The sequence below is a fragment of the Ictalurus furcatus genome, chromosome 6 (genome assembly GCF_023375685.1).
Source record: "Ictalurus furcatus strain D&B chromosome 6, Billie_1.0, whole genome shotgun sequence".
NCBI lineage: Eukaryota > Metazoa > Chordata > Actinopteri > Siluriformes > Ictaluridae > Ictalurus > Ictalurus furcatus.
In genome coordinates this window covers 31,219,095-31,281,737 of record NC_071260.1, presented here as the reverse complement: position 1 = coordinate 31,281,737, position 62,643 = coordinate 31,219,095, and the positions used below count along the sequence as shown (strand labels likewise).

The 62,643-nt window shown below is 39.6% G+C and overlaps 2 protein-coding genes across 5 annotated transcripts in view; both read left to right on the top strand.

Moving 5' to 3' along the window:
• The window catches only part of LOC128609192 (MORC family CW-type zinc finger protein 3-like), a 17,026-nt gene extending 4,201 nt beyond the window's left edge, over positions 1 to 12,825 (top strand). Inside the window, exons 4-13 of the mRNA XM_053627661.1 lie at positions 10 to 233; positions 629 to 785; positions 1,067 to 1,214; positions 2,120 to 2,248; positions 2,373 to 2,492; positions 11,382 to 11,479; positions 11,674 to 11,769; positions 12,181 to 12,309; positions 12,393 to 12,467; positions 12,667 to 12,825. Coding sequence (XP_053483636.1) covers positions 10 to 233; positions 629 to 785; positions 1,067 to 1,214; positions 2,120 to 2,248; positions 2,373 to 2,492; positions 11,382 to 11,479; positions 11,674 to 11,769; positions 12,181 to 12,309; positions 12,393 to 12,467; positions 12,667 to 12,718 — 1,228 coding nt within the window. The 3' untranslated portion in view covers positions 12,719 to 12,825. The remainder of the gene's footprint in view (positions 1 to 9; positions 234 to 628; positions 786 to 1,066; positions 1,215 to 2,119; positions 2,249 to 2,372; positions 2,493 to 11,381; positions 11,480 to 11,673; positions 11,770 to 12,180; positions 12,310 to 12,392; positions 12,468 to 12,666) is intronic.
• Positions 12,826 to 23,310: 10,485 nt separating this feature from the next.
• LOC128609188 (uncharacterized) lies at positions 23,311 to 62,385 on the top strand. 4 transcript variants are annotated; one of them, XR_008386193.1, is made up of 27 exons: positions 23,311 to 23,484; positions 25,684 to 25,756; positions 26,380 to 26,512; positions 26,682 to 26,905; positions 27,318 to 27,471; positions 27,753 to 27,900; positions 31,147 to 31,275; positions 31,400 to 31,519; positions 42,858 to 42,961; positions 43,159 to 43,263; positions 43,710 to 43,838; positions 43,924 to 43,998; positions 44,183 to 44,222; positions 46,787 to 46,854; positions 46,948 to 47,260; positions 48,589 to 48,818; positions 49,036 to 49,214; positions 49,798 to 49,889; positions 51,462 to 51,526; positions 51,676 to 51,893; positions 53,713 to 53,996; positions 54,148 to 54,258; positions 54,341 to 54,485; positions 54,732 to 54,770; positions 60,841 to 60,888; positions 61,002 to 61,258; positions 61,368 to 61,439. XR_008386193.1 is itself a non-coding variant. In XM_053627654.1 (27 exons), the coding sequence occupies exons 1-27, from the start codon at positions 23,446 to 23,448 to the stop codon at positions 61,471 to 61,473; spliced, it is 3,486 nt and encodes a 1,161-aa protein (XP_053483629.1). In that variant the 5' UTR covers positions 23,311 to 23,445; the 3' UTR covers positions 61,474 to 62,385. The 4 variants fall into 4 exon arrangements, 3 of the variants coding, with proteins under 3 accessions (XP_053483629.1, XP_053483630.1, XP_053483627.1); XM_053627654.1 differs by having other exon boundaries at positions 61,002 to 61,116; positions 61,368 to 62,385; XM_053627655.1 differs by lacking the exons at positions 60,841 to 60,888; positions 61,002 to 61,258; positions 61,368 to 61,439 and adding an exon at positions 55,179 to 55,633.
• The last annotated feature ends 258 nt before the right edge of the window (positions 62,386 to 62,643 follow it).

Here is a 62,643-nt window from a genome sequence, read left to right as displayed (position 1 = left end):
CTCTCTCAGTTTTGGCTTCAGTGATAAGCAGACAGTAAATGACCATGTTCCAGTGGGTCGTTATGGTAACGGTTTTAAGTCGGGCTCCATGCGCTTGGGGAAGGATGCCATCGTGTTCTCAAAGAAAGCCGACACCATGTGTGTGGGTTTTCTGTCCCAGACTTACCTCGAGAAGATAAAAGTACAAACTGTCATAGTGCCTACTGTCACGTTTACCAACACCGGACAGACTGATATCCTTTACCTAGAAACAGAGAGATAGATGGCTATATTTAATAGGAATGGTGGATAGAAGCATTGGATATAAAATTTATAATGCATTTATATCTGCAAGAGATAAGATGATTAAAAAATAAATAAAACAATGTATAGTCAACCACCTAACCACTTTACACTGTTACATTGTTCTTCATTTTATATTATACCATATTATGCAGTAACTACGATGACTTGTTCAGTGTATATAGTAAAACTAATATGAAATAGATGTAGTTATGAGGGTAAGGAATGTGCAGGAAATACTGGGCCTGCAAGTGCAATAGGAATATAAAGGTATAAAGGTAAATAAATGCCTCCTGAGAATTTAAAGGATCCTCTGTGTAGTTTGGTCCTTAACCTCACTGCTCACTCAGTGCTTCACCGGAGCATGCAGAAGAGTGTCTTCATGATATCCTGACACATTCTCTGTTTAACACCAAGGAAGAACTGCTGTCTGAGTTCAGTGTCATTGACGGGTTGTGCACCAACTCAAGTGGAACCCGCATCATCATCTGGAACCTACGCAGGTGAACATGCAGAGAGTTTGATTTCTTCACTTCTTCCTAAGGATGTGATGGAATACAACATTTTAATGTAGTAAGGAAGTCTAATATAGTTATACAGCTAACATTATGCAATAACATTATAGTTTTCATATCATTATTATAGTATGATATAAACGTGTCATGCCACTTGAAATGTGCTGCAAAAATGTTTAGACAGTGTAGCCTACCTTATTTTGCTGAGGACCACGGGCAATATTGTGGGTTATCAGAAATTCTATAAATCACCAATTATTCTGCTACAGAACACCTTCAGGAGAATTAGAATTTGATTTCACGAAGAACCGTTACGACATCCGGATCCCTGTTGATGTGTACGGGAGAACCGGGGAGATAAACAAGCGGCAGGCAGCAGGTGGCGTGTCAGTGCCTGAGAGTGAATATTCACTGCGGGTGAGAATTTTACCAGCAAATTTTACATGAATATTGAGTTATTGGAGATCACTGGCTGAGTTCACTAAGGTAAGAGGGGTCATTTCAGAAAGCAGGATTTCAGACTTGCTGGCATTGAAATAGATAAATAGATTAATTAGGCATGAAATAATTGTGTCCTGGTTGAACACATGGATCTAAGTGCAAGTTGTTATTAGCAATTCAAATCATAAGGCAAACTGTGGTCAAACAGAAAGATTGAACATCAGATAAACAATTCAATTCAGGTCAATAAATGTCAAAGTGAAAGGAGAAATCAGAAACAATACTCGAATCACACAAAAATGGCAAAATGTCATAAGGAGTTATGGAGAGGCCAAGTATACAGTGGGTATAAAAAGTGTACACACCCCTGTTAAAATTGCATGAAGTAAAATTTTATGAAGTAAAAAAAACCAAGATGTATCGTGTCAAACCATTAATTTGGTGAAACAATGTGAAGGCTATTATGACCAAGTGGAGAAAATGGGGCACTACAGTGACATTACCAAGAACAGGATGGTGCTCCAAAATTTATGATAAGTAATCAGAGAAGCTGCCAAGAGTCCTATACTATCATTAAAGAAGCTGAAGGAACATCTGTCAAATACTGGTCACTCGTTGCAGGTGACAACAATCTGTCATATTCTTCACTTGTCTGGGCTAAGGGTTAAAGTGTCTAGATTTAAGCCCTTTACTCAAATAAAAAAAATGCATGATATGCAGGTGAGTGAGAATGTGTTAAAGTCTGAACTGAATTGAATTGAGATTTTGCAGGAGCTCCTCCTCAAATATGCAGGTGCAGTTTAAGTCAGGAGTAAAGATTAAGTTTAAACACTAATCAATGTAGTCAAGTCTGTTTGTTCATTTTTTTTTTCTTGATTCAGGCATACTGCAGTATCCTGTACCTGAAGCCAAGAATGCAAATTATCATTCAAGGGAAGAAGGTGGAAACTGTGTTGGTCACTAAAACTTTAGCAAACGTCTTGACGGACACGTACACGCCTGCTTCTGTTGTATCCTTATGCCAAATATTACTGCACCAGAATGTAAAAATATACCAAATGATGCTCAAATAAGAGCTTCTTATTAAATTATTCAAATATTTTAAATGCCATGATCCTTAAGTCTTTGTCTCAGAATAAGGCAATAACAATTACATTTGGCTACAACACCAAGAGCAGAGAGCACTACGGATTGATGATGTACCACAAAAACCGTCTCATCAAAGCCTATGAGCGTGTCGCCTGTCAGCGCAAGGTGAGGATCATACATTTTGTTTAATGCTTAATGTGTTTTATATGTCTTCAATAATTTGTATGCAGGAACAGAATAGAGAGAGAACAAATCAAGAATACACAGGTAAACACACATTCAGTGGGGGAAATAAGTATTGAATCTGTCAACTTTTTTTTTTTCAGTAAATATATTTCCAATGAAGTTATTCACATAAAATTTTCACCAGACATCAGTATTAACTCAAGAAATCCATGAATATAAAGAATTCACAACATTAAAGTCCATAAATAAAGTTATGTGTAATAAAGTGGAATGACAGGAAAAAATGAAAATGAAAATGCTAAGAAAAGGCAGTTCTCCAAGGGACGAGGCTGGCCGAAATGGCGACCATGTAAACCCTGATTGTAGAACGAGCTCACCCCGCTGATAAATGTCCTTGTAAGAACTCCCGGACTGTAGTTATTGCACAGTTCACTGGGTCTACACTGGATCCCTGTGGGTGGGAATCTCCCAAGGAGTGCCATCTAGCAGGGATATTATCTCTGAGAACCATATTCGAGCTGGCCATTAAGGTGCTACTAGCAGCAGACGTAGAGTGTCTTGGCGAACTCTCGTTAGAACTTGTATTAGCAGAGAGATCGGGGGAAAAGCGTACAAATATGACCTCAGCCACATGTGTACCATGATGTCCAGCCCTAATTGTGCTGGAGGAGTGAGGGGAACCACAGCAAGCGGTGTGTTGCCTCGTCGGAGGCGAACATATGCAGTCCCACTTGGCCAAACCTCCACCATATGGACTCCACCACTTGTGGATGGAGGCACCAATCCCTGGGCCTCAGCCCCTCCCTCAACAGGATGTCTGCCCCCACATTCCAGTTGCCCAGAATGTACATTGCACTCACTGACAAAACTTTCCCTCTGCCCAGAGACACCCCTGCCTGAACAGGGGGTGCAGACATAATCCTCCTTGGTGGTAAATATATGAGACCACCGCTGTGTTGTCTGTAAACAAATGGTGACCTCTCAAATGAGGAAGAAGGAATTTCAGTGCTTGAAATACAGTGAGGGAAATAAGTATTTGATCCCCTGCTGATTTTGTACGTTTGTCCACTGACAAAGAAATGATCAGTCTATAATTTTAATGGTAGGTTTATTTGAACAGTGAGAGACAGAATAACAACAAGAAAATCCAGAAAAACGCATGTCAAAAATGTTATAAATTTGCATTTTAATGAGGGAAATAAGTATTTGACCCCCTCTCAATCAGAAAGATTTCTGGCTCCCAGGTGTCTTTTATACAGGTAACGAGCTGAGATTAGGAGCACACTCTTAAAGGGAGTGCTCCTAATCTCAGCTTGTTACCTGTATAAAAGACACCTGTCCACAGAAGCAATCAATCAATCAGATTCCAAACTCTCCACCATGGCCAAGACCAAAGCGCTCTCCAAGGATGTCAGGGACAAGACTGTAGACCTACACAAGTCTGGAATGGGCTACAAGACCATTGCCAAGCAGCTTGGTGAGAAGGTGACAACAGTTGGTGCGATTATTCGCAAATGGAAGTAACACAAAAGAACTGTCAATCTCCCTCGGCCTGGGGCTCCATGCAAGATCTCACCTCGTGGAATTGCAATGATCATGACAACAGTGAGGAATCATCCCAGAACTACACAGGAGGATCTTGTCAGTGATCTCAAGGCAGCTGGGACCATAGTCACCAAGAAACAATTGGTAACACACTACGCCGTGAAGGACTGAAATCCTGCAGTGCCCGCAAGGTCCCCCTGCTCAAGAAAGCACATATACATGCCCGTCTGAAGTTTGCCAGTGAACATCTGAATGATTCAGAGGACAACTGCGTGAAAGTGTTGTGGTCAGATGAGACCAAAATGGAGCTCTTTGGCATCAACTCAACTCGCCGTGTTTGGAGGAGGAGGAATGCTGCCTATGACCCCAAGAACACCATCCCCACCGTCAAACATGGAGGTGGAAACATTATGCTTTGGGGGTGTTTTTCTGCTAAGGGGACAGGACAACTTCACCGCATCAAAGGGACGATGGACGGGGCCATGTACCGTCAAATCTTGGGTGAGAACCTCCTTCCCTCAGCCAGGGCATTGAAAATGGGTCGTGGATGGGTATTCCAGCATGACAGTGACCCAAAACACACGGCCAAGGCAACAAAGGAGTGGCTCAAGAAGAAGCACATTAAGGTCCTGGAGTGGCCTAGCCAGTCTCCAGACCTTAATCCCATAGAAAATCTGTGGAGGGAGCTGAAGGTTCGAGTTGCCAAACGTCAGCCTCGAAACCTTAATGACTTGGAGAAGATCTGCAAAGAGGAGTGGGACAAAATCCCTCCTGAGATGTGTGCAAACCTGGTGGCCAACTACAAGAAACGTCTGACCTCTGTGATTGCCAACAAGGGTTTTGCCACCAAGTACTAAGTCATGTTTTGCAGAGAGGTCAAATACATATTTCCCTCATTAAAATGCAAATCAATTTATAACATTTTTGACATGCGTTTTTCTGGATTTTTTTGTTGTTATTCTGTCTCTCACTGTTCAAATAAATCTACCATTAAAATTATAGAATGATAATTTCTTTGTCACTGGGCAAACGTACAAAATCAGCAGGGGATCAAATACTTTTTTCCCTCACTGTATGGCCCACATTTCTAGGCAATTTATATGCCACGCCAGATGAGGGCCGTGAGCTGGACAGCTGTCTAAGACCATGCTTCAGCCCGTGAGGGAAGTGTCTATCATTACCGTCTTGCACTAAGGAGACACCCCTAGAGTGTGACCCAAGGCTAGAAACTGGGGACACTCAAATTCTCAGAGCACATAGGCATCGCCGCGTGATACTGATTACTCTCAGAGGTTTCATACTTGGACAAAACCCCCAACTTCTCAGCCACCACTGAAATGGTATCCTGTGCAATAGGCCCAATGGTTTGACGTTGGCTGCTGCTGCCATAAGCTCCAATAGTCTCCTATAGAGACTGGAGGGAATGCCAAGATCCAGCTTTATCTTGTTCAATGTTGATAGGATTGACCCTACACATGTTGGGGATAGAAACAGCCTCATCGTAGTAGAATCCTTATAACCCCTAGAAAAGTTGTCCACTGCACTGGGGAAAGCATATTTTTCTGAGGTTCAACCTGAGCCCCAAGCTCTTCATGTGGGCAAGAAACAACATCTCGATATTGAACCACCAGTTCTCTGGATCATGCTAGAATTAACCAGTGTTCCAGGTGGTTTAGTACACGGATACCGTGGAGTCACAATGGAGCCAGAATGACATCCATGCACTTTGTGAAAGTGCGAGGGGATAAAGCTAGCGATATTTCTATGTGGAAATTTGCACCTTTTAGATCTAACGTCAGTTGATTCAGTTGATGCAGATCTAAAATTGGCCGCATACTCCCCTATTTTTTGTGGACCAGGAAATAACGGCTGTAAAAACCTCTCTCCCTCTGGGAATAGGGTACATGTTCTATGGCCCTTTTGTCCAAGAGGGATCTTACTTCCTGTGCTAACTTCGGGCTCTGGTCTGTGCTGACTACTGTGGTGAGCACACTTCTGAACCAGGGGGGTTGAGCTCTAAACTGTACCCAGTAACCCTTCCCTACTGTAGACAGAACCCATGGAGACACATTTGGCAGTAGTTTCCACACTGCCAGATGGTCTTTTAGTGACGTTAACTATTCCACATTCTATTGGAGGGAAGCATCAGATTTTCGTTGCCCTGTGACAGCTTGCTGACCAGAGAACACTGAAAACCTGGGTCAGCCTTTTCTAGGGGAGGCCCTACAGTAGCACAGAGGGCTAACTGCCCTAACAACCTCATGTCCCCTGATACGTCCCTCCACAGCCCTTCAAGACCACTCCTCTTTGTCTGCTTGGCCTTTATGACCATTCTCAGATCAGGCCTAGTAGCAGGCCACGATTGTGGATGCCTGGTTCCCTTGTGTGCGGGGGGTGACGGGCTGCCATACTCGCCTTCTGTGTCTCCCTCGCACTAGCGCTGGTGAACACGACATAACAGGGAAGGAACTGGATGAATGCCACCATATGTCGAGCTCACTCAGCAGGTCTGCTTGGTAGGCCTGCAACACTGTCATTGTCTGCAGTGACCCACAAGCAAGACTACTACTGCATAGCGCTTGCCCACCAATTCCACGGTGGCCTTACACAGTGACTTGGATGGCAAAGCCGGCCCCTCTAAATTACCTGCCGTCGATGGAGAGAGGTAGCTCACAAGCGCCTCCTCCAACTTCAGCGTAGCTAAATAGCCATGCCGTTCATTCCCCACAATGGCCGAATAATCCGACATCGTGGGGTTATAAATATGTCTTATGCATTGTTTTCCCCCAGAAGCCTGATACTTTGTCATGCACTTCTGGAAGAAAGGGGAGTTTTCTGCAGTGTGAGGGATTTACTTTCACTGGGGAGAAACAAGCTCATCCAGGCTTATTAATCACTTCAAGCAGCTCATTATATGCTGCTCTCAGTTTTTAGCACATTCTTCTGGCTCTTCAGGAGAGGAATTATTGCTATTATTTTTGTGTTTTTTTGGCTTTCCATAGTGGAAGGAGGAGTCACGATGTGAGCTCCAAAATCCAGCGGAGAGCTGGACCCGGAAGACAGAGAAAGAGATGAGGAGCAGCGCTCGTCTCTGGCTCCTCTTCCGGATCCATAAGAAATCCTCCGGACCTGAGACGGCTAGCTGCCTAGGCACCGGCCGGCGCAGATCCGCAAGGCTCTGAAACCCAACTAGCTTCAGCTTCTGAGAAGAGAGTGAATAGCGAGCAGAGCTGCCTAATGTAGGTGTTACAATCCGCAGTCAGACCTCCCGAGGGCTGCCATCACATGCTCCAACCCTAGACACTTCACACAGAAAGTGTGCACTACTCCCTGTGATGAAACGGGAGCAAGGTGTAACACACTTCCTGAATTCTCTCTCTCATATTTTTCTCTCTTGCTCATTCCTTTTTTTTCTTCTCTTTTTTTAAAGGGATAGAAAAGTCCGGAGATTTTGAGAAAAGATAGAGAGGAAATGAAGCATCTTTTTTTCTTTACACAAACAACTGACTGGCAGTCTCGCTGAAGGTAATAAGGCTGACGGCGCAGTTGAAAGGTGCCATATATATATATATATATATATATATATATATATATATATATATATATATATATATATATATATATATATCATGCGACGCCCTTAATTGTCACATCACTTGATCATGGCAGGCCTATAAATAGGCATGATTTTACACAAGCTTCAGATGCCGGCCACGCGCGAGGGTACTCCCCATAGTGTTATGCTAAACGTAATATGGAGTTCCCTTTGAAAGGGAACAATGTCTGATGTATGCAAAACCACATCTATATACAGTATCTCACAAAAGTGAGCACACCCCTCACATTTTTGTAAATATTTGATTATATCTTTTCATGAGACAACACTGAAGAAATGACACTTTGCAACAATGTAAAGTAGTGAGTGTACAGCTTGTGTAACAGTGTAAATTTGCTGTCCCCTCAAAATAACTCAACACACAGCCATTAATGTCTGAACCGCTGGCAACAAAAGTGAGTACACCCCTAAGTGAAAATGTCCAAATTGGGCCCAAAGTGTCAATATTTTGTGTGGCCACCATTATTTTCCAAAACTGCCTTAACCTTCTTGGGCATGAAGAGCTTCACAGGTTGCCACAGGAGTTTTCTTCCACTCCTCCATGACGAAATCACAGAGCTGGTGTATGTTAGAGACCTTGTGATCCTCCACCTTCCGTTTGAGGATGCCCCACAGATGCTCAATAGGGTTTAGGTCTGGAGACATGCTTGGCCAGTCCATCACCTTCACCCTCAGCTTCTTTAGCAAGGCAGTGGTCGTTATCATGCTGGAATACTGCCCTGCGGCCCAGTCTCCGAAGCGAGGGGGTCATGCTCTGCTTCAATATGTCACAGTATATGGTGGCATTCATGGTTCCCTCAATGAACTGTAACTCCCTAGTGTCGGCAGCACTCATGCAGCCCCAGACCATGACAGTCCCACCACCATGCTTGACTGTAGGCAAGACACACTTGTCTTTGTACTCCTCACCTGGTTGCCGCCACACATGCTTGACACCATCTGAACCAAATAAGTTTATCTTGGTCTCATCAGACCACAGGACATGGTTCCAGTAATCCATGTCCTTAGTCTGCTTGTCTTCAGCAAACTGTTTGCGGGCTTTCTTGTGCATCATCTTTAGAAGAGGCTTCCTTCTGGGACGACAGCCACGCAGACCAATTTGATGCACTGTGCGGCATATGGTCTGAGCACTGACCGGCTGACCCCCCACCCCTTCAAACTCTGCAGCAATGTTGCAGGACTCATATGTCTATTTCCCAAAGACAACCTCTGGATATGACGCTGAGCATGTGCACTCAACTTCTTTGGTCAACCATGGCAAGGCCTGTTCTGAGTGGAACCTGTCCTGTTAAACCGCTGTATGGTCTTGGCCACCGTGCTGCAGCTCAGTGTCAGGGTCTTGGCAATCCTCTTATAGCCTAGGCCATCTTTTATGTAGAGCAACAATTCTTTTTTTCAGATCCTCAGAGAGTTCTTTGCCATGAGGTGCCATGTTGAACTTCCAGTGACCAGTATGAGGGAGTGTGAGAGCGATAACACCAAATTTAACACACCTGCTCTCCATTCACACCTGAGACCTTGTAACACTAACAAGTCACATGACACCGGGGAGGGAAAATAGCTAATTGGGCCCTATTTGGACATTTTCACGTAGGGGTGTACTCACATTTGTTGCCAGTGGTTTAGACATTAATGGCTATGTGTTGAGTTATTTTGAGGGGACAGCAAATTTACACTGTTACACAAGCTGTACACTCACTACTTTACATTGTAGCAAAGTGTCATTTCTTCAGTGTTGTCACATGAAAAGATATAATCAAATATTTACAAAAATGTGAGGGGTGTAGTCACTTTTGTGAGATACTGTAGATAAGCCAGAGGCATTCTAGAAACAAGTGCTGTAGTCTGATGAAGTAAAAATGTAGTTCTTTGACCACAATCAGTAAAAGGTATGTTTGGAGAAAAAGGATTAACATTTAATGAAAAGAACACCTTTCCAACTGTGGATCTGTGTATATGTTTTGGAGTTGTGTGGCAGCCAGTTGCACAGAAAAGAGTGAAAAGGTGGGTGAAAGAATTAATTCCAGCAAATATAAGAAAATTTTGGAAACAAATGTGACCCAGACTGAAATCTGAAGCTGAAAAGAGATTGACTTCCAAAACACATAACTGATCCAAACTCCAAAATCCACCATGAACTACTTTAAGAAATGCAAGCTGAAGCTTTGGGAATGGCCTTCACAGTCCACTGAATTAACCATCATTGATGGATGGTTATCATAGATCTGTGGGAAGATCTTAAATGGTGCTGTGTAAACAATATCTGCCAAGGGGGGTATTACTAAATACTAACTTTGTAGTGTGTCCAAAATCTTGTGGAATCAAAAAAGTAGACCCTTTTAGAATAAGGGGTTTAGATCCCTGTTTAGAACTCAACTTTTGTGTGTGGTGGCATCTGCCCTATTCTTGATCTGACAGGACTGAATTGTTTTATGAAAGTCCTCTAAGTTTGCAAGCTAAAGTTGTTGGACATTGCTCCTTCCATGCAGCCATGAGACTGGTTCACAGCTTCAACTCTGGGATGTTGGTGGGTTTCCTGACATGAACTGCTTGCTTCAGGTTCACAACATTTCTTTTGGACTAAGGTCAGGACTTTGACTTGGCCATTCCAAAACATTAACTTTATTCTTCTTTAACCATTCTTTTGTAGAATGACTTGTGTGCTTAGGGAATTGACTTGACTTGCTGCATGACCCACTTTCTCCCAAGAGTTTTCATGTATATTTTGCTGGTATAATTCAGAATTCGTTGTTCCATCAATGATGGCAAGTCGTTCAGGCCCAGAAGAAGCAAAACAGGCCCAAAACATGATACTACCACCACCATGTTTCACAGATGGGATAAGGTTCTTATGCTCTAATGCAGTGTTTTCCTTGCTCCAAACATAGCGCATCTCATTTTAACCAAAATGTTCTATTTTGGTCTCATCTATCCACAAAACATTTTTCCAATAGCCTTCTGTCTTGTGCACATGATCTTTAGTAAACTGAAGAGGGGCAGCAATGTTCTTTTTCAAGGGCAGTGGCTTTCTCCTTGCTACCCTGCCATGCACATCACTGTTGTTCAGTGTTTTCCTGATGGTGGACTCATGAACATTAACATTAGCCAATGTGAGAGAGGCCTTTAGTTACTTAGAAGTCACCATGGGTTCCATTGTGATCTCATAGTCTATTACATGACTTTACTGGTCTATTACTGATCTTTGTTGGTCTCCACTCCTAACAATGGAGGATAACAATGGTCTTGAATTTCCCCCATTTGTACACAGTCTGTCTAACAGTGGATTGGTGGAGTCCAAACTTTTTAGAAATGGTTTTGTAAACTTGTCCAGCCTGATGAGAATCAACAACTCTTTCTCTGAGGGCCTCAGAAATCTCCTTTGTGCCATGATACAAATACAAATCTGCTGATATTTTAGGTCATATTTATGCAGATATATAGAAAAATTTTGCTCAGCTGACTAATCAGAGGTTGGGCCACTGCACATACTTGCACAAGATGAAAACCATTTATGGGTAATTACAGATTATAGCTAATTGTGCTTGAGCACATGTAGACCATTATGCAAGACTACTTACTGTATATCAGGGCCTTTCATCATGCAAGAAAATACATAATCAGATTCAGTTCAGGGGTATTTTATGAAGAAAACAAATCAAAATGATCTTTTATTCATGATATTTAGAGCATTTATGTTCTGTTACCAGGCCGAGGGAAGAGCAGTGGGAGTTATCGGGGTGATAGAGTGTAACCACCTCACACCAACTCACAGCAAGCAGGACTTTGATGATACTGAAGATTACAGGTGTGTTTGAGTAACATGTTCAGATGACCTATGACTTTCAGGAATGCAGGAATTAATTATCTATATACAAATGGTTGAATGTAGTAATTATACAGTATGAGTTATCTTAATTATCTTAAGACCACTGATATTTTAGATTGACAGATTTTTTTAAACATTGATATATTGAAGTATGCTATTTTGTGTCTGTGCAGGAAAATCTTAAAGAATGTAGGTAAGAAGCTCGAGGAATATTGGAAGCAACAGGTATATGCACCTGAGCTTAAACCTAACTGCACTGAGGATACTGTGTAAGTTTAAAAGTGTCTCTCTCTCTCTCTCTCTCTCACTCACTCACATGGCCAGGTATTAGTTTGCTGGCCAAAATTATGAACCTCAGGTATTTTCTTTTTGGTTGAGCTCATAATTTGAGTCACAAAGTTGTTGGAAAATATTCATAGTAATTTGGACAAATTTTGAATATACTGTCAGACAGGCGGGAGCAGTAGTCAGATATAAAATACATTTCTAATAATATTCAATATAACTTTGTTAAAGTCTTAAACTGCTATGGGCACAGATCAGATATTACAGGTTTCCGGGTTGCGACCGTTACAACAGAGGCAACACTGTGCGCTGACACATCCAGTGTAAAAGGCCACATTCATTAACATGGGAGCATATTTACATGAACATTAACACATGATTGTGTGGACTCACAGGAAGCAACCAGATCAAAACTGTATTCAGTGTGATAATTGTCTGAAGTGGCGAAAACTTCCAGATGGCATCGATCCTAAAAAGCTCCCTGAGAAGTGGTTCTGCCGCATGAACGCTGACCCGCAATTCAGGTGTGTTTGTCTATCTCTTTACCTTCCCGTGTGTGTGTGTGTTTGTTTGTTTGTGTGCTCATGTAAGTGCTTGATTCTCTCAGGAGTTGTACAGATGAAGAAGAGCCTGAGGTTTATGATGATGAACAACCCAGAAACCAGAAAACCTACAAACAACAGTGAGAAATGAATCCTCTCATTTGCAATAAATATTTCTATTTTATATTTCACAGTATACTGGAGGTGAATTTAAGTAATGAATATGTTGTCAAATGTAGACTTCCAGCTTTAATTTGAGGATATTTACATCCAAATCAGGTGAATGTGGAAGGAATTACAGCAGTTTATGTGTAACCTTGTGTATATGTTTTGAAACAGTGAGCGAAACCAGAAGTTGCAGCAGGAGAACTGGAAGCAGGTGATGACATGATGTTTTAACAAGGATTGAGAAAAAAACACTAAATGGTAGTGATGAGATGCACTTTGTACATAGGCTAGATAGGTTTTTTTGTTATAAATTACCTGTAGCAAAAAGAGAAACTATTTCCAAAAGATTATTTATGTTGTATGTGATTCCAGAGCTTTGCAAAAGGAGGTGAAACAAAAAATGAAGTTCTCAATCTCCTTTTCTGTATTCTTGTTTAACCATTGTGGTTGTTTAAATATATGAGATTGGTATGATTACCTGAGAAGACAATTAATCCCTAAACTCCACCAAATTATGTCTTTGCTAGTCATCTGAATAATTGTGTGGGTTGTTGCACATTGCTTTTACAAGATGAGCCCCAGGATTTCTTTTCTTTATCAAGTCAGCTCTCATTGTTCACTTGATTGACTTTGTAATGAACTTAATGGTGATGTGTATAGGACTGAAGTTTTAACCAGCAGGATATTGTTTTGATGAGGAAAGAACAGAACCCACATAAATATCAGCATTTTTGAAGTTGATCATTATCCCCATATTAGCTAGACTGTGATATATAGTGCTGTGAAAAAGTATTCTGATTTCTTCTGTTTCTGTGTATATCTCACACTAAATTGTTTCAGAAATTAAAACAAAATCTAAGATAAAAACAAAGGCAACTTGAGTAAATACAAAATACAATTCCCTTTTAAAGGGAACTCCCCATTGCATTAGCTGAACGCTGTGGGAAGCGCCTCGTGCGTGACCGTTTTCTGAAGCTTGTGTAACATCATGCCTATTTATAGGCCTGCCGTGATCAGGTGACATTGTAATTAAGCACGCCACGTGATATATATATATGGCACCTGTGAACCACACCGTCAGCCTTATTATTGTCAACAAGACTGCATGTCAGTCGTTTGTGTAATGCTCACAAAAAAGACATTTCATTTCCTCTCTATCTTTTCAAAAAAAAAGAAAGAAACATACCTTTACTTTAATGTCCCTTTAATAAAAGAGAAGAAAAAAGAATCAGTGAGAGAATTCAGGAAGTGTGTTATGCCTTGCTCCTGTTTCATCGGGGGTGGCCACACTTTCTGTGGGAAGTGTTTAGGGATGGAACATGCCACAGCAGCCCTCGAGGGGTCTGACTGTGTGCATTGTGAACGTCTTACAAATAGGCAACTCCGTTCGCGGCTCGCTCTCTTCTCGTCCGAAGTCAGATGGGTTTCAGAGCCTCGCCGTAGCAGCCGCTACCGAGGCAGCCAGCCGGCTCAGGTCCTGGAGATTGTGTATGGATCTGGAAGAGAAGCCATAGAGGAGCACTGCTCTATCTCTTGCTCTCCACTGGACTTTGGAGCTCGCGTCGCGACTCCTCCTTCTTCTATGGAAAGCCAAAACACCCTCTCTGACTCTGAGGAGCCAGTAGGGGGTACCACTGCACCAAAAACAGAGAGCAGCACTCAAGTATATAAAGAGCTGCTTGAAGTGATTACTAGGGCAGTTGAAAAACTAAATCTAGACTGGGCCGGGGAAGAGGAAGTGGTTTGTAGCAGGCTGGATGAGCACTTCCTCCCCAGTGAAAATAAATCTCCCTCACAACGCAGAAAACTCCCCTTTTTTCCAGAAGTACATGATGAAATATCACGCTTCTGGGGGAAACCGTACACTAGCCGTGTTTACAAACCCATGGCGTCTGATTATTCGGCCATCGTGGGGAGTGATCGGTATGGCTATTTAGCCTTGCTGAAGGTGGAGGTGCTTGTGAGCCATCCCTCTCCATTGACGGCAGGTAATTTAAGAGGGCCGACTTTGTCTTCCAAGCCATGTAAGGCCACCTCGGCATTGGTGCGCAAAGCCTATGTGGCAGCAGGTCTTGCTTCTGGGTCACTGCATACAATAGCAGTGTTGCAGGCCTACCAAGCAGACCTGTGGAGTGAGCTCGACACTGGGGAGGGAATTGGGAGTCTGATATATCAACCACCAGGGAGGGCTATGTTCACACCCCCTGTTCAGGCAGGCACAACTAATTCTTCTCTGGGCAGAGGGAAGGTTCTTGTCAGTGAGTGCAATGTACAATCCGGGAAGCCCGAATGTGGGGGCAGACATCCTGCTGAGGCAGGGGCTGTGGCCTGGGGGTTGGAGGCTCCACCCAGAAGTGGTGGAGTCCATATGGCGGAGGTTCGGCCAAGCGGAAGTGGATGTGTTCTCCTCCGAGGAGACAACACACTGCCCACTGTGGTTCACCCTCACTTCTCCCGCACCATTACGGCTGGACGCTAAGGTGCACATGTAGCCGAGGTCGCAACTATATGCTTTTCCCCGATCACTCTGCTCGCACAAGTTCTAGCGAGAGTTCGCCAAGACACTCTACGTCTGCTGCTAGCAGCACCTTATTGGCCAGCTCAAATATGGTTCTCAGAGATAAAATCCATGCTAGATGTCACTCCTTGGGAGATTCCCATCCGCAGGGATCTACTGTCTCAAGCCGGAGGGCTGATTTATCACCCTCTGCCGGAACTATGGAAACTGTGGGTCTGGCCCCTGAGGGGCACCAGCTCATAGATTCTGGTCTCACAACTGAGGTTGTAGAGACCATGTTGAATGCTAGAACACCATCCACAAGGAAATTGTGTGCACTCAAGTGGGTTACTTGTGGCTTTTTGTCTTGTGGAGTGAGGAACTTCAGCTAGACCCAGTGAACTGCGCAATAGGTACAGTCCTGGAGTTCTTTCAAGGATGTTTCTCAATGGGGTTGGCTCCTTCTACAATCAGGTTTTACATGGCCGCTATTTTTATCCAGCTACGCCCTTGTTGATGGAGCCTCTGTGGGGCAACATCCTCTAACTTCGAGGTTTATGTGTGGTGTCAGGCGGCTGAGGCCCATCTGCAGGCCGCGCATACCTTACTGGGACCTTTCTGTGGTCCTGGAAGGTCTGTCAGGGGCCCCATTTAAGCCCTTAGAGTTAGCCTCTGAGAAGCTTCTGACTCTAAAGGTAGCTCTTCTGCAGGCCCTGATATCTCTCAAGCGAGTAGAAGATCTACAAGCTCTCTCTGTTGCCCCTTCCTGCCTTGACTTTATCCCTGGATTAGCTAAGGCCTACCTGTATCCTAGGCCGGATTATATTCCTAAGGTGCCTACATCTGCTGCCCAGCCTGTAGTGTTGCAGGCTTTCTGCCCGTTCTTCACACCGGAACAAGAGAGAATGCACCTGCTGTGTCCAGTAAGGGCTCTCTGTACTTACGTCCACCGCTCCCGCCAGTGGCGTAAGTCGGAGCAGCTGCTGGACTGCTTTGGCGGCGACAATAGAGGTGATGCTCTGTCAAAGCAGCGCGTCTCTAATTGGATAGTGAAAGCAATCTCTATCGCTTATGAGGCGCGGTTTCTCTACACTTTTATGCATAAGGGCTCATTCCACTAGGGGGGTCGCCTCCTCGAAGGCTTTGTCCAAAGGGGTATCCTTACAGGATGTGTGCTGTGGTGGGGTGGTCTACGCCACACGCATTCATTTGATTTTACAGCCTGGACCCGAGTGTCTTGCAGTGACCCTCGTGCTTGGGTCTTTTTGAACAGGCTGTACCCTTGGTATGACGGAGTGGGTATTCTCGTTCCCATAGTGGTATGCTAAACACAACGTGGAGTTCCCCTTGAAAGGGAACGTGTGGGTTACGCATGTAACCCTGTTCCCTGAGAAGGGAATGAGACATTGCATAGCTTTTTCATACCAGGGCAGGCCTGTGAATTGCGTCTTCGCTTCAGATAATAGAGGCTGATGGCGCAGTTCACAGGTGCCATATATATATCACGCGGCACGCTTAATTGCCACGTCACCTGATCACGGCAGGCCTATAAATATGCATGATTTTACACAAGCTTCAGATGCCAGTCGCGCACGTTCTCAGGGAACAGGGTTACATGCGTAACAGAGACGTTTTATTGAAAAGCTAGCCTAGTATCAAAGACAGACTATTTCCATGGGTGCAAAATGACTAAAGTGTATGTCTTTGCCTAGATGTAGAACTAATTAGGTGAGTTGTTGTGCATTGTTTTAGAGAGATGAACCTCTAGGATTTCTTTTAATTAGTCAGATCTAGTTATTTATTGATTGTAGAGGACTGAAACTCTGAACAAGCAGGATGCTCAGCTGTTGAGGAAAGTTCAGGGCCTTGTGTGTCAGCTCTGATACAGCATCAGTAACTTCACTTGAAAATACTACTACTACTGCAGCACTTCCCTCAGTCCATAGCAGGGCATCATGCACCCACACATTCACACAAACATGGAGAACATGCACAGAAACTCCTCCCTGAACTCAGAATCTAACCTGGAGCTAGAGCTGTGACACTGTGTTGCCAAGCATAAAGATTTTCTGAGGTTGTGCATTATCCCTATATTAGCTAGGCTCTTAAAAATTCTCTTAAACATTATATAGAAGGGTCATGGTGGATCTACAATGTGGCATGATTTTAGTGAACATGGTGATAGAAATATGCACAGTTAAAAGGAAAATATGCATAATAAGCATCACTGTGAATAGAGATATTGTGTTAAGGATCTTTATGGATTCATAATTACAGAATCTATGCATTACAGTGTGAGAATTGCTTGATTAATCAAATATTCACAGTTTTCAATCCTTCCATATCCTTCATCTGCATGTTTTTCCTCTCAGCAGAGGCTGTCTATTCCCAAGTCATCCTACCAAAAGAAACCCAGCTCTGTCCTTATTTCCTCTTCTCACACAGGGGCAGGTAAAGACCTATTTTATCTACATGTGTATCCGTCTGTATTTATTGTTTACAATTTTATTGTAACTTGTGTTTTAACCCTTTAGACACCAGACCTTCTGTTAACACTTTAGTTGACACCCAGCTCCCTTCTAGTCCTGCAAGGTACTCTGTCGCTCCTTCTGTCTCATGCACCTTCACAATAGCGAGGCATTATGAGTATCCTGAATGATTTAATTTCTCCTTCATTTCAGGCAGAAGAGAGCCCTGGACTCAAATCAAGAGAATCTAGATAAAAAGAAAGCCAGAAGAATAAATTCTGGTCACATTCCAGATAATTTGCCAACATCCACAGTCTCATCTGAGACTTCTTGTTCATCTGTTATGTTCCCCCCTGATAGTGGTGCTAATGAAGCAGAAAGGAAGGATGTTGAAAAAGTACTGAAGGATGATGGTAATGGTGTGATTGACATGAGCACAGTGAAAAAGCAGCAGAGCAATGAAATCACACAGCCCACCTTTGAAGTTGAGTACCTGCAGGCCATGCAGACAATAATGCAGCTCCAATCTATGGTGAGAGACCAAGAAAAAGAACAAGACTAGCTAATGGATATACTAATGTTGTAAATGTTAGAAGGGAAAATGCAACCTAAACCTAAATGCATATAACCTAAGTAAGTCGAAATAAAATGCATTACCAGATGAGGTGTGAGTTTGTTTCATGTCCTATTACCGCAATTCTGATCTTGTCCTTCCCTCACACTCAGGTGGAGAGTCTAAAAAATGAGAAGTGCTGCTGTGAGAGCCTGCAGAAAGATTTAGAGAGGATAAAGAGAGAAACTGAAAAGGCGAAGGTACTTGTGGAAGATCGAGGGGTCCAGACAGATTTTCATATTTCCTCCCATGAAGAAAGTGCTGCAACTTCATCGGGAGCCTCCAACTCAGAAAGAAGAACAGACTTTGGTACACAGCAGCATGAGACACAGGACAGACCAAAAATGGGACAAGAAACCAATAACCCACAGTTACTGTTTGCAGGTAAGATATCTAGAAATTCTAGAACTATGCAGGACAGTACAATTACAATACAATTTGTATTATATTTCTGTACGACGAGACAGTTTGCGCAGTTCAAAATGATATAAAACTGTAGATTATCTGGCATTTGAGACAGAAGCCATAGTCCTGATCTATAACACAAGAACTCAAATAGAGTTTCCCTCTTTCACAAGAACTCAAATAGAGTTTCTCTCTTTCACAAGAACTCAAATATAGTTTCCCTCTTTCACAAGAACTCAAATAGAGTTTAAATTTTCAAATTGAAACTCAGAAAGAAAATTAAATTTTCTTTCTTTTAGCCCCAGATCAAGAGAACGTCTCCTGGTCACCTTAGTCCCTGCGCTGGACCTACAGCAGGTGAATTATTACTGCAAAGCCATCGATGAAATTCTCACTCAGTTTGTAGATGAGAAAGAGTCAACGTCTGCATAGCAGAAGAGCAAAACCTTTTAAAGCACATTTATCATTTGGTTGGTTAATGCAAAATTACTTACTAAATTACTTAACAATTTCTTAATATGCCTGACTCTTACATATACATTTTTGAATTATTCTTGACTAGTCATGAAGATTTCAGCAGCTACTACCACTACAGAAATGTTTCTTATTACTCATTTACAACATTTATCTTTGTTTAGTTTTATTTCTTGCATTTAAACGTAAACATTGGTATTTTATAAGAATGTGCAAACTATATTTTTAGATATACAGCTCATGTGTAGGCTTTAAGGCTTCCTTTTTTTTTTGTTTCTTTTGAATCAGCAATTGTTTTCAAATTCTATGCTTAAAATGCTTAGAGCAAATTCTATGCTGTGTGTGTATATATAGTGTCTGTATATAACATTGTATGCAAAGTAGGGACAATAAACAACATGTAAATGAGACTTTAGTGGTTTCTCAATAGCACTAACAAGTTCAGATCTCGTACACAGCACACATGTAATTATGTCTCAAACAGAAACACAAATTAAAGGTGATAAGACTCTTTTAATCAAAAATGCAAAAAGTTACATTTGAAAGCTCTCATTAATAATACAAACTTAATGAAAACTACAAAAGCAACTTTACCATAGTAATAAAATATATTTCTCAAAATTTTGAGGATATTGAGACAAAACTGTGAGAAAAAAAAATTAAAATAATAATATAATAGAATGGACTTACTCAATTTTACTAAAAATTTACCATTTTTAATATCTGGCCTTTGGTTGTATTTTTACAACCAAAGTAATTTTTAGGCTCCATAAATCACACTGACAATGCTGAATTAATCCATTTGTAGTTTGCACCACTCTGTATTTGACCTTTTTAGTTAGCACTCAAATAGCATATTCATTAAGGCAAACAGAGGTGGCATTCTGCTCAGGTTAGACATAATCCTCCACTGACTCCTGTTAAAAAAATCAGTGTGCACATTTTTTTAGCTGTTAGAAAGTTTACACACGTTTTTACACAAGCAAATTTTTCTATATCAGAGTCTCAGTATAATGTGTTAACAGTATGATGTTCTATGTGCTCTTTGTCTGTTGGTTTCTTTTCTGTTTTCTGGTTTGTTTGTTTTTTTGTAACTCAGGGCAACTTTGGTACTTTGAGGGTTTGCTGTCAATGTGTTTTCCACAAATTAAATCATTGAAGTATGGCAAAATAAATGAGTGCCTTAGAAATAATAATAATAATAATAATAATAATAATAATAATAATAATAATAATAATAATACCATCTTACAAATCAAATGCTCTTACTCACTCTTACAGTAAAGTAAAAACTTTCAATTAGGATTAAAGCACAGCAATGGCTCTAATGGATTTATTGCCCCCTAGTGGTTGCCCTGATACAAGAATATCAGCAAAGAATGTGTGCTTATTATGTGATTGTTTCTAATATATATTTTATGTAATGGATATTTAGAAGTGCAAGGGGATGAATTGGCAATAATATTTGACTCAACATATATTATAATAGCATAAACGTTTATGCAAGATGAAATAATATTGTCTAGTGATATTAAATAGTGTAGAGGTCGTTTTCTTCTTCTTCTTCTTCTTCTTCTTCTTCTTATTATTATTATTATTATTATTATTTGATGATGAAACATCCTTGCAGTTTTTCTGATCTTTTATTTTTTCTAAATACACTATAAATGATTATCTTACACCTGTGTTTTGTCATTTTTAATGGAAAAATCATTACCTTATCACAATAACATTTTGATTCTACTCAGAGAAAAGGTACCATATTGGTTCAAAAACTGTATTTTAATAACTCTATCTGAATTTCATTGTGCTTTTCTTTATTTCTGAATTTGCACTGTTTGCAGATTTTTTTTCAGATGGATTGATTACAGCATTAAAAAAACAAAAACAAACAAACAAACAAACAAAAAACAGTGACATAGGACAGAAGAAAATACATGTTGCCCTTAATCAGAAAACAGTCAGAGAGTATACTAAGTGAGTATATAGAACTTCTTACATAATCAGGTGGCTTCCCAAGGGTCAGCACTATGTTTGTTTGTTGTAAGAGTATAGTATCTACATTAAATACACTATTAGTTAACCCCTGCATGTCTTGCAATGTTTAAAATGTGTTATAAACGGTGTGTGTGCAGTGTGTGATGAGTTGAGATCTTGGAATTACACATTTGATAATTCTGTGAATGTTTAGAAAATTTATAAGGAAGGCAATCCAAAATGAAACATTTTGGGCAGTATTAGTCGATTAGTGTTGGTGTAGAATTATATAAATGTTTATTTATTGTGCATATATTTACATTTCAAAACTAGATATTTTCTGTTTGGTCATGTTGATGTTAATAATTTGTGCATTCACCTGAGGGGTGAAACAGTTTTAATCCCAACAGTAGGGGGTGTGAATGTCTCCTTTTGCAACTCCTAGAAGTTCAATACGAAAAGTATTTACTTTCATGCTATTATAGCTTTAGGACTGCAATTACCGTAAACAGTTCTGCACTCAAGTCTCCATCAGTGAACAGTGGAGAAGTTCAACAAAACAGACATCATGTAAAAACTGTAATGAATTTTCCTGCTTACACAATTGCATTATTTGACCATGTAATATTAGGACATTTATAGAAGGGATTTATTTATTTTTAATCACACTATCCGGTGTCACCCAGATCAGGACGGGTTCCCTTTTGAGTCTGGTTCCTCTCAAGGTTTCTTCCTCATGCCTCACTATTTCATTTGTATTTGCCAATTTTGCTTCATTTTCTCAATGATGGTCAATTATTAGTACTTAAAGATGCATGATTTAAAAAAGCTAAAATGATGGGGTTCAAGTCAGAAAAAAAGGAATTTCCACAGTGAAAACACTTTATGCACATTTGTATATGTACATTAAATTACATTACATTAGGGACGTCTCAGCATTTATTAACCAAGAAAAATAAGCCAAATCTATGCTTGACAAGCGTGAGTTTTCACAATATTTGATAAGAATGAATAATTTTTCAAGTCTAACTATAGAGATTCTAAGTAACTGGAGACAGAAGTATTTTGTATTCCACGTAGATCATAAATCATTGAATTTGGTTGAGAATTGTAAACGTTATTGTGCTTTTTATCCAGAAAAACCGTTCACTTGTATTTGTTTATAGGGAAGTCTTGCCCGGATCAATATGGCGGACGCGTTGACGTACTGAACCAACGGGCCGAAGCAGCCAATCAGGCGTCTGTGTATTTATATGTCTCTTTGGCACGTTCATCACTTGGGACAAACCATTTCATGGGGGCGCTAAAATGATATGTAATTTGTCTTACCTTTTATTTTTTTCTTTAAAAAATAACGTTAGTTTATTAAAAGTAAACGAACATGTACTACTCTCTAGAAAAGTATCGTCTTGGTTTTGCAAGCTGTGTATTTTTTTTTTTGTAGTTTTGCGGCACCCGTGAATTATGAGAAATGTGTTTTCCCCCTTCCCTTCTTCGCGTCGCCTGCGTAGGTTGCCAGATCCGCTTAAAGACATCTTACATTAAATACATTCATGAGGAATAACTGTTACTTATGAGAAATACCAGAATCAAGGAGTTTTCAACTGGCTTGTCCTAAGCTCTTAAGATTAAAAAAAAAAAAAAAAAAAAAAGAAGTCAGCATTAAACTTTATGAAAGAAAATAAAACTAAGATGAACCATTAAAATCCCAAATACCTAATTAGCATAAATTGCACCTGCAGTTTGTGAATGTGTTGATTTATGTATAATAATTTTCCATCCATCCATTTTCTATACCGCTTGTCCTACAGGGCCGTGGGGAACCTGGAGCCTATCCCAGGGAGCATGGGGCACAGGCGGGGTAAACCCTGCACGGGGTGCCAGTCCATCGCAGGGCGCAATCACATACACATTCATACACTACGGACACTTTGGAAATACCAATCAGCCTACCATGCATGTCTTTGGACTGGGTGAGGAAACCGGAGTACTCGGAGGAAATGTTCACAAATGTTCACAAAAATCACAAATGTTTTGTTGTCTGCTCATGTTCCTAGAGAATTGCTATTTTAATTTATATTTTATTTCTGCTTATAATCTAACATACCCGATCAAGATGTTCAACATTTTCACCAATAATATAGCCAGAGGTGCTTAATTAGGGTTGGATATGAACTCTGCAATACCTGTATACAGGGACAGGTGGGATCTACTCACAGAAATGAAATATACAGTAGTCATAGATCTGATTGAAGGCTGCCATCCACTGTGCAGAAACCTACAGACTGTATGCGTTTAAAACAAAACAAATGCAGGCAAAAAACAACAAAAACCTACAAAACTAACCAATCACTGACTGTAGAATTAGTATTCACGCTCTGTGGTGAGTCATAGGGGTGGAGTTTCATTAAATTACAAGTTGATGCCTATTTCCTGTATTTCAAAACTGCTGAAGAGTCTGCTGCTCCTTCATCAGAAGCTCACTTTGGAACTGTCGACAGCAGATTCATATAAAGATGGCAGCAGTAACAAGTAGAGGAATACCTTTAAGCTCGGTAAGTCCTTATTTAATTAGGTTAAACTATAACCAGCTATCTTTTTGCATACTGTAGCAATAAATGTTGAAATTAATTCATATAAAACAGGTGTATTTTTAATTTCATATTAAACAGGTGATTTTTTTATTCATTCCCCTGCACATTTAATTTGAGATGTGAAAACTTCAGCACTATGACATCAAGATAAGTAATTGAGTTAATTAATGATAAATAAGTGAATTTTATGAAGTAAAATTGTTTGAATTGAACAACTGAAGCATGCCTGTCAGGTTACAGTTTCCTTTCTCTAAACCTTGTTTTGCCTAGGATAACTTTCAGTTTCATTTCATCATTACCGTACACAGGAAGTGTGATTGTTGTTCAGACAGGAACAATCAGCAGTAGCTATGTGGTGGGCTTTTAAAGTCTAGAAGCAGTATGTATGCAAAGCATATCTGCAATGTAAGAGTGCTGGTCCATTTAAAGCTTTTAAAACCAACAAACAAAACTATCTTCTCAATCCTACAATTAACTGGAGATAACAAATGGAAACTGAAACTGGAGTAATATGATTCCTCTTCTTTGTACCTGACAATAAATGAGCTACAGAATTTTGAACTAGTTGTAGATGGGTTAGGGTTAGGGTTAGATGACAAATGGCAGATCTCAGAATCTTTTTTTTTTTTTAATTCATGTAACGAAAGAAATTGTTGTTTGGCAGCTGTCATGTGATGGAGGGAAGCTGGGTGATGGGTGGGATTTGACAAGTGACCAAATTGTGAAGAAAATGGAGAAAAATAAAAGCAAAATATTACCCCAAGGTATTTTGCATGATATGGGACAAAGTGCATGAGAACCCAAGTTTCCTAAAAAGTACATTTGGGCAGGCTGAACAATACGACCGGTTGTGTTTTCATTTAGAAGAAAATTACTTGCCATCAAATTTTTAACATTGACTACTCAAAGAGCATCTTCAAAAAGTAGAGGCCACCAGCGATGTCAGAGAAAGATACAGCTGTATGTTTATGTACAGTATAATGATATCAGGTTTATGTATAATTTGTCCCTGTGAGAGCACGTGCAAGAAAAAACATGTGGAAACCCCAGAAGTGACCATGGTGGTTGAGGAAAAGTGTTTGCCTATGTTGAGAGAGAAAAATTAAACTGAGTAGAGTATGACCTACATTGTCAAAAGTGGCACTTGAATAGAGTAAAACCAGAATGGTGCAACGAGTAACAGGTCATTCGTCACATTTTAAGATTCTGTACTTTAAAAAACTGGAAAACTTCATTATTTTTCATTATTTAAACATTATATAAATTGAGAAAGAGCAGCCTTTTTCAAAATGTAAATAAAAATAAAAGACGTTTTGAGATGGCTCAGGTGTTACTCAATACTCTAGAATCCAGATTATGCTTTAAAAAAAGAGGGGAGAAAAAAGATATTGGACCACTGCATGCTTAAAATGTGCTGGCAATGTGCCAGTGATTAAGCTTGAATTATTTGCCAAAACATCAATAAATCGAGTTTCTTTCAAACAGAAGGATGGACCATCATTATGTGGTGTTGTACTAGACTTCATATGAGAAACTATATATTATCTGAGAAAGATATATATATATATATATATATATATATATATATATATATATATATATATATATATATATATATATTAAATCAAAAACTACAGTGCATGATTAACTAAAGGAAAGGTCAATGGTTAAAGGTTTAATGTAGAATCTACAGTATTTCAATCTTCTTCATCATTCAGTCTTCTTCATCGTTTTATTCTGATTTAATGGTCTTCACAGGTTTGACAGAGAGGTGGAATGAGTGCAGCCTTAATTCCACAAAAAAAAATAATAATTTTGCTCTGAGACAATGTTTTCAAAATAATGTTCAATAAATATTCAGGATCCTAGAACTTGAAGAGCCAAGTTTTTGCCTTTCTTCCACCTTTGAATAGTTCTCCAGTAAAACAAAGAAAAAAAGATCAACATTTTTGCAACTTTTCCTATCATTTTGTCATTTTTAAGCAGGTTAGCTTATCTATTTTTCTGTGAGACTTTGTAAAAGAAATGAAAAATGCTACTAATTGCCCTTTATAAATCTGTAAATCTAGAGCACTAAACAAATATTGGAACATTTATTCATCATTTATAGCAGCCTTATGTGTCATGGTACTTGATTATCATATTTGTTTCCTCCTAAAGATCTGTCCATGGCACCTGCACGCAAACTCCACTAGCCACACCTGGCCATTCAGTGCTATAGCAGAACTGATCGGTGAGTCAAAACTGCTTCTTTATTCTTCTTTCCTTCATCCAACTGATTACTGGACCCTTTTTCATAAAAAGTTGAAATCTTCCACATTCTGAGCTACTGGCAATGTTCCAGCTGCTTGACAAGGACAGTTCTAGAGATTAACCCTTAGGGAGGATGTACAATATGCAGACAACAAGGAAATAAAAATACTTTTGCATATGAATACAAGAAGTAATTTGTGCATATGCTTGTGCATGTGCATACATGTGTATGTGTACACGTAGGGGTGTGTGTGTGTGTGTGTGTGTGTGTGTGTGTAAAGTTAACTAGTATTGTGGGTAAACATCAGTTACTTACCCCCAACAATGAAACACTGAAAATGGGGTCATGCAATAGACTGGCATTTGTTGCAGCGTGTATCCCGGCCTCGTTACCAGTGTTCCCAGGATAGGCTGTGGATCTACCACTACCCTGAACAGAATAAAGAGGTTACTGAAGATGAAATGAATATTAATTCTTTTGTTTTTTTTCAAGGTTAACTTAGGTTTATGCTTTTTAGAGCTAAAACATGTAAACAGTAACGCAAACTGTGCCTTAGTAACATTGGCTAGTATCAGATGTTTCCTGTTTTGTTTTGTTGACAGACAATGCTTATGACCCAGATGTCGGTGCAAAACAACTCTGGATTGATAAATCAGTGATCAAAGACCAGGACTGCCTCATCTTCATGGATAATGGAAATGGCATGGACTATGACAAGATGCACAAAATGCTCAGGTATCAGTGTGTTCATGAAGCCTGTGTTAGCCTTGAGAGGGGAATTAGATCATCCAGCAATTCACTTTAACTACAAATTTGTTGATGTGTAAACAGTGTATAGTTTCTACTTTTACTAACAAAGCCCTCTCTCTCTCTCTCTCTCTCTCTCTCTCTCTCTCTCTCTCAGTTTTGGCTTCAGTGATAAGCAGACAGTAAATGAACATGTTCCAGTGGGTCGTTATGGTAACGGTTTTAAGTCGGGCTCCATGCGCTTGGGGAAGGATGCCATTGTGTTCTCAAAGAAAGCCGACACCATGTGTGTGGGTCTCCTGTCACAGACTTACCTCGAGGATACAGGAGCACAAAATGTCATGGTGCCTACTGTCACATTTACCAACACCGGACAGACTGATATCCTTTACCTAGAAACAGAGAGATAGATGGCTATATTTAATAGGAATGCTGGATAGAAGCATTGAATGTAAAATTTATACTGCATTTATATCTGCAAGAGATAAGATGATTAAAAAATAAATAAAACAATGTATAGTCAACCACCTAACCACTTTACACTGTTACATTGTTCTTCATTTTATTCATTTTATATTATACCATATTATGCAGTAACTGCGATGACTTGTTCAGTGTATATAGTAAAACTAATATGAAATAGATGTAGTTATGAGGGTGAGGAATGTGCAGGAAATACTGGGCCTGCAAGTGCAATAGGAATATAGAGGTATAAAGGTATAGAGGTAAATAAATGCCTCCTGAGAATTTAAAGGATCCTCTGTGTAGTTTGGTCCTTAACCTCGCTGCTCACTCAGTGCTTCACCGGAGCATGCAGAGTGTCTTCATGATATCCTGACACATTCTCTGTTTAACACCAAGGAAGAACTGCTGTCTGAGTTCAGTGTCATTGACAGGTTGTGCACCAAGTCAAGTGGAACCCGCATAATTATCTGGAACCTACGCAGGTGAACATGCAGAGAGTTTGATTTTTTCACTTCTTCCTAAGGATGTGATGGAATACAACATTTTATCGTAGTAAGGAAGTCTAATATAGTTATACAGCTAACATTATGCAATAACATTATAGTTTTCATATCATTATTATAGTATGATATAAACGTGTCATGTCACTTGAAATGTGCTGCAAAAATGTTTAGACAGCGTAGCCTACCTTATTTTGCTGAGGACCACGGGCAATATTGTGGGTTGTCAGAAATTATATACATCACCAATTATTCTGCTACAGAACACCTTCAGAAGAATTAGAATTTGATTTCACGAAGAACCCTTATGACATCCGGATCCCTGTTGATGTGTACGGGAGAACCGGGGAGATAAACAAGCGGCAGGCAGCAGGTGGCGTGTCAGTGCCTGAGAGTGAATATTCACTGCGGGTGAGAATTTTACCAGCAAATTTTACATGAATATTGAGTTATTGGAGATCACTGGCTGAGTTCACTAAGGTAAGAGGGGTCATTTCAGAAAGCAGAATTTCATACTTGCTAGCATTGAAATAGATAAATAGATTAATTAGGCATGAAATAATTGTGTCCTGGTGAAACACATGGATCTAAGTGCAAGTTGTTATTAGCAATTCAAATCATAAGGCAAACCTGTGGTCAAACAGAAAGATTGAACATCAGACAAACATTTCAATTCAGGTCAATAAATGTCAAAGTGAAAGGAGAAATTAAAAACAATACTCAAATCACACAAAAATGGCAAAATGTCATAAGGAGTTATGGAGAGGCCAAGTATATGTTACAGGCCTCAAGCATGAGTAACCTGTGAACAGATATTGTGTCCTGTTTTGTACAGGAAAATCATACACAGGAGATTTTACTTGTGATCGCTCAGCAAGCTGTTCTCTGTCTTTATTAAACAGAATACATCTTTTTTCCTTCTTCATTCAAACCACTATGACAATAATATTCCTTGTAACAAATTACACATTTGGCATCACAATACAGTGTGGAGGTTAATACATCAAACCGCTGGTATAACATATTATATAAATTATTTGAATGTACAAATTTGTTGTTAAGTTCAACAGAAATACTTCACATATCCCAGTCTTAACTGGTACTATGACTCATAGTTACTGCTATTATCAGCTCCAAAATCATATTCGTCCAGTAGCTTTAAAACTGTTAGCCTACTTGTTTCACACTTTTTCTACATTTTCAAATACAAAAACAATACAGAGCCCTACATTATACAAAATATCTGTCTCTTTAACCTTACCAACACATTACAACTATAAAGTATCTCACAAAAGTGAGTACACCCCTCACATTTTTGTAAATATTTGATTATATCTTTTCATGTGACAACACTGAAGAAATGACACTTTGCTACAATGTAAAGTAGTGAGTGTACAGCTTGTATAACAGTGTAAATTTGCTGTCCCCTCAAAATAACTCAACACACAGTCATTAATGTCTAAACCGCTGGCAACATAAGTGAGTACACCCCTAAGTGAAAATGTCCAAATTGGGCCCAATTAGCCATTTTCCCTCCCCGGTGTCATATGACTTGTTAGTGTTTCAAGGTCTCAGGTGTGAATGGGGAGCAGGTGTGTTAATTTGGTGTTATCACTCTCACACTCCCTCATACTGGTCACTGGAACTTCAACATAGCACCTCATGGCAAAGAACTCTCTGAGGATCTGAAAAAAATAATTGTTGCTCTACATAAAGATGGCCTAGGCTATAAGAAGATTGCCAAGACCCTGACACTGAGCTGCAGCACGGTGGCCAAGACCATACAGCGGTGTAACAGGACAGGTTCCACTCAGAACAGGCCTCGCCATGGTCCACCAAAGAAGTTGAGTGCACGTGCTCAGCGTCATATCCAGAGGTTGTCTTTGGGAAATAGACGTATGAGTGCTGCCAGCATTGCTGCAGAGGTTGAAGGGGTGGGGGGTCAGCCTATCAATGCTCAGACCATATGCCGAACATTGCATCAAATTGGTCTGCATGGCTGTCGTCCCAGAAGGAAGTCTCTTCTAAAGATGATGCACAAGAAAGCCCACAAACAGTTTGCTGAAGACAAGCAGACGAAGGACATGGATTACTGGAACCATTTCCTGTGGTCTGATGAGACCAAGATAAACTTATTTGGTTCAGATGGTGTCAAGTGTGTGTGGCAGCAACCAAGTGAGGAGTACAAAGACAAGTGTGTCTTGCCTACAGTCAAGCATGGTGGTGGGAGTGTCATGGTCTGGGGCTGCATGAGTGCTGCCGACACTGGGGAGCTACAGTTCATTGAGGGAACCATGAATGCCCACATGTACTGTGACATACTGAAGCAGAGCATAATCAGTATGCAGTATTCCAGCATGATAACGACCTCAAACACACCTCCAAGACAACCACTGCCTTGATAAAGAAGCTGAGGAAGAAGGTGATGGACTGGCCAAGCATGTCTCCAGACCTAAACCCTATTGAGCATCTGTGGGGCATCCTCAAACAGAAAGTGGAGGAGCACAAGGTCTCTAACATCCACCAGCTCCGTGATGTCGTCATGGGGGAGTGGAAGAGGACTCCAGTGGCAACCTGTGAAGCTCTGGTGAACTCCATGCCCAAGAGGGTTAAGGCAGTGCTGGAAAATAATGGTGGCCACACAAAATATTGATGCTTTGTGCCCAATTTGGACATTTTCACTTAGGGGTGTACTCACATTTGTTGCCAGCGGTTTAGACATTAATGGCTGTGTGTTGAGTTATTTTGAGGGGACAGCAAATTTACACTGGTACACAAGCTGTACACTCACTACTTTACATTGTATCAAAGTGTCATTTCTTCAGTGTTGTCACATGAAAAGATATAATCAAATATTTACAAAAATTTGAGGGGTGTACTCACTTTTGTGAGATACTGTATATACACGACTATAGAAATAACCATACTTTATAAACTTTAGCTTTAACAAACACAGGGAAAAGGTGTACATGTCCAGGAGCAATGACCATAAACAAAATAAATGTTGGCGTGGGAAGGCCACCATGTCGCTTTTTACACGGGAGCTAGCTACACTTCAATTCAAGGTCTCTCAATTTGTAGGCGTCACATATACAGTGGGTATAAAAAGTGTACACACCCTTGTTAAGATTGCATGAAGTAAAATTTTATGAAGTAAAAAAACCGAGATGTATCATGTCAAACCATTAATTTGGTGAAACAATGTGAAGGCCATTATGAACAAGTGAAGAAAATGGGGCACTACAGTGACATTACCAAGAACAGGATGTCGCTCCAAAATTTATGAAAAGTAATCAGGGAAGCTGCCAAGAGTCCTATACTATCTTTAAAGAAGCTACAGGGACATCTGGCAAATACTGGTCACTCGTTGCATGTGACAACAATCTGTCATATTCTTCACTTGTCTGGGCTAAGGGTTAAAGTGGCTAGATGGAAGCCCTTTATTCAAAGAAAAAAAAGCATGATTTGATATGTAGGTGAGTGAGAATTTGTTAAAGTCTGAACTGAATTGAACTGAGATTTTGCAGCAGCTCCTCCTCAAATCTCCAGGTGCAGTTTAACTCAGGAGTAAAGTTTAAGTTTAAACACTAATCAATGTAGTCAAGTCTGTTTTTTTTTTTGTTTGTTTGTTTGTTTGTTTGTTTGTTTTTTATTCAGGCATACTGCAGTATCCTGTACATGAAGCCAAGAATGCAGATTATCATTCAAGGGCTGAAGGTGGAAACTCAGTTGATCACTAAAACTTTAGCAAACGTCTTGACAGACACATACAAACCTGATTCTGTTGTATCCTTATGCCAAATATTATAGCACAAGAATGTAAAAATATACCCAATGATGCACAAGTAAGAGCTACTTATTAAATTATTCAAATATTTTAAATGCCATGATCCTTAAGTCTTTGTCTCAGAATAAGGCAATAACAATCACATTTGGCTATAACACCAAGAGCAAAGAGCACTACGGATTGATGATGTACCACAACAACCGTCTCATCAAAGCTTATGAGCGTGTCGCCTGTCAGCGCAAGGTGAGGAGAATAGAGTTTATTTAATGCTTAATGTATTTTATATTTCTTCAATCATTTGTGTACAGGAACAGAATAGAGAGAGAACAAATCAAGAATAGACAGATAAACACATATTCAGTGGGGGAAATAAGTATTGAATCTGTCAACCTTTTTTTTCAGTAAATATATTTCCAATGAGGCTATTCACATGAAATGTTCACCAGACATCAGTAATAACTCAAGAAATCCAGGAATTTAAAGAATTCACAACATTAAAGTCCATAAATAAAGTTATGTGTAATAAAGTGGGATGACAGGAAAAAAAGTATTGAAAATGCTAAGAAAAAGCAGGTCTCCAAGCCAAGGTAAGGCAAGGAACTTATCTGTGCAAATTAATATCAGCTGGGTTAGTAAATTGATGGTTTATAAAAAGGTTTTCATTACCAAGGTGTCACACAAGAAACATCTCATAATGGGTAAAAGCAAAGAGCTCTCCCAAGACCTTCACAACCTTATTGTTGTGAAACATATTCAGGGAATCGGATACAGACGTATTTCAAAACTTCTGAATCTTCCAGTAAGCACCATTGGGGCCATTATTTGCAAGTGGAAGCAACATCACTCCCTCATCAACCGGCCACACACAGGAGCTCCTCGCAAGATTTCTGACCAGGGAGACAGAAGAATAGTCAGAAGAGTATCCCAAGAGCCAAGGTCCACTCAGAAAGAGTTCCAGAAACACTTGGAGGCAGCAGGTGCCCTCGTCACAGAGAAAACAATAGGCAATGCAGAGCCTGTAGATGGGCCTCAGCTGCCTGACACCATGCATAAACCTTGAAGTTAGAGGATGTTGCCCCACAGAGGCTCCATCAACAGGGGCGTGGTAGGCCAAAATGGCGGCCACGTAAACCCTGCATGTAGAAGGAGCCCACCCGGCTGAGAAAAGTCCTTGTAAGAACTCCAGGACTGTAGCTATTACACAGTTCACTGGGTCTACAGTGGATCCCTGCAGATGGGAATCTCCCAAGGAGTGCCATCTAGCAGGGATATTAATTCTGAGAACCATATTCGAGCTGGCCAAGGTGCTACTAGCAGCAGACGTAGACTGTCTTGGCAAACTCTTGCTAGACCTTGTGGTAGCAGAGAAATCGGGGGGAAAGCGTTCAGATGTGACCTCGCCCACATGTGCACCATGGCGTCCAGCCCTAATTGTGCGGTAGGAGCGAGGGTGAACCACAGCCGGCAGTGTGTTGCTTCCTCTGAGCCGAACACATGCAGTCCCGCTTGGCCAAACCTCTGCCATATGGACTCCACCACTTGTGGATGGAGCTACCAATCCCTGGGCCTCAGCCCCTGCCTCAACAGGATGTCTGTCCCCACATTCCAGTTGCCCAGAATGTACACTGCACTCACTGACAAAACTTTCCCTCTTCCCAGAGAAGAATTAGTTGAGCCTGCCTGAACAGGGGGTGCAGACAAAATCCTCCCTGGTGGTCAATATGAGACCACTGCTGTGTTGTCTGTAAACACACGGTGACCTCTCAATTGAGAAAGAAGGAATTTCAGTGCTAGAAATTTCAGTGCTTTCAGTGCTAGACCACATTTCTAGGCAATTTATATGCCGCTCCAAATGAGGGCCGTAAGCTGGACAGCTGTCTAAGACCATGCTCCAGCCCATGAGGGAGGTGTCTGTCATTACCATCTTGCGCTATGGGGACACCCCTAGAGTGTGACCCATGGCTAGAAACTGGGGTTCTCCGCCACCACTGAAACGGTCTCCTGTGCAATAGGCCCAATGGTTTGATGTTGGCTACTGCTGCCATAAGCTCCAATAGTCTCGCATAGAGACTGGAGGGGATGCAAGATACAGCTTTATCTTGCTCAATGTTGATAGGATTGACCCTACGCATGTTGGGGACAGAAATGTCCTCATCCTAGTAGAATCCTTATAACCCCTAGAAAAGTTGTCCACTGCATTGGAGAAAGCATACTCTTCTGAGGTTCAACCTGAACCCCACGCTCTTCATGTGGGCAAGAACAACATCTCGATGTTGAACCGCCAGTTCTCTGGATCATGTTAGAATTAACCAGTCTTCCAGGTGGTTTAGTACACGGATGCCATGGAGTCACAATGGAGCCAGAATGACATCTGTGCACTTTGTGAAAGTGCGAGGGGATAAAGCCATCGATATTTCTTTGTGGAAATTTGCACCTTTTAGATCTATCGTCACAAACCAGTCCTCAAACTGAATCTGTGGAACGATAAGTTTGGGCATCAGCATCTCGAACCTGTACGTCCGAAGAGTACAGTTCAGATGACGCAGATCTAACATTGGCTGCATACTCCTCTACATTTTGCGCACCAGGAAATAATGGCTGTAAAAACCTCCCTCTTTCAGGGAACGGGGTACATGTTCTATGGCCCCTTTGTCCAAGAGGGATCTTACTTCCTGCGCTAACTTCAGGCTCTGGTCTGTGCGGACTACTGTGGTGAGCACACTTCTGAACCGGGGGGGTCGAGCTCTAAACTGGACCCAGTAACCCTTTTCTATGGTAGACAGATCTCAGGGAGACACATTTGGCAGTAGTTTCCACACTGCCAGACGGTCTTTTAGTGACGTTAACTATTCCACATTCTATTGTAGGGAAAGCATCAGATTTTTGTTGCCCTGTGACAGCTCGCTGACCAGAGAACACAGCATTGGCTTGGGGAGGCCCTACAGTAGCACTGGTGGCTAACTGCCCTAACAACCTCATGTTCCCTGATACGTCCCTCCACGGCCCCTCAGGACCGCTCTTCTTTGTCTGCTTGGCCTTTATGACCATTCTCAGATCAGGCCTAGTAGCAGGCTGCGACTGTGGCCACCTGGTTCCCCTGGCTGTCTGCGGGGATTGGCGGGCTGTCATACTCGCCTTCTCTGTCTCCCTCGCACTAGCGCTGGTGAACACGACATAACAGGGAAGGAACTGGCTGAATGCCACCATATGTTGAGCTCACTTAGCAGGTCTGCTTGGTAGGCCTGCAACACTGTCATTGTCTGCAGTGATCCACAATCAAGACTACTACACATAGCACTTGCCCACTAATGCCACGGTGGCCTTACACGGTGACTTGGATGGCAAAGCCGGCCACCTAAATTACCTTCCGTCAATGGAGAGAGGTAGCTCGCAAGTGCCTCCTCCATCTTCAGCATAGCTAAATAGCCATGTCGTTCATTCCCCACAATGGCCAAATAATCTGACATTGTGGGGTTATAAATATGGCTTATGTATGGTTTTCCCCCAGAAGCCTGATACTTTGTCATGCACTTCTGGAAAAAAGGGGAGTTTTCTGCAGTGTGAGGGATTTACTTTCACTGGGGAGAAAAAAGCTCATCCAAGTTGCTTTGGATAAAAGCGTCTGCTAAATGAATGAATGTAAATGTAAATGGATAGAAAGTCCAGAGATTTTGAGAAAAGATAGAAAGGAAATGAAGCGTCTTTTTGTTTTTTTTTACACAAACAACCGACATGCAGTCTCGCTGAAGATAATAAGGCTGACGCCGCGGTTCACAGGTGCCATATATATATATCACGCGACGGGCTTAATTGCCACATCACCTGATCATGGCAGGCCTATAAATAGGCATGATTTTACACAAGCTTCAGATGCTGGTCGCGCGCGAGGGCACTCCTCATAGTGTTATGCTAAATGCAACGAGGAGTTCCCTTTGAAAGGGAACAATGTCTGATGTATGCAAAAACACATCTATATAGATAAGCCAGAGGCATTCTGGGAACAAGGGCTGTAGACTGAAGAAGTAAAAATGTTCTTTGACCACAATCAGTAAAAGGTATGTTTGGAGAAAAAAGGATTAGCATTTAATGAAAAGAACACCTTGACAACTGTGGATCTGTATATACAGTGGCAAGAAAAAGTATGTGAACCTTTCAGAATTTCATGGTCTTCTGAATAAATTTGTCATAAAATGTGATCGGATCTTCATCTAAGTCAAGGGTATTGACGAATATAATGTGTCTAAAATAATAACACACTATAAATTCTGATCCCTCATGTCTTTATTGAACACACTCATTCAACATTCAAAATGGCAGTGGAAAAAGTCAGTGAACCCTTAAAATTAATAACTGGTTGACCCCCCTTGGCAGCAATAACCTCAACCAGGCACTTCTTGTAGCTGTGGATCAGACCTGCACATCGTTCAGGAGGAATTTTATCCCATTCTTCCTGGCAGAACTGCTTTAGCTCTGTCATATTCTTTGGACGTCTCATGTGTATGGCTCTCTTCAAGTCATTCCATAGCATCTCTATTGGGTTGAGGTCTGGGCTCTGACTCTGGCCACTCCAAAAGGCAGATTTTGTTTTTCTGAAACCATTCTGTTGTGGACTTGCGCCGGTGTTTCGGGTCGTTATCCTGTTGCATCACTCAATTTCTACACAGTTTCAGCTGATGTACAGACATTCTCACATTATCCTGAAGATTTGTCTGATATACTTGGGAATTCATCTTCCCCTCAATGATTGCAAGCTGGCCAGGCCCAGATGCAGCAAAGCAGGCCCAAATCATGATGTTTCCTCCACCATACTTTACGGTTGGGATGATGTTTTCATGATGATAGGCCGTGCCCTTTCTACACCAGATGTAGTGCTGTGTGGTTTTTCCAAAATAGTTCAATCTTAGTTTCATCAGTCCACAAAACATTTTGCCAATACCGCTGTGGAGTGTCAACATGGTCTTTTGCAAACTTCAGGCATGCAGCAATGTTCTTTTTAGTAAGCAGTGGCTTCCTTCGTGGTGTCCTGCCGTAGATACCCTGCCTGTTCAATGTGTGATGTATTGTAGACTCATGAACAGAGATGTTAGCCAGTTCCAATGATGCCTTCAAATCTTTGGGTGTCTTTCGGGGTTGTTTCTTTACTTCATTGATGAGTCTTCGTTGTGCTCTTGGTGTCGTTTTGACTGAGTGCCCACTTCTTGGTAGAGTAACAACAATCCCAAAGTGTCTCCATTTGTAGAATGTTTGCCTAACTGTAGACTGGTGAATTTCTAAAGTCTTTGAAATCACTTTATAACCTTTGCCAGCTTTATGTAAATCAACAATTCTTGATCGTAGATCCTCTGAATGCTCTTTTTGGCAAGGCATGGCTCACATAAGCATGTGCTTCTTGTGCAGAGCAAACTCCAAAAGTTTGAGGGGTTTTTATCATTCAAAGTAGCTGTAGTCCACATCTCCAAACTCATTTTCTTAACGAGACTCCAGTTGTGCTAAAACCTGACTCCAATTAGCTTTTTTGAGGTCATTAACTCAAGGGTTCACATAGTTTTTCCACAAGCACTGAGGTTTTTTTTGGTTGTTTTCAATAAAGACATGAAAGATCAGAATTTTTTTTGTGTTATTATTTTAGACACATTGTATTTGTCAATACCCTTGACTTAGATGAAGATCAGATCACATTTTATGGCAAATTTATTCAGAAAACCATGAAATTCCAAAAGGTTCACATACTTTTTCTTGCCACTGTATTATGTTTTGGAGTCGTGTGGCAGGCAGTTGCACAGAAAACATTGAAAAGGTAGGTGAAAGAATCAGTTCCAGCAAATATAAGAAAATTCTGGAAACAAATGTGACCCAGACTGAAATCTGAAGTTGAAAAGAGATTGACTTCCACAACACATCCAAAATCCGAAATCCACCATGAACTACTTTAAGAAATACAAGCTGAAACTTTGGGAATGGCCTTCACAGTCCACTCAATTAACCATCATTGAAGATCTATGGGAAGATCTTAAATGGTGCTGTGTAAGCAATGTCTGCCAAGGGGGGTATTACTAAATACTGACTTTGTAGGGTGTCCAAAATTTTGTGGAATCAAAAAAGTAGACCCTTTTAGAATAAGGGGTTTAGATCCCTGTTTAGAATAAGGGGTTCCACTCAACTTTTTTGTGGTGAGGACAAGGGTGGTGGCTTCTGCCCTATTCTTGATCTGATGGGAATTGTTTTATGAAAGTCCTCTAAGTTTGCAAGCTAAAGTTGTTGGACATTGCGCCTTCCATGCAGCCACGAGACTGGTTCACAGCTTCAACTCTGGGATGTTGGTGGGTTTCCTGACATGAACTGCTTCCTTCAGGTTCAAAACATTTTTATTGGATTAAGGTCAGGACTTTGACTTGGCCATTCTAAAACATTAACTTTATTCTTCTTTAACAATTCTTTTGTAGAATGACTTGTGTGCTTAGGGCATTGACTTGACTTGCTGAATGACCCACTTTCTCCCAAGAGTTTTCGTGTTTATTCTGCTGGTATAATTCAGAATTCGTTGTTCCATCAATGATGGCAAACCGTTCAGGCCCAGATGAAGCAAACCAGGCCCAAACCATGATACTACCACCACCATAATTCACAGATGGGATAAGGTTCTTATGCTCTAATGCGGTGTTTTCCTTTCTCCAAACATAGCTCATCTCATTTTAACCAAAATGTTCTATTTTGGTCTCATCTATCCACAAAACATTTTTCCAATAGCCTTCTGGCTTGTCCACATGATCTTTAGTAAACTGAAGAGGGGCAGCAATGTTCTTTTTCAAGGGCAGTGGCTTTCTCCTTGCAACCCTGCCATGCACACCATAGTTGTTCAGTGTTCTCCTGATGGTGGACTCATGAACATTAACATCAGCCTATGTGAGAGAGGCCTTTAGTTACTTAGAAGTCACCATGAGGTGGAGGTGGGCGCTGCTGAGCTGCCAATGGAGTAAGACGCGAAGTTGGAGGCTCCTGCTGATTTCAATTAAAATTGTAATTAACTTGCGCTTTTCAGTCATAAAATATATTTTGAATTATTCTACTCTGGTTTTTGTTTGCACATTTAATTTTGTATTACGTTAAAATGTCTGGAAAAAAACACGAAAGCTCATAGTACTATTCAGACACACCTGGTGTGCGCGCCGCGACCACAGCTGGGAGCGAATCGCTTTCTTCCCCTGAATCTGCCTCGCTGCCTGGTGACTCTGACTTCGCCGCCCTCAGGCTCAAGTTGCTGGCTTCGCTGAGGAAGGACATTGCCGATATTTTTAAAAAGGAACTCCAGGAGACTCTCGGGGATGTGCTGTCAACTATCAAGGTTGACCTGTGAGCCATGAAAACACAGCTGGTTAGTGATAAAAGTTGCTACCAATGCTACCATATCAACACTGAAAGGTACTGTTGGGGAAATGGAGCACGCTCTCTCCAGTTGCCATAGATCAGATGAAGACTATGATAAAGTCTCTCACTGCGACCATAACCAAATTAGAGAATAAATGTGGAGACTTGGAGTCTAGGTCACGGCGCAATGACATTAGGATAGTGGGAGTTCCACAGCGCCCGGACACCTGTACAACTGCTGCTGTAGCAGCCTTTCTAAAGGAGGTGTTTGGTCTGGAGAAGGAGCCAGTTTTGGACCGGTCCCACCGGACCGTTCAGCCTAAACCCAAGCCTGGTGAATGACCACGAGCTATTGTGTGCAGATTCCACTATCATAGTGACTGTGTTGACATTTTACGCCATGCGAGAGAGCTCCAGTGGATTAAAGTGAGGGATTTGACCATTTCGGTCTTCCCGGACCACACAGCCAAGATAGCCCGGGCTCGAGCCGCGTTTAACAAGGTTAGGCGTCAACTTCGTGGCATTGAGGGCGCTCGCTATGGAATACTTCACCCGGCACGGCTTCGCATTACTTATAACAGTGTTCAGAAAGACTTTGTTTCAGTGGAGGAAGCAGGGGACTATGTCAAATTCTTGACCTCTGGGTGAGCTGCATCACCTACGACAGTGGCGTCTTTTTCGCTCTCCTTAAATCTACTTCTGTAATAATGTGGTTCTCTGTTTTGATGCTCTTACTAGGTTAGAGTTTCTGTTTAAATTTATTAGTATTTTTTTCCTCAGCCTTACATGCTACACTGTTACGTTATCTGTATTTCGTCTAATTTGTAACAAGTCTTTAAAAGGTTATATTTGTTATTGCGCACAGAATGTTTTTCAGTCTTGAAGTCAGTAGGGGAGTTTTCTCTTACTGAGAATTTTTTTTGGTAATATTTTTTGGATAGTTCAGCTTACTCTCCAAGTTGCTTTCACATTGTGGACAACTTTTGGTTACTGTGGGAAACACTGCTGTCTCCTATTGTAATTTCTGACCATGCACCTCTACAATTAGATATTCAACTTTCTATTTATAAACATAGCCCACCACTTTGGAGATTTAACTCTCTTCTTTTGGTAGACAGTAAATTCTGTGAGTTCATTTCAACATCTATCGATGACTTTCTTTTCTTCAATCAGAATGACTCCACCTCTTATTCATTGTTATGGGAGACACTTAAATCCTATATCAGAGGGCAGATTATTTCTTACTCCGCTCTCTCTAATAAAAGGCACATTGCTAGGCTTAATGAACTCACATCTGTGATCATTAACCTCGATCAGAGATATGCATTGAACCCTTCTCCAGAACTTCTTAAACAGCGTCTCAACTTAGGGGCGGAATTTAATCTTATTTCGACCAAAGATGCAGAACGCTTGTTGTTGCGTACTCGTGGATCATACTATGAACATGGCGACAAGCCAAGTTGTTTACTGGCACATCAGCTGCGGCAAGAGGCCACTTCCCGTCTCATACCTAGTATTAAAAACACTTATATTATTGTCACTACAGATCCCATGGAAATTAATGCTACTTTTAAATCATTTTACTTTTCGCTTTATAAATCCGATTTTCCTGCAGACAGTACTACAGTGAATGCATTTCTTAAAAACCTCTGTAGCCCTGTTATTGATTCTAATACTGCCAAGCAACTGGACTCCCCACTCTCTCTTGAGGAAATTTTAAATACAGTTAAAACTATGCAATCTAACAAAGCCCCTGGCCTGGACGGGTTTCCAATTGAATTTTTTAAAGTGTTTATTGGAAAATTAGCACCATTGCTGTTATCTGTGTTCAACGAATGCTTGGAATGTGGGTCTTTGCCTCCGACTCTGACACAAGCCACTATAGCTCTCCTTCTTAAGGAGGGTAAGGATCCAACCTGCTGTGGTTCTTATAGACCACTGTCTCTGCTTAATGCAGATGTAAAGGGGTTGGCAAAAGTAATTGCATCTCGTTTAGGGAATGTGCTCCCTTATATTATATCTGAAGAGCAAAACGGTTTTATAAAGGGACGTCAGTTGTTTTTCAATACCCGTACATGCTTTAATATAACTTATTCAAAGCATTCAGCTGAGCTTCCTGAGATTGTTGTTTCTTAAATGCTGAAAAAGCATTTGACAGGGTTGAGTGGGAGTATTTGTTTGCAGTTTTGAGGAAATTCGGATTCTGGGATAAATTTATTTCTTGGATTCGCCTCCTTTACTCATCCTAAAGCCAGGGTTCATACGAATAATATTTATTCTGATTATTTTGCTCTCGGACGAGGGTCGGCAAGGCTGTCCTTTATCCCCTCTGCTTTTTGCTGTTGCTATCGTGCCTCTGTCTATCGTATTAAGATCTTCTCACTTGTTTAAAGGAATAGTCTGATACAGTGTCGAATACAAATTGTCGCTATATGCTGATGATTTGTTATTGTATATAAACGATCCTCTTGCCTCTATGCCTGCTGTCTTCAGTGTTCTGGAATTCTTCAGTTTTGTCTCGGGTTATAAGTTAAATTTGGAGAAAAGAGACTGTTTTCCCGTCAATACTGCAGCATTTTCTCTCCAACAGTCAGATCTACCTTTTCGATTTAGTCAGTCAGGGTTTACGTACCTAGGTATCAACGTGACACGTTCTTTATCTAACTTTGTGTCAGCTAATTTCACTCCCCTTATTTCAAAGGTTAAATCCAAAATTAAAGTTGGGAAAGCTTGTTTTCAAACAATCCACATCAGAGAGGAATGATTTCTAGGATTTATGATTTTATTCTGGCGTTATGTAGTCAGTTGAGTACCAAAATTAAGAAAGCGTGGGAAATGGAGTTAGGAGTACAAATAAGTGAAGAGTGTTGGGAACGTGCTATAGGTAGGATACAGGCTACCACTTCCTGTGCTCATCTTGGACTCATATAATTCAAAGTTTTACATAGAGTCCATTTGTCTAAATTGAGACTTTCTGTAATATATCCAGAAGTAGAAGACAAGTGTGATAAATGCCATGGCTCGCCCTGTCATCTTGGCCATATTTTTTTCTTTTGCCCTGGTCTTTATGGTTTTTGGACTGGTTTCTTTACTATCATGTCCACTATTCTCAGAGTAGATTTAAAACTTGCCCATTGATTGCTATATTTGGGATTGCTGATGCCTCAGTTCCATTACCCTCGGAACAAAAAGATATCGCTTTCACTTCCCTAATAGCAAGAAGTTCCCTAATGTCGCATTGGAAGCCTGCTAAATGTCCATCCATCTCTCAGTGGCTAAAGGACGTGATGTTTTTTTTAAAAGTCGAGAAAATAAAGTATACGATGAGGGGCTGTAATGACAAGTTTTTTTCTAAATGGTAACCCTTTATTTAATATTTTCTGGAGTTACAGACACTTCCCACTTGAATTATTGTGCCTGTTGCTGGATTTTATAATATATACATAACCAGATATAGATATTGGTTAGCCATGATGAGCCAAGGTGGGGGGTTGTTTGATTGATTGTACGCTTTGATTTTGTTTTTCTTTTCTACACTTTGTCTGTATGTATGTGTGTATTTGTAAGTATAACGAAAAATGAGAATGGTCTTGTTGCTATGTGACAGGAAGTATGTTTTCTTTCTCAATAAAAATATTTTTGAAAAAAAAAAAAAAAGTCGTCACCATGTGTTCCATTGTGATCTCATGGTCTATTACATGACTTGCTCTTTGAGTGATCTTTGTTGGTCTCCACTCCTAACAATGGAGGGTAACAGTGGTCTTGAATTTCCCCCATTTGTACACAATCTATCTGACAGTGGATTGGTGGAGTCCAAACTTTTTAGAAATGGTTTTGAAAACTTGTCCAGCCTGATGAGAATCAACAACTCTCTTTCTGAGGGCCTCAGAAATCTCCTTTGTGCCATGATTCACATAAAATCTGATGATGTTTAAGTCATATGCAGATATATAGAAAATTCTGCTCAGCTGACTAATCAGAGGTTGGGCCACTGTTTGCACATACTTGCACAAGATGAAAACCTTTTATGGGTAATTACAGATTATAGCTAATTATGCTTGAGCACATGTAGACCAATATGCAAGACTACTTGCTGTATATCAGGGCCTTTCATCATGCAAGAAAATACATAATCAGATTCAGTTCAGGGGTAATTTTATGAAGTAAACAAAATGATCTTTTATTCATGATATTGAGAGTATTTGTTATGTTCTAGTACCAGGCCGACAGAAGAGCAGTGGGAGTTATCGGGGTGATAGAGTGTAACCACCTCACACCAACTCACAACAAGCAAGGCTTTGATGATACTGAAGACTACAGGTGTGTTTGAGTAACATGTTCAGATGACCTATGACTTTCAGGAGTGCAGGAATTAATTATCTATATACAGAGGGTTGAAGATAGTAATTATACAGCACGAGTATTATCTTAATTATCTTAAGACCACTGATATTTTAGATTGACAGATTTTTTTAAAATGCTGATATAGTAAAGTATGCTATTTTGTGTCTGTGCAGGAAAACCTTAAAGAATGTAGGTAATAAGCTCAAGGAATATTGGAAGCAACAGGTATATGTACATGAGCTTAAACCTAACTGCACGGAATCTTTTGAGGATACTGTGTAAGTTTAAAAGTGCCTCTCTCTCTCTCTCTCTCTCTCTCTCTCTCTTCCTCTCTTTCTCACACTCACTCACTCACATGGCCAGGTATTAGTTTGCTGGCCAAAATTATGAACCTCAGATATTTTCTTTTTGGTTGAGTTCATAATTTGAGACACAAAGTTGCTGGAAAAATATTAATAGTAACTTGGACACATTTTGAATATACTGTCAGACAGGCGGGAGCAGTAGTCAGATATAAAATACATTTCTAATAATATTCAATATAACTTTGTTAAAGTCTTAAACTGCTATGGGCACAAGTCAGATATTACAGGTTTCCAGGTTGCGACCATTACAACAGAAGCAACACTGTTTGTGCACTGACACATCCTGTGTAAAAGGCCACATTCATTAACATGGGAGCATATTTACATAAACATTAACACATGATTGTGTGGACTCACAGGAAGCAACCAGATCAAAACTGTATTCAGTGTGATAATTGTCTGAAGTGGCGAAAACTTCCAGATGGCATTGATCCTAAAAAGCTCCCTAAGAAGTGGTTCTGCCACATGAACTCTGACCCGCAATTCAGGTGTGTTTGTCTATCTCTTTACCTTCCTGTGTGTTTGTGTGTGTGTGTGTGTGTGTGTGCTCATGTAAGTGCTTGATTCTCTCAGGAGTTGTACAGTTGAAGAAGAGCCTGAAGTTTATGATGATGAACAACCCAGAAACCAGAAAAGCTACAAACAACAGTGAGAAATGAATCCTCTCATTTCCAATAAATATTTCTATTTAATATTTCACAGTTAAGTAATGAACATGATGTCAAAGTGTAGACTTCCAGCTTTAATTTGAGGATATGTACATCCAAATCGGGTGAATGTTGAAGGAATTACAACAGTTTTTGTCTAATCTTGTGTATATGTTTTGAAACAGTGAGCGAAACCAGAAGTTGCAGCAGGAGAACAGGAAGCAGGTGATGACATGATGTTTTAACAAGGATTGAGAAAAAAACACTACTTGGTAGTGATGAGATGCATTTTGTACATAGGCTAGATAGGTTTTTTTTGCTATAACTTATCCGTAGCAAAAAGAGAAACTATTTCCAAAAGATTATTTTATGTTGTGTGTGATTCCAGAGCTTTGCAAAAGGATGTGAAACAAAAAATTAAGTTCTCAATCTCCTTTTCTGTATTCTTGTTTAACCATTGCGGTTGTTTAAATATCTGAGATCATTGATCGTTATCCCCATATAGCTAGACCGTGATATATAGTGCTGTGAAAAAGTATTCAGATTTCTTCTGTTTTTGTGTATAGCTCACACTAAATTGTTTCAGAAATGAAAACATAATCTAAGATTAAACAAAGGCAACCTGAGTAAACACAAAATACAGTTCCCTTTTAAAGGGAACTCCACATTTACACTCCACACTCCGCCCTGTAAATTACCTGCTGTCAATGGAGAGAGATGACTCGCAAGCACCTCCGCCACCTTCGACATAGCTAAGTAGCCATGCTGTTCACTCCCCACGATGGCCGAATAATCAGACGCCGCGGGGTTATATACACGACTAGTGTATGGTTTTGCCCAGAAGCATGATATTTCATCATGCACTTCTGGAAAAAGGGGAGTTTTCTGCAGTGGGAGAGAGATTTATTTTCACTGTGGAGGAAGCGTTCGTCCAGCCTGCTATGAGCCACTTCCTCTTCCCCGGCCCAGTATAAGTTTAGTTTTTCAACTGCCCTAGTAATTACTTCAAGCAGTTTTTTATATGCTTGAGAGCTGCTCTCCACTAGCTCCATGGTCCGGTGGAGAGCCAGACTTGGAAAACAGAGCAAGAGATAGAGCAGTGCTCCTCTGTGGCTCCTCTTTCAAATCCATATGAGATCTCCAGGACCTGCGTCGGCTGGCTGCCTCGGCAGTGGCTGGCCCAGATCCGTGAGGCCCTGAAACCCATCTTACTTCGGCCGAGAAGAGAGCAAAATTGTAAGGCGTTCACAATGCGCACAGTCAGACCCCTCAAGGGCTGCTGTGGCATGATCCATCCCTAAACACTTCACACAGAAAGTTTGACCCCCCTCCCCCGTCTCACCTGATAAAGGCAGGCTTATAAATAGGCATGATGTTACACAAGCTTCAGACGCCAGTCACGCGCAAGGGAACAGGGTTCGTAACCCAGACGTTTTTAAATGATAGTTATTTATTGAAGCAAAAAAGTTATCCAATACCAAGCCTGTGTGAAAATGTATTTGCATTGTGAAGGTGATTGAAATTCATCAGTCTGGGAAGGGTTACAAAGCTATTTCAAAGGCTCTGGGATTCCAAAGGGCCACAGTAAGAGCCAAGTAAAAGATTACAGTAGTGAACCTTCCCAGAAGTGGCTGACCTTCCAAATTACCTCCAAGAATACAGCAACGACTCGTCCAGCAAGCCACAAAAGAGCAAAGGACAACATCAAAGGACCTGTAGGCCTCTCTTGCATCAGTAAAGATAACTGTTCATGACTCCACTATCAGAAAGGCACTGGGCAAAAATGGCATTCATGGTGAGTTGAAAACCACTGCTAACCCAGAAGAACATTAAGGCTCATCTGAATTTTGCCAAAACACACCTTGATGATCCTCAAACCTTTTGGGAAATGTTCAGTGGATTGATGAGTTGAAAGTGGAACTGTTTGGAAGACAGGGGTCCCGTTATATCTGGCATAAACCAAACACAGAATTCCACAAAAAGAACATCATACCTACGGTCAGGCATGGTGGTGGAAGTGTGATGGTGTGGGGATGCTTTGATCCTTCAAGGTCTGCGCAACTTGTAATAATTGAGGGAAAAATTAATTTTGCTCTCTACCTGAAAATCCTAAAGGAGAATGTACAGTCTTCAGTCTGTAAGTTGAAACTCAAGCACAACTGGATTATGCAGCAAGACAATTATCCCAAGCATTGGAGTAAGTCCAAGTCCTAGAAGTAAGTGAAAGACCGATCTCCAGTTATCGGAAGCGTTTGGTTGCAGTGATTGCCGCTAAAGGTGGCACAACTAGATTTTAAGTTTATGGGGGCAATTAGTTTTTCACATTAGCGATAGGAGTTGGATAACTTTTTTTGCTTCAATAAAAATAAATAAATAACTGTATTGTGTGTTTACTCAGGTTTGCTTTTAATTATTATTGTTTTGTTGTATTTCGTTTGAAGATCTAAAACTATTTATAATATATACACAAAAAAGAAATCGGGATATACTTTTTCCACAGCACGGTACGTAAATACTGTTAAACATTAAACAGAACTGTCAAGGTGTAAATCTGGAATGTGGCATGTGAGAGAAAGGGAGATCAGAAATATATGTAGTCAAAACAAAATACATGTAATGCATCAGCATGAATAGGTATTATGTGTTAAGGATATTTATGGATTCATAATCACAGACTCCTTACAGCTTGGGAACTGCTTGTATAATCATTTATTCCTATAACCATATATTCATAATTTTAATCTCTCTATATCTTTCATTCACATGTGGGGTTTTTTTGCTCTCAACAGAGCTCTTTTACTCCCTTGTCACCTGATGATACTTCAGCTGACGCTTGTCTCTTCACTACTCGTAAAAGGTACTGTAGTCACGCCTTCTGTCTCATGCTCCTTCATGATAGTGTGGCATTATGAGTACCTGAAGGATTTAATTTCACCTTTTACTATTTCAGGAAGAAGAAGGCCCTGGACGCGAGTCCAAACAATCCAGAGAAGAAATCTAGACAAAAATGTTTTGACAAAAACATACCAGATTCCATTATGAGCCCTGCTAGTGATGCCAATAAAGTGGAATGTAAAGACATTAAAACAGCACTGAAGGATGATGGTGATGATGTGATTGACAAAAGCATGATAAAGAAGGAGCAGAGCAATAAAATCACAAAGGCCAGCTTTGAAGATCAGCAAAAGTACTCATATATCATGGACACAATAAGGCAGCTCCAAGATAAGCTGATACAGTTTAAAAAAGTGCTCAAGACAGAGGTGAGTATCTAAATTGATTACATTTTGTGTTGTGTATATGGTAGTCATAATTTATAAATATTAGAGGGAAATGTACTCTAAACTAAATTAATCTAAATAAGGATGTATCGTGTCTTATTGCTTTCGTTCGTATCTTGTCTGTCATGTAATGAGTTTAGGAGACGGATGCAAATGCAGATAAGGCAGCTTTAATGAGAATAACAATCCAAAACGTAGAGCACATATCAAAAACGTTAGCCAGTCCATGATCAGGCAGTCATACAAACAGACTGGGTTGTGAAACTAGGCAGAGAAGTGATGTTACAGAAAGTAAGAGGTAGTGAGTTCCACACAAAATGACCTTCCACCTGCATGGGACAGCAGAAATCTAGGAATGGACAAATGGCCAAGCTCTGATGATCTAAGGGACCGAGTAGGGCAGTATGGATGAAGTAAGTCAGACAAGTAGGAGGGGCAAGACCGTTTAGTGCCTTGAATGTTAGAGGCAGTATCTTAAATTGAATATGTGATGCAACAGGTATCCAGTGGAGATCATGCAGAAGAGGAGTGATATGGACAGAGCGCCATTTTTGTAGTAGGCAGTGTAGATATAGGAAAACTAAAGCTAAGTTTTAAAAGTTTATGATCAGAGAAAGCAAAATCAGAAGCAGTAGCAGAGACATTATATATACCAGATGAACAGATGAGATCCAGTATATAACCCCTGGAATGAGTGGCAAAAGTGACATGTTGGATTATATTGAAGCAATCCAACACAGACATTCATTACACTGCATTACACATTCATTACACTGTACAGTGTTTTCATGTATATTAAAATCATCAAGTACAATTACAGATGAATATCTAGTACAGACAAGAGTGAATAGTTGACTAATCTCAGAAAGAGAGAGATCTTGGTGGTCGATAGATTAAGATCACAGCCATTGATGTTTGACAACCATTTTCAATGCTAGGTATACAAAAGAGTCAACATCATGATACTCAACTTCGATATTTTCATATTCTCACAGCAAACTATAGCCAATCCTCCACCTCTACGATGGGGGCGTGGTTTAGAAAAATAGATATACCCTGGTGGTGTAAGGAGGTTTAAATTCAGGAAGTCATTTGGCAACTGCCACGTATCAGTCAGAAGTAACATATCCAGGTTTGCATCAGTGATTATGTCATTTAGCATGGATGCTTTATCAGTCAAAGAGCGAGTGTTCAGTAGAGCACACCGCAGATTAGGAGACACAGTTTTGCAGTTGCCAATGTTGGGATCGATGTGTAGTGACTTTTATTTTCATAGCTGCTCACACATTTTTCCTGCTGTGATTTACCAGGAGCACGGAGTGGACACATTTTCGAACTACTGTGAGAGCCTGCACAAAGATTTAGAGGAAATGAAGACAGAAATTGAAAAGGTGGAGGTAAGTGCGAAAGATCATGGACCTTCAACAGAAACCTCCAACCCAGGAAGAGGAAAAGACTCACAGTTTCGGACATGGAAGGATGAGACACAGTACAGATCAGGGAGAGAGAGAGGACACAGAGATAATAAAATGCATTCACCGTAAGAGCTCTATTATTAAAATCCAGTTTAAGAGTCACAAAAATCAGACATGATCAGATTAATATTTTATATTATGAAATAGTTTGTGCAGTTTATACTGTATAATATACTGTCGATTATCTGGCAGGTGAGACAGAAGCCATAGTCCTGGCCTGCACTCTAACAGAATAACTCAAATGGAGTGACTCATATAGAGTTTCTTTTCTCTTCTTTTCAGCCTCATGTTAAGAGAACTCAGACAAAGAGTGACACGTCTCCTGGTCACCTTCGTCCCTGCTCTGGACCTTGAGCAGGTCATTGAAAAGATTCTCGCTCAGGTTGTAGATGTGATCTCCCCTACAGAGGCAGCTGTATTGACCAAAGAAGTAGAAGTTCATGAGGAACATTTATCATCTGGTTGGTTTTTTAAATAAAAGCAAAAGTTCTCAATTTCCCAATCTAATACACTGTTTTTAAATCTTTTTTATAAATTCATAATATTTACAGTTGTTTTTTCAACTTTTTCTTGTGCTTTGTTGACATAATCTTTTCTACTTTGTTGTTTGGGGTCCCATAGACCCCAAAAGTAACATTCATTTCAAAATGAAAAATTTTTCCTATGAAAATGTTTATTCAGTTTTCTGTTAAATATTGTAACACACTAGGCTTGCATAGAAATGGAGATCTGGCACATTCTACCTTTTAGAGCTGCTGCTGTTGGAGTGACAAGGGTTCAGTCAGACTCTAGGTCTTCCTGACCCTGATTGGCAGAAATGCTAGCATGTACCTAAACTTTGCCTGGTGGAAAGGTCAATAATACAGTATCAATCCATCTGGTGAAATGTTTTTGGGAGACTGGGTGTCACCAGAGAACCCAGAGGAAACCCACACAGACACAGGGAGAACATGTGAAAGTAAAACAGAGAGTAACCCAAGCTCAGGATTAATTATGTTTATGTGCTTTGTTTTTCTTTGCACATGGATTTTATGGAACATGAAGGAGAAGACAATCGCTCAAAATCTACACAGCACTCTCACACCAGAGATATAAGATTTGCTAGTGAGGACACTGAGGATACAAACTCTCCCAAGGTTAGATTCAACTGTATTAGAATAAAGTTTTTAAATAATATTGCTTGGTATTTTGTTTCAGAACCATATTTTACCATACTATACCATACCATACTATACCATATTTTACCATACTATACCATACCATGTCATACCATACTATACCATACCATACCATACTATACCATATTTTACCATACCATATCATACCATACCATACTATACCATACCATACCATACCATACATGTTACCATAGTTAATTAGGGGATCTGCTTTTTTTTTTTGCATCAGAGATCATTTTAAAACAATTGATTAGATACAGATCTATTTTAGTCTTAACTCGCTATATCAGAATTGCATTTGATCAAATGTTTACGCACACCAAGTTGACTCTCTGGAAGATTTCAGGAATTAATTTAATGACGTTTAGAAACTTCTGATTGTCCAGTAGTTATAATGAGGAGTTAATTGGAAGTGCAACTGTGGCTTTATAAGGGCCTTTCTTCCAAACAACTCAGCCAAGACCTAAAAAAAAATCTATATCTGGTTCCTACTTAGGTGCAATTTCCAAACAACAGACGGTACCACAAAATCAGTACAAATAATAAAAAAAATATATTTAAAAAAATATTGGTTTGAGATTGGACTGAAATTTGTAGGTGATCATTGGCTTTTTAAAAGGATGTTCGGGTGAAACTAAAAAAAAATGGCCATAATAATCAGTACTATGTATGAAGGGAAAAGGGTGAGACTTTTAAAATGAAGAATACCATCCTTACTCAGAAGCATGGGTGTGGCAGCATCAGGTTGTTGGGGTGTTTTGCTGGTAAAGAGACTGGTGCATTTCAGAAAATAGATGACATCATGCGGAAGGAGGATTATCTAGAAATACTAAAGCAACATCTAAGTACATCAACTAGAAAGTTAAAACATGGCCACAACTACGACTTCCAGCAGGATATTAATCCAAAACATACGTCCAAATTTTTAACAAAATGCCTTATTGACAACCAAGTGAAAGTATTGGAATCACAAAGCCCTGACCTGAATCCCATAGAAAATGTGTGGACTGAACTGAAAAGGTGTGTCTGAGCAAGGAGGCCCACAAACCTGACTGAGTTACCTCAGATCTGTCAGAAGGAATGAGCAAAAGTATTGTGAGAAGCTTGTAGAAGGCTACCCAAGTGTTTGATTCAAGTTCAATCAATTAAAAAGCAATGCCAAATATTAATAAATTGTATGTAAATGTTTGACTCACTGAAAATCTGATATAATAAATAAAAGCTGAAATAAATCTGGCTCTTAGCAATTAATTTAAATTATCTCATTGAAATAAATTGGATACCCTAATTGATTTAACACAGGAAATGTATGGTAAATTAAATGTGTGGAGTTGTGAAAAATTTAGTTCAAATGTCTTTAGCCTCTAGGTGTATGTAAACATTTGGCCTCAACTGTACTATTATTGAGTCCCCACATATTTACGCCCACTGGCTCCATAGAATACATTTTCACGTGTTGTGTGCTCATGAAATATTTTTGTAAACGGTTGCTGCATTATACTTTTCTTGTATGTTTCTTCTGTTCAACAGCACTCAGTAGTCAGAGATGCACTGATTCCTGAATTAGAACACTGTGCTGACAGTGGTGCATACAGGTAATGCATGGGCTTATTTTATTCTGTCCTTCAAAAAAAATTGGTTAATTGTTGACATTATTTACATGGGATTTTTGGTAACATGTTCCAAAATAAAAACAAGCCAGATTTTTATGTTTTCACTGTCCTTTATGTCTTTCGCTCTGCAGGTTTTTGTGCTCTCATGCTGGTCAGTTTCACTGTAAATTGACTAACCTTGTCTTTGAGATGAAAGGGAATGGGGAAGTGCTGTACACAATAGTGTCCTGGGATTACAGTCAGTGGCAGGGCATCGGCCAATTCCAGCCTGCAGGACCCCTGTACAACATCAAATGTGCTGAAGGTTCAATTCTTTATCTGCACCTCCCACACTGCGAGATACAGACTGGTAAGATCATTTTGGATTAACGTTATGATTCTAATCAACCTAATAAATGAGAAATGCAGAGCTATGTGTGAGAAAAAAACATGATATGGAAGTGTTACAGTGATCTGAAACATAAGTTGAACACATATAAAAAGTGGGAAGCCTGTTTTCATGTTTAAAATGTGTGTGTGTGTGTGTGTGTATATATATATATATATATATATATATATATATATATATATATATATATATATATATATATATATATATTAGTGTAGGTACCACTTGTGTTACCAACAGCTCTGACCTGTGGAAGCATGGACTCCACAATGTGTGCAGTGTTGACTGGAATTAGCCAGGATCTACAAGACATTAGCAGTAGATCCTTTAACTGCTATAAGTTGTGAGGTGGGGCCTCTATGGATCAACCTTTTTTCCTGCATATCCCAAATTATCCTGTTGAAAGAGGCCAATACCATTAGGGAGTACCATTGCAATGAAAGGGTGTACTTGGTCTTCAACAATGTTAAGGTCACATAACATCCACATGAAGGTCAGGACCCAAGGTTTCCCAGTAGAACATTTCCCAGAGCATATCACTGCCTCCACAGGCTTACCTTCTTCCAATAGTGCATCCTGGTGCCATCTCTTCCACAGGAAAGATACGCACATGCACTCGGCCGGTCATGTGATGTAAAAGAAAACATGATTCATGAGACCAGGCCACCTTCTTCCATTGCTGCATGATCCAGTTATGATGCTCACATTGTAGGCGCAATTAACTTTTTCAGCAATTTGTGCTACAGCTATAGCTCTTCTGTGGAATCGGACCAAATGGGCTCGCCTTCACGCCCCATGTGCAGCAGAGAGCATTGGGCACCCATAACCATGTTGCTGGTTCACCAGTTCTTCCTTGAATCACTTCTGGTACTGTAGGTGCTAACCACTGCATACCTGGAACACCCCACAAGACCTGCCAATTTGGAGATGCTCTGACCCAGTCATCTAGCCATCACATTTTGGCCCTGGTCAAAGTTGCTCAGATCCATACACTTGCCCATTCTTCCTGCTTCCAACACATCAACTTTGAGAACTGACTGTTCACTTGCTGCCTAATATATCCCACCCCTTGACAGCACATTGTAACAAGATAATCAGTGTTATTCACTTCACCTGTCAGTGGAAACTAAGCACACAAGTCATTCTACCAAAGAATGGTTAAAGAAGAATAAAGTTTTGGAATGGCCAAGTCAAAGTCCTGACCTTAATGTAATGGAAATGTTTTGGAAGGACCTGATGCAAGCAGATCTTGTGAGGAAACCCACCAACATTCCAGAGTTGACGCCGTTCTATGCTGAGTAATTGGCTAGAAATCCTCCAAACTGATGTGCAGGACTGATCAATAGTTAGCGCAAATGTTTAGTTGCAGTTATTGCTGCACAAGGGAGGTTACACAAGATAGCGAAAACAAAAGTTCCCATACTATTGCCAATCACAGATATGTAATATTGGATCGTTTTGACTAAATATAATAAATAAATGACCAAGTATAATGTTTTTGTTTCATTTGTAGTCGCTCAAGCCTTTACACCTTACCATTTCTCTTGCATTCAGCACATTGACCACAAGAGCCGACTGTCCGCTTATCATCTGATATATCCCAGACCTTGATATGCGCCAGTGTTTCAAGATATTCAACACTATTTACTTTGTCTGTCAGTTGTCATAAAATTTTTGCTCATTGGTGTATTTAATGACACTATTTACCATAATAATTGGAAAAATAACTTGCCAATAATAACTTGGGTATGTCTGCTGGATTTTGTCTCTTCCTTCTCAGTTCCTTGCAGCATTGATTATGGTCCTGATGAAAATCAGGTTGGACTGTTTGTGGCACATTTCAGTGATGATAATGTGGAGATCATTCAGCCCCTGAAAGTAACAAATACACACGTGATCTTCAAAGTCCAAGGTCTCTCCCTCTTTGGCTTGTTAAAAAAATGGATCTTCTTTGAAAAACCCATCAGTGCCCAAGTCCTTCTCTTCTACAAAGAAATGATTGGAAACCAAAGAAGGAGAAAACTGCACATTCACTTGTTGCCAGGAAATGTGCCAGTTGAAGAGGTAATGTACTAATCTACATTAATCAGCTGAAGTTTCACACAATGTCTTTTCTTGTGATGAACACAATTTCTACCAAACTATCAGTCATGGGATATTTTTTAAGTTAAAAAATTAAATGTTTTTCTTAAATATTCTTCACTTGACCATGAAGGTGCAGAAAGTAAATCAGTGCAACACGTACATTCAGTGCAGCTCCATATGTCAACTGACCCGTGGTAAAAAATACAGACCACTCTGTGAGCCTTATGTATCCCAGCCAAAGGTAAACCACAGTTTCATTTTTGAAAAAATAAGATCGCTTCACACATTGCAATAGTGTATTCAGCTATCTTTGGTTTTCTTAGGTTGAGACATTTGGCTTTGACTATGGCCCTAACTATCACCCCACATTTGAGGTGATCCTTAATACCGGGGCTGAAGACCTCACATTGGGTCTTTTGGATGAATTTGGCCAGGAGGTGTGGGAGCCTCGTCAGATCTTTCTTACAGGTACCTCATTTTTCAGTTTCGTATTCGAATTTGACAGAAAGCATTGGCGTAGCTTTCAGCTTGTCAAAGCAAACCCAGAACAATACCCCTCCAAGCCTTCAAAGTTCACCCTCCTCTGCACCACTGATTTATAAGTCCTGGGATGTTCATATACATGTAGCTCTGGGTTGATTTTGCTATAATATTAATTAAGACCACATTATACTATCATAGTACTGAATCTTGTTTTCTGTCTTATCACCTCAGCTGATAGTACAGAAGCAGTTCCAGTCGAAATGGATACAAGTAAGACTTTCTGACTGAAATTTATCATTTATTTGATTTATTTTAACATTATAAAGTGTGCACTGCAACATTAGATTTAGTTTTTGCTTCATTGACCACTGTTTATCAAATGGAAAAACATGAAAGAAGTTCTCGCCCTGCAGCCATGTTACGTATCATATATTTTTAAACACAAAGTATAGTTTAATTAACTTTTTTTTATGGTGTGTGTAAAATATTGTTTGGGATAGAAACAATTTCCAGTTCAAGATACTGGCATTTGTATGAAACTTATTGATTTTTAATTATTTTGATTTGTCAAAATAAATGTACTTATGATGAAGTTGGGATGAATTCTGTTGAAAGAGCCCTGCTATGTACATTGTTATAAATTAATGTTTATCTCTATATTAGATGTTCAATTTGTAGATAAACACAGAGACGTGCTCATACAGAGAGTTTCGATGGTAGAGCAAATAGCAGACACTCTACTAACCAAAGAAATCATCGATGCTGAAATGTACAGTATAATCCTAAATGCAACAACACCACAGGAGAAAATGAGGATATTGTACAGCTTTCTCGACTCAAGAGGAAGAGTTGTGAAGGCAGAATTCTATCAAGTCCTTAAGGAGAAGGAACGTTTCATAGTGGATGACCTGGAATCATTAAATAATGCATAGTTGATCCTCAAAGGAGAATTTTACACACTCTGAAATGTGAACCACAGTTAAGATCCCAGTACTGGTTAATACAAGCCCACACTCATTTCACTGATAAACTTTAATGGAATTCTACAGAACACAAGCAGATGTTTGTTTAAATATTTGTATTAATATATTTATATAATGAAGTCAGAAAAATCTATACCATACTATTTTATATCAAAATAAATCCAAACATTTTTACAAATGCTTTCCTTAACATGGTACGTTGTATTGTTTTTTATTACTTTTTTGAAAAACACATTTAGGTGCATTTATGAACTCTGAACTGATATGTACATCTACTATATTAACATAACACACAACACACACACACACACACACACACACACACACACATATATATATATATATATATATATATATATATATATATATATATATATATATTTATATATATATATATATATATATATATATATATATATATATATATATATATATATGTGTGTGTGTGTGTGTGTGTGTGTGTGTGTGTGTGTGTGGAAGGCATCGGAACCAGATTTAACATAATTATATTTGATGATGTCATGCCAACATAATTATAATTGATGATGATGACCCTTTGACCTGTCAAGATCATTCTATTTAATGATGATGACCTTTGACCTAGACCTGACACATCTAATTAGTGATTTTTGATAGTATACGAAATATACAAAGTAAATCCCTCTCTACTCTAGTAGAGTTCCTGCCAAATTTAATGAAACACCCGCATACAATTCCCTCCACTAATATTGGCACCCTTGGTAAATCTGAGCAAAGAAAACTGTGAAAATTGTGAAAAAACTGTGTCTTTATTGTTTAACCTTTTAATCTTTTGTTTAAAAAAATCACAAGAATACTCTGCTCTCATGGATACCAAACAACTGCCAACAAAAGACAGGTTTGTACAAAAATATCTTTGTTAAATATAGCTGTGCAGCAATTATTGGTAACCTTCTAGTCAATACTTTGTGCTACCTCCGTTTGCCAAGATAACAGCTCTGAGTCTTCTCCTATAACGCCTAATGAGGTTGGAGAATACATGGCAAGGGATCTGAGACAGTGTTCCTGAATACAGAATCTCTCCAGATCCTTCACATTTCGAGGTCCACGCTGGTGGACTCTCCTCTTCAGTTCACCCCACAGGTTTTCTATGGGGTTCAGGTCAGGGGACTGGGAGGGTCATGGCAGGATCTTGATTTTGTGGGCAGTAAGCCATTTTCGTGTTGATTTTGATGTATGTTTTGGATCATTGTCCTGCTGGAAGATCCAACCACGGCCATTTGAAGCTTTCTGGCAGAGGCAGTCAGGTTTTCATTTAATATCTGTTGATATTTGATAGAGACCATGATGTCATGTATCCTAACAAAATGTCAAGGTCCTCTGGCAGAAAAACAGCCCCAAAACATTAAAGATCCACTACCATATTTAACCGTGGGCATGAGGTACTTTTCCATTTGGCTACCTCCCTGTGTGCACCAAAACCACCTCTGGTGTTTATTACCAAAAAACTCTATTTTGGTTTCATCTGACCATAGAACCCAATCCTATTTGAAGTTCCAGTAGTGTCTGGCAAATTGAAGACGTTCGAGTTTGGTTTTGGATGAGAGTAGAGGCTTTTTTCTTGAAACCCTTCCAAACAACTTGTGGTGATGTAGTTGAGTTCGGATTGTAGTTTTGGAGACTTTCCGACCCCAAGACACAACTAACTTCTGCAGTTCTCCAGCTGTGATCCTTGGAGATTTTTTATCCATTCGAACCGTCCTCTTCACAGTGCGTTGAGACGATATAGACACACGTCCAATTCCTGGTTGATTCATAACATTTCCAGTTGACTGGAACTTCTTAATTATTGCCCTGTTGGTGGAAATGGGCATTTTCAATGCTTGTGCTATTTTCTTGTAGACACTTACCATTTTGTGAAGCTCAACAACATTTTGCCACACATCACGGCTATATTCCTTGTCCTTACCAATTGTTATAAATGACTAAGGGAATTTGGCATGTTTGTTACCTCATATTTATACCCCTGTGAAACAGGAAGTCACGGTTGAACAATTCCTTGTTCCTCGTCCCCCAGGTGTACTAAATAACTGTCAAATATAAATGGAAATATACTTCAAATATATTTTTCTCATTTGAATTCATATGAATAATTGTTGCACACCCATATTTTTTTTTTTTTTAAAGGTTAAACAATAAAGACAATTTTTCACATCCTTCTTTGCTCATATTTACCAGGGGTGCCAATATTAATGGAGGGCAATCTAAATGAATGTGGTTTGCATTTTTTCAACTTCAGATCTCATAATCTTTGGAAGAGTTTTGTTGTCTGCTCCTGTTTCTAGAAAATCGCTATTTTCAGAATGAATTTCTGTTTATAATCTCATTTACCTAATCCAGATGTTTTAATGAATAATTAAGACAGATGTGTTGGATTAGGGATGGATATGAATTCTACAGTGTCTCTATACAGGGACAGTTGTGAACTATTATCAGCAATGAAACACAGAAGACATAGATCTGATCGAATGCTGCCATCTACTGTGCAGAAAACTACACAGACTGTAGCCTAAAGCTGTGCACATTCAAAATATGAAAACTAATCACTGAATGTCCATTTCACATTCTTCAGCACCATTGAAAAAGAGTTGCGACACGATTTGATCTCGCCGCAACGCAGTCACATAGTTCATGTAGCTTTCAATAGTTCCAAATAAGACAGCAGCAGAGACTATATTTGCAGCAATTTTTGGTAAATATTAACACATAATGTGCTATGATTACTACATTGTCTACATTTATTGTAGCTTTTTGTCTGTGGAGTGATGGAGAGACTTTTGGAAGAAAAAGGGGATTGTTCCCATGACGTAGAATACATTTACAGTATTCATACTTTTTTCATGCATAATTACTCACATCCTAATGTTATCTTATGTTAAGACATTCACATGCGCATGCACAACAAGTGAATATCAATGAGTGCAAGTAACTGCTCAATTCAACCCATGAAAGAAGTTTGGTCAATAGTGCAAAATAAACAAGGCAAATAATTGCATTCAGCAAAACATTTTATTATATAATATATCCAGGGAGAGGGTAGATAAGTTTTTCCTTGAATGGGCAGTCTTCATAGAAACTCATTCGACCTCCTAAAGAGAGAGAAAGATGGCAGAAGCAGGCCGCTTTTATGAAATTCCTAGAGAGTGATTAGGTTGAAATTAATGGGTGACATTGATAAATAAAATGACAGTCTATAAAAATATTATATCTCTTATTATAATATATTATTATTTTTATTTATAATTTTTTCCCTGAATGTTTGATATTGAGGGTGGGGTGGGGTAGGGGGGTGTTCTTGCGATGCCAAAAACCAATAAATATAATGTTAATGTTATAAATAAAATACTTTCATAGATCAAGGTTACCATGGTTGGCTGTGCAGCATTTGGATGCAAAAAAAGAAGAAGAAAAAAAATTATAGTATTAATGAGCCCAGATAATTTTAATGTCTTTCATAAACAGCAGAATACCTGCTTATAACAACAGACCAGTCTGATGTGTGTAGAGGTGTGTGTGGTTCTGTTGTATTATTTGCCTGTGTTAAAGAAATGAAAGAAAGGAAATAATAAGAATATCCAATCTGTTCAACAGCTGGAACTTGAGATTTATTGCATCAGTGATAATAGGGATATCTCTTGCTTTAGACTTCTCTATCACCTCCTCAGAGAGAGAGAAAAAAGTGTTATCTTAAGATAATGTCAAATTAAATGTCATCCAAATACTTAAGTGATGTTGGTCCAATAAGCACACTGTAATATTCTCTTGAGGTTGCACTCAACAAAATCTTTATGTACACATATCAATGTTTTATCAGTCTAATCAAAGTTGGGCTGCAATTCCAACTGCCAGTTTATTAGGTACACCGGGTTAAAACTAATACAGTCTAACTTTAACAACAAATCTAATCACCTAATATACAGTATACTTTGTATGTTAACAAATGCCAATAACTGCAATTAATTTGAGATAAATGTAGGTCAACTGACATCTGGTTGACATATGGTAGTTAGTGAAGTGTTCCTCAGGCTAACTGCAATTAGAATCTAACTAGCTATTATCTAACAATAAACATTAAATAAAGCTGGCTACATAAGACACCACTACTAACTAGATTCGCGAGAGGTCAGCTAATGCGATAAAATGTTAAAAAAAAAAATAAAAAAAAAACTCAGTTTTAAATATATTAGGTGGATTGAACACAATGAAATTTAGTTGTGACCAAATGTTCAAAAATCATGGAAAAAGGAAAAATTTATATATTTTTGAATGTACATAGATGTCTACTCGTTCACAAAATCACCCACTCCTTTCTCAAACACTCTCCCCTCCATTCACAAAACCCTGCTAAGCCACGCCTTTACTGCCACAATATTATATATACAACAGTAAATGTTTTACTCCTACTTATGGTGGTTTTAAAGCTGAGATGGATCATTTATTCAAATGCAAGACTGATGTACACAAAGAAAATAATAACTTCTGTTTATTTGATATTTTGCACATGTTTGAAGTGAAATAATAAGGCAGAAAGGTTTCATGTGTATAACAGCTTCCTTGCATGTGACCTGGAGATGCAACCACTCAACCTCAATGTTGTTCTGTTTTATCATTTGTGTTCTCATATTTAATCCTCTGCATGTTTCTATATATTTATGTTTCTATATATTTATGTATATATATATATATATATATATATATATATATATATATATATATATATATATATATATAAGTATTTAGGCCAAAAAGTATTTTGACACTCAATTGTGGCTTTATTAAGGATCACAGTGATTTGTAAGTGTGACTTTAGTGTCTGAATACTTTTTGGGGCCACTGTATGTGGTTTATTGTGTGCACACTAAAGCAAACTCAAAATACCTTTACGTATTGCACGACTGCCATGTTTTTGCCTCACTGGATAATTGCATGAATGAGCAGCTCTACCTAATAAAGTTCCTAATAAAGTGGTAGGTGAGTGTAAAACTCATTTGTATGGATCACATTCGAATGTCAGTAAGGTTCTTGGTAGTGTGGTTAATTTTCTGTACACTTTGTGGGAGATAATACAGCGGGGGAAATAAGTATTGAACGCGTCAACATTTGTTTCAGTAAATATATTTCCAATGAGGTTATTCACATAAAATTTTCATGAGACATTAGTATTAACTCAAGAAATCTGTATATATAAAGAAATCCAAACATTAGAGTCCATAAATATTTATGTGCAATAAAGTGGAACAATACAGGAAAAAAGTATTGAACATGCTAACTGAAATTTATTTAATACTTAGTGGAGAAGTCTTTGTTTGTAATGACAGTTTCAAGACGCTTCCTGTATGAAGAAATTAATGGGCTGCAGTATTCAGGTGTGATTTTGGCCCATTCTTCTAAATATATTGTCTTTAAATCTTGTTCAGTTGGATTCGAGTCAGGTGATTGACTGGGCCATTCTAACGCCTTGATTTTTTTTCTCTGAAAGCAATCGAGAGTTTCCTTTGCTGTATGCTTTGGATCGTTGTCCTGCTGGAAGATCCACCACATCTCATCTTCATCATCCTGGTGGATGGCAGCAGATTCTCCTCAAGAATCTCCTGGTAAAGGGTTCCATTCATCATTTTTTCAATTATATGACGTCTGCCAGTACCATGTGATGAAGAACAGCCCCACACCATGATGCTTCCACCTCCAAACTGCCATTTCTTCTCCAAACACTTTGTGTAGTATCACAGCCAAAAAGTAAATTTTTGCTCTTGTCTGACCAGATTACACTCTCCCAGTATTTCATAGGCTTGTCCAAATGAGTTGTAGCAAACTTTAAACAAGCTTTGACATCCTTTTTCTTTAGTAATGGAGTCTTGCGCGGTGAGCATGAGCAGTGGAGTGCATTGCCTATTGTTTTCTCTGTGACGATGATACCTGCTGCCTCCAAGTGTTTCTGGAGCTCTTTCTGAGTGGTCCTTGACTCTTGGGCTACTCTTCTGACTATTCAGCAGAAGGCAACAAGAAGAATGGCTAACGTTATGGATGAGAGAGGGGGAGTTAGCGATGTCGACATGACTGAGAATAGAGACATTCCTGATCACCCATGGCCATATATGAGGGAGATGTTAGAAATTGTCAGTGTCAAAAACGATTCCTGGTGAATGCGTTGTGAATTGTGTCAACCAAAAAGCACGAAGTGCTGGCTTTTAAGAATTCGCCCTTGAATTTGAGAAAGCTCATACAGGTAAATGACATGTTTTATTGTTATCTCTTTCTTGTCATGAGCCAATTCATTGTTTTCAGTAATAATAGTCTATTTACTATGTTTGCTAGGGCTGTAACGTTAAACATAAATTCATATGGGTGCTTTAGTGCAGCTCAACTTTAGTGCAGCACATGTGTTTGCTAACGTTAGCATTAACACACACACACACACACACACACACACACACACACACACACACACACACACTATTCTTTCTTCTTTCTTCAGTAATAAGCTGTCACCTGAAACCTAACAGGTTTAGTCAGATAGTTTCCACATGCTGTAGAGCTGTAATTTTCTTTCTCTTTACATTTCAATAAAATGTACAGTATAACACCTCAATGTTGTCATTTTTAAAGCATTATAGTAATTTTGAGTTGTTTGAGGTGATGGCATTTTTTTTCCCGTCAGCTTAGTGTTTTCTCTGCTTGTGTTCTACATGGTGGTTGTTCAGCCTGGATAGATTCATTAGCTATCAAAATTTGAAATGTATTTTTTTGTATTAATGTGTTAATATAATGTGAGGCCCAGTTATCAGTGTGACACTAAAACAGGTATTAGTAATGGCTACTTTTTACTTAAGTATATGTCAGAGTCCATATTTCTTTACTTTAACTTGAGTGAAAAATTGTAGTCAGTACTTCAACTTTTACCAGAGTCTTTTTAAACATGAGTATCTGTACTTGAGTGAAGGATGTGTATACTTTTGCCATCTCTGTATCCCAGTTATGTAATTTCCCATTATCTCCACCAGACCTTAAGTTTATTATTTATTTAGTGCAGCCATAAATTTCACATTATCTTCTCCCTGGTTTGTTTCTTAAATCATTTGTGTCATTATACTAAGGGGCCTAAATGGTCCTACCATTCACTT

Excerpts from the sequence above, each read along its gene's own strand:
- LOC128609188 (XM_053627654.1), top strand. The coding sequence starts at position 23,446 with ATGGCAGCAGTAACAAGTAGAGGAATACCTTTAAGCTCG. Across the intron at positions 26,513-26,681 it reads AAGATGCACAAAATGCTCAG|TTTTGGCTTCAGTGATAAGC; the intron begins GTATCAGTGTGT and ends TCTCTCTCTCAG. Across the intron at positions 54,259-54,340 it reads CTTATGTATCCCAGCCAAAG|GTTGAGACATTTGGCTTTGA; the intron begins GTAAACCACAGT and ends TGGTTTTCTTAG.